The sequence below is a fragment of the Callospermophilus lateralis genome, chromosome 16, assembly GCF_048772815.1.
Source record: "Callospermophilus lateralis isolate mCalLat2 chromosome 16, mCalLat2.hap1, whole genome shotgun sequence".
Classification (NCBI taxonomy): Eukaryota; Metazoa; Chordata; class Mammalia; order Rodentia; family Sciuridae; genus Callospermophilus; species Callospermophilus lateralis.
Genome location: NC_135320.1, coordinates 9,510,487 through 9,582,575, shown reverse-complemented (window position 1 = coordinate 9,582,575; position 72,089 = coordinate 9,510,487). Strand labels below are relative to the sequence as shown.

Here is a 72,089-nt window from a genome sequence, read left to right as displayed (position 1 = left end):
GATTAGTTATTGCAAGGAGACTGTTTTAAAAGAGCCAGCCTGAACCCTCCCTCCTTGCTGGCTTCCTGTCTCCCTTGTCTCTCCCTCTTGCACACACTCCATCATGAAACCATCCACCATGAGGCTGTCATCAGAGGATGAAAAATTGAGGCCATTCCATCATGTGCTTCCAATTTCCAAAACTTTGAACTAAATATAGCTATTTTTTTATGTATTACAGAAGTCTTTCAGTGTTTATTTACAGCAGTGAATACTAAGCTAGTAGAAAAACTAAAGATATAATAGAACATTCTATCTATCAAAAGAATAAGATGTAATATGCCATCTATGCACAGAAAATACAAAATTCCTATCAGAAGATATACCATTAAAATGGATATAAACACAGGACATACAAGGGAAATATATATGAAGAATATTTAACTTAAAATCTAGTGTTAAATATAAAAAGTGAATACAGTTTTTATTTCATACCTGAGTTTAGGGGCATAACATTCAAAGTTTTATTACAAGTGTGATATTACTTGTATACTTATCTAAGATATTATATATGGAGTTAAGGAACTTCAATTCTGTGATAGCCATGGAAGTATATTACTCAAAACTCTTTTTGAGAAATAACCTCCATTGCAAAAAAGTAATGTCAATTGATAATTTCCAGCTGATGAGGGTCTACCAGGACACTTAGTCAAAGGTACCCTGCTCCCAGACTACTCCCAGCTGAAGATTGAACATTATGGGAACGCTTGAGATGATGTTCTCCTGCCTGTGAATTCTCTTATGGCCCAGCCCTTTCTTGGGGCTTCCATCAATCTCATCAATATTTTATCAGAGCAGTTCTGCAGATTGAAACTTCCTATACAAACTCTTTCCTATCTTCTCCTCCGGATCTTGGTCTGGGGCTTCCTCTCTTCTATTCCCTTTCTTCACTATATATCAAAGCATAGAATTCTATACCTAAAATATTTTTTAAATTTTAAATTTATTTATTTATTTTAATTTGTTATATATGACAGAAGAATGCACATCAATTCATAGTTTACACATAGAGCACACTTATCCATATTTCTGATTGTACACAAAGTAGAGTCACACCATTTGTGTCTTCGTACATACATTCAGGGTAATGATGTCTATCTCATTCCGCCATCTTTTCTAACTGGAGGCCCCCTCCCTTCCCCTCTCTCCAGTTTGCCCTATCTAAAGATTCCCTATTCCTCCCATCCCCACCCCCATCCCCATTATGAATCAGCATCCTCATATCAGAGAACACATTCAGCCTTTGATTTTGGGGGAGTGGCTTACTTCACACTTAGCATGATATTCTCCAATTCCATCCATTTACCTACAAATGCCATAATTTGAGTCTCTTTTAATTCTATGTAATATTCCACTGTGTATATACATCACAGTTTCTTTATCCAATAGTCTATTGCACGACATCTAGGTTGGTTCCACAATTTAGTTATTGTGAATCCTGTTGTTATAAACATTGATGTGGCTGTATAAGAGTGGCATGCTGTTTTTAAGTCCTTGGGTATAAACCAAGGAATGGAACAGGTGAATACAATGATGGTTCCATCACAAGTATTCCAAGAAATCTTCATAATGCTTTTCATATTGGTTTTTCCAATGTGCAGTCCCACCAGCAATGTATGAGTATGACTTTTTCGCCACATTCTCACCAACATTTATTGTTGTTTGTATTCTTAATAGCTGCCATTCTGACTAGAGTGAGATAAAATCTTAGAGTAGATTTGATTTGCATTTCTCTATTTGTTAGAGATGTTGAACATTTTTTCATATATTTATTCACTAATTATATATCATCTTTTGAGAAGTGTCTGTTCAATTCCTTGGCCCATTTATTGATTGGGTTATTTATTTATTTGGTATTAAGATTTTTGAGTTCTTTATATAAACTAAAGTTTAGTGCTATATTGGATATATGTGTGGTAAAACTTTGCTCCCATTCTATAGGCTCTCTTTTCACTCACTGATTATTTTGCTGAGAAGAAGCTTTTCAGTTTGAATCAATCTCATTTATTGATTCTTGATTTTATCTCTTGTGTTTATAGGAGTCTTGTTAAGGAAATCAGGACCAAATCTGACATGATGAAAATTTGGGCCTACTTTTTCCTCTATGAGGTACTGGGTCTCTGGTCTAATTCCTAGATACTTGATCCACTTTGAGTTGAGTTTTGTGCACTGTGAGAAATAGAGGCTTAATTTCATTTTGTTGCATATGAATTTCCAGTTTTCCTAACACCATTTGTTGATAAGTTTATCTTTTCTCCAATATATTTTTCTTGCAGCTTTGTATACTATGAGATAATTGTATTTATGTGGGTTTGTCTCTGTATATGCTATTCTGTATCATTGGTCTGAATGTCTATTTTGGTGCCAATAACATGCTGTTTTTCTTACTATTGCTCTGTAGAATAGTTTTAGGTTTGGTACAGTGATTCCATCTGCTTCACACTTCTTGCTAAGAATTGCTTTGGCTATTCTGGGTCTCTTATTTTTTTCAGATGAATTTCATGACTGCTTTTTCTATTTCTATGAGGAATGTTACTGGGATTTTGATTGGGATTTTATTAAATTTGTATAGGGCCTTTGGTAGTATGGTAATCTGCCTATTCAAGAACAAGGGAGATTTTTTTTTACCTTTAAGGTCTTCTTTAATTCCTTCCTCCAGAATTCTCTAATTTTCTTTATAGAGGTCTTTCACCTCTTTTTTTAAGGGTATTGGAATGGGATAGTTTTCCTAGTTTTTCATTCAGAGGATTTGTCACTGATATACAGAAATGCATTTGATTCATGGGTGTTGATTTTATATCCTCCTACATTGCTAAATTCATTTGGTAGTTCTAGAAGTTTTATGGTGGAATTTTTTGTATCTTCTAGGTATAGAATCATGTCACTGGCAAATAGTGATAATTTGAGTTTTTCTTTTTATATCTGTATCCCTTTAATTTCTTTCATCTGTCTAATTGCTTTGGTTCGAGTTTCAAGTCCTATACTAAATAGAATTGGTAAAAGAGGGCAACCCTGCCTTGTTCCAGTTTTTAGAGAGAATTCTTTCAATTTTTCTCCACTTAGAATAATGTTGGCCTTGGGCTTAGCATAGATAGCTTTTACAATGTTAACATATGTTTCTATTATTCCTATTTTTTCTAGTGTTTTGAACATGAAGGGATGCTATATTTTCTTTAATGTCATTCTGCATCTATTGAGATGATTATATGATTCTTATCTTTAATTCTATTGATGTGATAAATTACATTTATTGATTTCCATATGTTGAACCAACTTTGCACCTCTGGGAAGAACCCCACTTGATTGTGGTGAACTATCATTTTAAAAATTTTTGTATTTGATTTGGCAGAATCTTATTGAGAATTCTTGCATCCATGTTCATTCGATATATTAGTCTGAAGTTTTCTTTCCTTGATGTGTCTTTGTCTGGTTTTGTAATTAGGTTGATATTGGGCTCATGAAAGGAGTTGGATATGTTCCCTCTTTTTCTATTTCATGAAATAATTTGAGGTTTATTGGCATTAGTTTTTCTTTAAAAGTCTTGTCAAACTCAGCCTTGTATCCATCTGGTTTCTGACTTTTCTTGGTTGCTCGGCTTCTGATGGTGTCTTTTATTTCATTGATTGATATCGATCTCTTGAACTTGTGTTTATCATAGTGATTCAGTTTGGGCAAATTAAATGAATCTAAATATTTGTTGATGCCTTCAATATTTTCTATTTTATTGGAATACAAATTCCAATAAACTTTGTATGAAATTAAAGGAATCTAAATATTTGTTGATGCCTTCAATATTTTCTATTTTATTGGAATACAAATTTTCAAAAATAATTTATAATTATCTTCTGTATTTCTGTAATGTCCATTGTAGTATTTCCTTTTTCTGGACAGATTTTATAATTTGAGGTTTTTCTCTCCTTCCCTTCATTATCATGGCTAAGGGCTTATAAATTTTATTTATTTTTCAAATAACTAACTTTGTGTTTTTTCAGTGTTTTTTTTTTCAATTTCATTGATTTCAGCTCTGATTTTAATTGTTTCCTGTCTTCTACTATTTTTGGTGTTGATTTGTTCTTCTTTTTCTAGGGTTTTAAGATGCAATGTTAGGATATTTATTTGTTGAATTTTTCTTATTTTAAGGAATGAACTTCATGAAATGAACTCTTAGTACTGTCTTTATAGTGTCCCAAAGATTTTCATGTTTTTTCAGTGTTCTCATTTACCTCTAAGAATTTTTTAATCTCCTCTTTGATGTCTTCTGCAATTCATTATTCACTCAATAGAGTATTACTTAGTGGTACAGTTGCTTCTATTTTTTAATCATTAATTTCTAATTTTATTCCATTAGTATCTGATAGAATTCAAGATAGTACCTCTTCTTTTTTGTATTTGCCAAGTGTTACTGTGTTGCTTAACACATGGTGTCTTTTAGAGAAGGATCTATGTGCTTCTGAGAATAAAGCATATATTCTTGTTAAAGGATGAAATATTCTATATTGTCTGTTGAGTCTTAGTTATTGATTGAATTATTGAGTTCTATAGTTTGTTTGTTTAGTTTTTGTTTGGAACACCTATGAAGTGGTGAAAGAGATGGATAAAAATAACCCAGAATTATTGTGTTGTGGTCTATTTGACTCTTGAACTTGAAAAGAGGTTTGTTGTTGTTGTTGTTCTTTGATGAACATACATAGTTAATTTTGGGCATATATATTTATAATTGTTATGTCTTCTTGGTGTATGGTTCCCTTAAGTAGTATCTACTAGCCTTCTTCATGCCTTTTTATTAACTTTGTCTTGAAGTCTACTTTATTTAATGTGAGGATGGAAATCCCTGCTTGTTTTCACGGACCATGTGAGTGGTATGTTTCTTCCAAGTTTCACCTTCAGTCTGTGGATGTGTTTTCCTATTACATGAAGCTCTTGAAGGCCCCATAGTGTTAGGCCTTTTTTTTTTTTTCTTAATCCAATTTTCAGTCTATGTCTTTTGATTGGTGTGTTTAAGCCTTTAACATTCAGGGTTATTATTGAGGCACACTTTGTGTTCCTGGTCATTTTTCTTTAGTTTTGTAATTTAACTTTACTTGTTTTCCCCTTTTATTGTTTATTTCCTTTAGTGTAATACCTCCTTTTGCTCATTTTCACATTTTTTCCCATTTTTCTCACCATGCAATACTTTGCAGAGGATGTTCTGTAGTACAGGCTTTCTCATTTTAAATTCTTTTAACTATTGTTTATCATGGAGATCTTATTTCATCATAAAATCTAAATCTTACTTTTGGTGGATATAAGATTCTTGGTTTTTGTCCATTTTCTTTCAGAGCTTGGCATATGTTATTTCAGGATCTTCTAGCTTTCAAGGTCTGGGTTGAAAAATCTGCAGAGGTCCTAATTGGTTTCTCCATATGTAATCTGATTCCTTTCTCTTGTGGTTTTTACACTTCTCCTCTTATTATTTATGCTAGGCATTTTCATTATAATGTTTCTTGGTGTAGATCTGTAATGATTTTGTACTTTAGGTGTTCTATAAGCCTCTCATATTAATTTCATAATTCATTCTTCATGTTTGGAAAATATTCTGATGCTATTTTTTGAATAGACTGTTCATTCCTTTGGTTATAACTCTATGCCTTCCTGTATCCCAATAATTCTTAAATTTGGTCTTTTTATGTTATCCATAATTCTTAAATGTTTTGCTTATTGTTTTTTACCATCCTCCTTGTGTGTTCAACTTTATTTTCAAGATTGTATATTTAGTCTTCATTCTTTGGGGTTCTGTCTTCCATGCAATGTAGTCTGCTGATGGTGATTTTTATTGAGTTTTTAATTTGTTTTATTGTTTTCTTCATTACAAGGATTTCTGGTTTTTTCCAAGAACCTCTATCTTTTATTGAAGTAATCTTTTGTTTCCTGTATTTTATTATGCAGCTCTTTATCAAAATGATACTTTGTAGCCTGTATTTGCTCTCTTATATCATCCTTTAATTCACATAACCTTTTAATTATGTACATTCTGAACCCCTTCTCTGTCAGTTCTTCTGCTGTGCTGTCCATGAATTGTAATAATGTGGTATCTTTGTTTGTTTGGGGGCATTTTTCTTCCCTTTTTTTATATTGTTTGTGTGTCTTCCCTTATAGGTCCAAGTAATTACAGTTTTACCCTATAAGCTTATAGTGTCCCTGCAGGTTTCCAATACCTCTCCTTTAAGGGGGAGATAATATTAACAGATCCAAATACAAACAATATACAGCCTGAAACCAAACAACTGCTATTAAGGTGTTTACAATTGTGTCACAATATACAGAAATGGTAAGTTCAATTATTATCTACAATATGAACAATAAGTTTTCAAAAGGGTCTACAGTTTCTGATGGTGGATCAAGAAAGAACCAGGGATTGGGTGTATTATGAGTTGTTAAGGAGGTCGGAGGTGAGGATATAATGTAATTAGATCTTAGAAAGCATGAAAGAGGAATCTACAGAAGCTGGCTAGTAGCAAGAAAAAAAGGGAGAAAGTGATTTTGAGGAGACAAATAAGTGGAAAGACAATAGAGAGAGGACAGAAAACAAACAAAAATTTTAAAAAATTAAAAATATAAAAATAGGAGATAACAGAATACACAACACAAATGTAATATACTATTCAAACATCCCAGTCCTACATAGTGTAATTCATGAAAGGTACTTGGTTTCATAAATGTGAGGGATATGAGGGTGGGAGAAGAGAGAGACAGAGAAAAGAAAAGAAAAAAATAAAGGAAAAGAAAAAAATCCCAAAGGAAAAATACAAGGATTGTATTTTGATGGATTTCAGTATCTTTCTGCTTCCTTTCTCATCCAATAGGTGGGGTTGTCTGTTGTTTGCTGTATCTCTACCCTGGGGATTGTCATGGTTATCAGGGTGAGAGGGTTGGCCTTAGTGAGAGAGGTCCTGGAGTTGGGATATAATGCTTGCCAGTCCCCAATGGGAGACTGCACCCAAAGGATCTCTTTGTGGGCCTGCTCCTGTGATATGCGCCTGGTTTTATCTCCTTATATCACATGTTGACCTCACAATTCATTCGTGTGCTCTAAATTATTTTCTAAACTGTATCTCACTTACCACTTCCCTTTCTACTTCCCAAGCAGGAACCTCTGTCTCCAGAGGGCTGTGCTTTGGGGGCTGAATACCTGCCTTGAAAAGCTGTTTTGTATTGGGCAATTCAGGAGCAGGCTTTGCAAGCTACCAACAGTCCACATAGCTGATAGCACTGTGAAAGGTTAGCGGGTGTTGGGGAGCTGGGAACTATATGTACCTTGATGTTGCTTTTAGTCTCCAGCAGGAGTCCCAAACTGGGAGTTACCCAAGCTAAAGATGTTGACAAAGTTTCCCCAAGATGGAGGCAGCTGCTTTCAGAGATGGGATGTGGAGTCAGATGGGGACAGGTGGTGTTCAGAGATGCAGCATTGTGACTGGTGTCTGTCTCTAGACTCTGTCCATTGTTCCCAGGTGCATGCTATAGCATGTAGGGGACTATAGCAGTCATTGTAGTGTCCCAAGATAGAGGCATCCGGGGAAACTTCACATTGGAAAATGAGAATCCACAGGGGGGAGGCAGCAGCATGCCCTGGTGGGCTAGAGTACAGGAGTCCTGGGCTGATGCTGAGGCCTGAGGACCTATGCAGCATGGCAGCCAGGATTCATGTTTAGGAGCAAATGTTGGGAGTCCTCTAATAACTCAGAGAATTACTTGAATTCCAGGTCTCAGAGTGACACAGAATACAGCCTCCCTCTAGCCCACCATCTTGTATTTATTCCTACACTTAATATTATTTCAACTGAAAACAAACACATATTTTCATGCCATATGAAATAGGATAAAATTTATCACAAGAAGAATTGTACTAAAGAAATTTCAAATGTAATCCTTTAGGGTAAAAAAATAAGATTGCAAGATTAGATAGAAAACAAAAATCATTGTCCATAAAAGAATCAAGTGTGCTGTGAACAAACCTGGGTCAGGAAATGGACTCAAGGAGTGTGACTGCTAGATCATATGGAAAGATTATGCTTAATTTTAGAGAAATGGACAAACTGTGTTTCAAAGTAGCTATACCATTTTATATTCCCACACGCCATGGGTAAGATTTTCAGTTGCTCCAAATCCCCACCAGCATTTGATGTGGTTAATGTTCTGGATTTTGTCCAGTCAAAGAAAAGTGTAGTAGTATGTTGTTACTCTACTAATAAAGTTACTTTAAATTTGCCTCATCGGATATTAATAAAGGTTTCTAGCCTACTTATCATTATTGCATAATATATTATTTTTCAAATATTTTATTTTCAACTTGACTTTGTATTTATATGTTTCTTATATCCAACATATAATGTGTTCTTACTTGTTCATGGGGTTCAACATCTTTCTTTTTTAATTGAAAAATAATTCAAATATAAAATTAATAAGTGATATATTTAAGTCTCCTAACATAGTATGCGGTTTTTATATATCCCATTTATTCTTTATTTATATTCTTTGTGATATATACATTCTTTCTTATAATGTGCCCTTCATGGATTTTTTTACAATTTTTTTCTTGTTCTGGATATTTTAACATGCAAGTGATATTATTGTATATTATAATAATTATTGGACACTAATAACAGTGAAATGTCTGTATTTATTGCCAAATTTTCATGACTTCCTGTCTAATATTTCACTTTTTATTTTAATTTAATTTTTAAATGTATTTTATTATATTTAATAATAATCAGCTTTCTAATAATTTTTAAACTGTAAATACAAAATATGAATACAAAAATAACATTTTATATTTTTCTTGGTACAGTCCTTTCTTGGAGTAATTCATTACCTAGTGTAAGTTTAGCTTTCTATCAATCAGCTTTTCTCTTCAACTTTAAAACAAACAAACAAACAAACATCTTTTACCATTTTTTGTAATGAATTTTTCTGAATAAAACATAAACCTGTTAAATCTTAAAACATTCTTTTATTGAATGTAAAATTTTAGCTTAGATTTTTTTTTTTTGTGCTCATAAGTCATTAGTCATTCTCTGTGTTATTTTCTGTGATGCAATAATTACTTTCCTCTTGCCACTTAAGATTTTACATCCTGGGGGGGAGGGGGGAAACAATTCAGTTGGAACATGCTAAGTAAGATTTCATTTGTATATCATTTACTTAAGGTTTTCTTGAATTTCTTGGATATATAATTAATATCTTTTCTCTTTTAAGATATTATATTCATTTTGTTTCTTTTTTTTTTTTTAAATTGGGTACCAGGAATTGAACTCAAGAGCAATGGACCACTGAGCCACATCCCCAGCCCTATTTTTTATTTTATTTAGACAAAGTGTCTCACTGAGTTGCTTAGAACTTTAATTTTCTGAGGGTTGGCTTTGAACTCTCAATCCTTTTGTCTAAACCTCCAGAGCTGCTGGAATCACAGGTATGTGCCATCGCTCCTGGCCCCATTCCTTATATCTTCAAATATCTTTGCGTTCATATTCTAATTATTGTTACTCTTGGAAACTAGTTGAATATAGGCTAGGGTATTTGATATTGTAGCATACTCAAAATGGTTTGTTCTGCTTTTCTTTCTTACTCCCTTTTTCCTTTCTGTTCTACTTTGTCTTCATTGCTGTTTCTTCATTGGGTGAGTGTCTATTCAAATTTATTAGATTTCTTATTTTCAATCCAAACAGTAGTTAAGTCTACTAGTACAAAATATTAAAAGTCAAACAGAGAATAAGAGTAAAGAAACCAAAGAAATATTATAATAACTGCAATGCCATGGAAATGATTAACCTGCATGTAACCTCTCTCAGAAAATAAAAAGAAAGAGGTTGTGAAATTTGGTACAGGCATTAACAGAAGGTATTTTCAATCTTCACTTTTTTGAATACCATACCAAAACATACATTTTAAAAACTTTGTAAAAAACAAGCAGAAAAAATATAAATAAAATGGCATGCATTAACATTAGGATAAATATTTTGAATTAAAATAATAACTTTTTTTAAAAAATACCACATTAAAAAGCAGGCTTTTTAATAAAGAATCAGTAAAATTGGCAGCCAACTTATCAGCTGAATCTATTGAATCAAGGGGAAAATGGAATTATATCATTAAAGCAGAATAAAAAGTAATTGTTAATGAAAAGTTCTATAAACAGTGAATAGGTCTTCCAAACTTAAGATATTTTTACAAGATTTTAATACTCCAACATTAAAAATAATTTTTACCAGCTTATGCACTCCAAAATAAAATTTTATGCAATAAAATGTTTATTACAATCAGATATAACAATTAAGAAAAATAAATATACTTTTATAAGGAACTAAGTATTAAGAGAGAAAAAATAGAAATTTTCAAATAAATAGGCTAAATAAATGAATAGGTGGGTGGAATGAATTTAAATTAGATTAATTAACACATATGCATTCAACAATATAGGAAAAATATAAGTATTTATCTACCATATTGCATCTAAATTAACTTCATGTTAAATGTGATAAAATTATTGGAATTGAAAGAAACCAGAAAATTTCAGAGAAGTGAGGTATTGAAATGCAATGGATACACAAGCAATACTTTGATGGAGTCAGCTGAAGAATACTTGGTTGGTTGAGTTTATCTGAAGTGAATTTCAGCTGGGAATATAGCTGAGTTATTCATCTCTTGCCTAGCATTTGCCAGGCTCTCTGTCCAGTCTCCAGTAGTGTCAAAAGAATAAAAATAGATAAGTGAATTTTAAATATTTGGCAATATCCAAGGAAGAGAAGAAAATATACAATGGCAAAACAAAAGCAAAACCATCAATAGTTCCTGTAATTTTATTTCAACCTGTGCCTGGTTAGTAACTTCCTCTGCATTCATATCTCCAAAAGACAAGGTTACCAAAATTCCAACTCTGATTTTCTACACCCATTTAGCATGCACTTTTTCTGTTGGTTTATAATAATAATGTTACCAATCCTTAATTGTCAGCTCCACCGCTACTTGTCTATAGAATATCAGCATCATTTTGTCATTCTAGACTTTTGACTGTATTATATTTCTATCCAGTGTTTTGCAGCTTCTTGTGATGTAATGCTTTATGTGTGTCTTAATTCACAACCTATTCTGTCACTTAAAATGTTACCAGTCAGGGTCCTATAGTAAAGGATCCACAAATTAATGACATGGTTTTGGGAAAAAAGTGTGACTACTACATAATCACACCTTTAAGAGATCAATGGTTACAGGCACTGGAAAGGCATCATTTTTTTTTTGTCTAGTATAATATATTGATTTATTCCAAATAAAATATCTGTATAAATTATGTTAATCCATTGTACCACTTTTTATGCCTTTAGCACTGTTATTTTTTCTCTGAAACTTTGAAAAACAGTTTAATGTGCTTTTAAGAACTCTTCTAAAATAGGTAACAAGATGTCAACTCAATATATAATTTAAAATGAGTAAAGTTGCTGGGCATGGTGGTGCACACCTGTAATCCCAGAGACTCAGGAGGCTGAGGAAAGTAAATCCCAAACTCAAAGCTAACCTGAGCAACTTAGTGAGGCCCAAAGTAACTTAGTGAGACCCTGTCTCAAAAAATTAAAAGAGCTGGAGATGTGGCTTAATGGTTAAGCACCTCTGGTTTTAATCTCTGGTACCAAAAAAATAAAAATAAAATGAGTAAAGTTTAGTATTCTAAATAATTCAGGAAATTAAAACTTCTAAACCAAAGAGATTTTATTTCTTTCAAACTCTTTCTGTTATTAACCATTCTTTCACATACATACATACCTTTTCTCTGCAGTGAAATAACAGTTTCTTCCTTTTTCAGATTCCCATATTAGAAAATAGCCAATATCCATAATTCCAAGGTTGAAGTGTCCATTGTATTAGAGAACACAAATCACAGGTGGAATCTGAAAGAGTTAATTCATTATGTGAAGAAGTATTTATTTGTATATACTGTGTTAGATTCTCATCTCTGGATTAATAACTTATGAATAAAAAATGATGTGAATCTATTCTAATATGGAGAGCCCCACAGTTAAACATGAAGTTAAAATGAAAATAAAAGGAGAGTTCCTAGAATCTCATGTGGAAAAATAGTTTTCAGAAAAAAAAATGATCAAGAGTTACATAAACAAATTTTTTTATTCTACTATTCCTGTTGTCATTATGAGATTCCTTTTCTGTTTCCTAAAGACTTTTTAGTATAAAACTGTCTTATTGGCTGACTAGGTATCAGCACTCTAAATTTTACAAATGGTGTATATTAGTAGAATATTTTTTTATTATTTTCTAGAAATATTTAACAGAACTAAAATAAATAAAACAATTAAGAAATCACTTATTTTTCCAAAGTTTAAGTGTTATTGTTTGGTTAGGTAAATTGTGATGTTTTTGAGAGTAAAGGAAAATATATATGTGAGAAAGCAGTGATTTTGATAAGGATTCTATAGGATGCTCTATATATGAATATCTACATTTTATCATCTTCATTAAAAGTTTTTACTTTTAATTCTTTTTTCTCTTAAATATTATGTTATTTGCTTTACCTATTTTAAAGCATATTTATATGCAGTTCCCTTAGTCCTTACAAGCTGTTGATCTAGGAATAATTATCTCTCTTAAAAGAATAGTAAATCAGCTGTGCACAAATATTCATGTCTATGTTTGTAAACAAATGAAAACTTGGAAGATACATTCAAAATAAAAATAGTTAATTTTTTAAAGCAAAAGCACAAGTTTCTTGTTTTCTTCACATTCCCCAGGGTTGAACTCCATAAGGGATGACTGGGAGTTGTGTGTCTAGTATCAAAAAAAATGAAGTTACCTGCATGAAGCAAAGTGCATTAAAGAGTGGGTGGTGACAGCTTTCCCTACTGTCTTTGGGGAGCAAACATTTCATTATAATATGAATAGTATGGAAAGTTCCCAGTTTGGCTGCATTCAAATACATGTAAATATAGTACATAATCCTCTTGGTTCCTTTTGCCAAAATCTACTTGCCTGATATGCAAGAACATTTTCAGGCTGAATAATTCAAATTGTTTTTTTCAGAAGTTCCTGCAATTCCCTGGGCTGTTAGTGTTTTATAGAGCAGTTAGACACCTGGAATAATCCAAAATCCCAGATGTGGCAACACTGTATCTGTACTAAACAAGTTATTACAACAAACAAACTCCTCAGTGGAAAAAAATGAATAATACTGGATCTGAAGAAAATTAGTTTTAGAAGGTACCAGTTCACTTTGATGTATTCAGTAGATAAACAAGATGGAATGTGTTGGTTACTGACAGAGTACTTAAGACATCAAATAACTATTTCCAAATTGCTTTGCATCTTTGCTTCAGAGTGACTTAATTTATTGTTTTAAAAATGTGTTTAACTGGTGCTGTCATAGTCTTTTATCTAATTGGACTACTACCCAATACTGTGATGTAAACTGCATATCAGTAGCACTAAATAAATTTTAAACAAAGACAATATTGTGGGGTTTTGATATCTTGCTATGATGACAGTAGAAAAACCAGATTGTAGAGGTTATATCAATACCCAGGTACACTTCTGTGGTGTCCTTTCTTAGAAATAAAATGAGAACTAGTTCTTCTTTGGCAAAATAGTTGGGTAAAATGTAATTTCATGATTATAAAAACATCAGTCTATTGAACTCTCAAAGTTTTTAAAATCTACACTGTTAATTTTGTGCATTGATGTGTCATTTAATCTGATTATAATAGGTTATAATTGCATATGTTTTTGACCTAAGACTCCCTTGTATATTTGTACATTACATTTATTTCCCCCAGGATTATTGTATTCTAGACTCTGGTCTTATTCAAGCGAAGAAAAACAGTGAAGTATCTCAATGCTAATCCTGAATTACACTGTGTGTCGTCAGTAAGCAAACTGCATCATGATCATGAGGATCATATCACAGACAAATTGCAATAGCAACAATATTGAGTGTTCAGGATATGCTAGAATATTTCTAGGTCTTTCTACATACATTAACCCATATAATTCTTGAAAAAGAAATTAGCAAAGTACTATTTGTATCCACCTTGTCAATATGAGGAATCAGAGTGAGGAGAAAGTTAAATACCTTACTCAAATAAAGGGCAGGACCAGGGGAAAATATCTCAGCAGTCTGTCTCATGCTCTCCTCCTCTTAAACTTCCTGCTTGTCTCTTTTTCCCTGTCCAGGCCCCAGACCTACTCCTACCACTTTGTATTGTAAGCAGGTTGAAGTAGAGCTCACCTGTACTCATGTAACAATTCAGCTGTTTCCTGTGACTTACATCCAGATGCTTTCCACAAGGTGTTCTCTTTGTGGTGTCACCTCCTTTATTTTTGACCTTCTTTATTTTTGAAGCCCTAGAACATTCATGGATTAAAAATTCATATGCAATAAACTGGGGTTAAACAATAGATGATAGTGTGAACAACCAAATTTTGTTAAACATTTTCTATATACTGAATATGATATCGATAAAAAAAAAAAAAACATTAAATAAAAACTACCGAAAGGACATTCTGCTATGAACATTACAGTTGTTACTAAGAAAATTAGGTATATTTATATGATCTTGAAACACAAAACTTTATTTTAAGTTATTTGAATTTCATGATAACTAAGGCTTGAAGTAGACCACATTTATGATTTTCATTATGTGGAATATCAGTCCATTTAATTCTCAAAAATTCTAACCCTAGATCTGTTTGTGGAAACAATTAAACCTAGGTGCACAACTATAATCCCAGCAGTCTGGGAGGTCAAGGCAGGGCAATCTTGGATTCAAAGCCAGCCTCAGCAACCAAGTAAGGCCTTAAGCAACTCTACTTGACCTTGTCTCTAAATAAAGTACAAAAAATGGCTGGGGATGTGGCTTAATCGTTAAGTGCCCCTAGGTTCAATCCATGGTAACAACAACAACAAAATCAATATAATTTCTTTTTCTATTATTGAATTTGGTAATGATGAATCATTTCTGCTTTCAAGTGTCACTTTTAAAAATTCCACATGAAAAAATGTTACTCTATTGTTCTTATATAATTTCTGTTTTTCTGTATTCTGCTTTAACTTTCTAAATATCTAGACTTTCATGATTTCAATTTCCTTGGTCTATTTTCTGTTGCTATCACAGATTATCAGAATGTAAATAATTTATAAAGAAAACAAGTTTATTTAGCTCCCAGTTCCAGATGCTCAAGAGTACACTGCTGACATTTGTGTAGGTATGACCAGGACCTCATGGTAAATGGCCTCATGGTTGCAGGAGCACAATTGAGAATGAGGAGCCCACTGAGAAGAAGATTTTAGGGAGGTTCCAGGCTTTCCTGCAGCAACTCATAAAATCCTGAGCTAATCCAGCCCACCATAGTTGCATTAATCCCTTCCAGGGGTGGTGTACACCCAATTTAATTACTTTACAATAGTCCACAGCTTAAAAAATTCTACTCCAATACCACCATCACACTGGGGACCAAATATTGTGTTATCATTTATCTCTAAACAAATAAGTTCATTTTTATCACTAAATCACTATTATTATGTGTGTGGACATTTGTTAATTTATTTATTATATACACATTAAATAGGATATTTTATTTCACTTTTTTCTATTCCTTACCATTTATAATAGAGTAAGGTGTGTGACAAGCTAAATTATAAGAATTTATTCTTTTGTATAGTGTGTGAAGCTTTTTTTTTAATTGAAAAGCCTTTTCAATAATTCCAATGACAGTATTTTAGAAAAACTAGTCATTTCACAATTGTATTATTTTAGGTAATTTATTCACGACCATAAATTTCTGTGGACGTGGACACAGCAATGAGAGGCACTGATCCCAATTAGAGAAATGACTAGAGGAGCTAACATTATCTTATATGTGCTACCATTTATCATATGGGGTTAATAAAGGATAACTCAAAAGATTACAGATGCTTAGTCACAATTTATGTAACTAATGTGTTCACTAGTGTCTAACATATATCAAGTATTTATTAAATGTGCTTTTGTAGTATTTACTTAGACTGATTTCTGTCAGTCAATCAGAGAATGATCTAAGTAAGTTTTTATGCAAAGAACTGTGTGAGGAATGAAAATGGAAAAAGTAATTCACTAAAAAATTCTCTACTTCAGGTAGCTTGCCTACTAGGGGTCACAGGCAGTTCAGAAGGTGATACTGAACAAGATGCTGAATATTGAAATGGAACTGCTGATAATCCCACCACCATAAATTTCTGTGGATGTGGGTACAGCAGTGAGAGGCACTGATCCCAATTAGAGAAATGACTAGAGGAAGCTATCAATAATAGGAACAGACAAGAAAAGCAGCTATATACGAAGAAAATAATGTGGCAAGTTTTCAAATCATCAACCTAAGCAGAGCAATCTAGAAGACCCTTAAGATACATGTCAGAATCCAGAAGTTTGTTCTATCATATTTGGGAATATAATTGACATTTAGAGCTGATTACAAGCAAAGAGGGAAAATAGAGTGAAACAGGAAGGTGCCTGTTGCAGAGGAAATGTTGTCTTTTTACCTACCTCATTTTTTCCACTGTGCAGCCCATTCACACAGAATCTGCACTTCTTCCAAGGAAATGATTGTCCTTCATTTCAATAACTGTCTTAACACTTGAATTTTTTTAAATATAAAAATAACCTGTATTGCCTATAATATTCACATTCCAACTTTTGGCAAAAAAAAAAAAAGGAAAAAGTTTAAAAGATTAGAACTTCAAGTTATTCTAAAAATTTCACAGAAAGATTTAAACTTTTTTATCTCGGCTATGGTTTTCTCATGCTCTCTTTCTTTTTCACACCACCCATTGCTTTCTGCCTTAATAAGGCAATAGTTGCATTTCATTTACAAACGAAAAGAAGAAGGCTAAGAAAATCTGAAATTTTAAAATCATGTGTGCTTTTAAAAAGTTAACTGGAAGCAATAAAAACCTGCAGGCTTAGATTGTAATTCCTTCAACCCTCTTTTTGGTCATTAGTTACATAAAGAGTGGATATTATGCACACTGGGCTAATAGTATGCTTTTTCTAAAGGTACAAACCACTCACATTATTTTGAGCCTCATACTTTTCCTACACCAATTATCCCTATATTCTGTTCTAATTGTTTTCTTAAAGATATAAAATAAAATTTTGGAAGCATTTTTTTGTATTCTCTTTTTCTTTCATTATTCAATTTGGGCCTCTGATTATCCGATGCCCATGGGTTCTTTGTTTCTCTGTGTCTTTCTGTATTCACTCTCTGTTTGAGACCTTTCTGCAACAAAAACATAGATAGCTTTCATTGTTGAATAAGCTAGCAACTATGCATGTGTTACTACTGTGCACTGTAAATGTGGCTGGCAAATTTGTTAAAATGATTTCCTCCCTCATTTTATGTTATTTTAATAATTGCTAAAGGCTTACTTTTCTAAAATTCAATTTTAGTTTATTGAAGTGCCATTAATGGCTATGGTACTAGACATGGCAGCATGAAACCCTCTCAGGCTTTCCTCTCTCCCTCTTTCTGTACATAAGTCTCCAATTTTCTCTTGTCTCTCTCTGTCATTATTCTGTCTTTATCTCAGGTTCTGACTGTAGCTATCTTTTCATACTGTAGAGTCATTTGCTCAACTCAATGGAAAGGAATAAAATATACATCAAGTGAAACCACAAGGCACAGCTCTGTTCATAACATTAATACCTCTTGGAGCATCTCCAGGGACTGCCAACTGGAGCTGTTTGAATCTTTTGCTGGTCAGTTGTGATAAATTCTGAGGGAGTTTACCCCCCCACACACACACACATACACACACACTTTTTTTTATTGTGGTTGTTAGTGTTGACCTAAAAAAAAAATCAGAGCCTTTCAATGCACTTTAAAGTTCATAATTTTTGAAGTGATTAGAAAACAAAGAAATCTTACTAACATCTTTAAACTTGTACCATGCAAGCATTTACTCTCAGGTTTATTTATTTTCATTCTTTAAACTTTTCTAACATGTGCATCACATCATTTGATGTAGTTACTCTTTTATCTCATAAATTTTGCATTCCTACCTTTCAGAAAACATATCTATTAATATGTGTTTTAGTCTATTCTTGTAACACTTAAACCAAGACAAAACTTTGTCATGTCTAAAAATTTAAAGATCAACAGAAACTTTGATTTAAGTAGCCCTTATTTAAGTTTTAGAGCAATGAGAACAAACATTAAGAGGGTATGAGTTTAGTATTTACTTCCTCATAGAGATACCAATTTGATACCATCTTCCATGCATAAAAATACACTCACAAAAACTAAGGAATCAAGTGAGAAATTGTATCACATGAGTGGAACATAGAAATAAAATAATAATTTAGTAAATATGATAGTTTCCTATAGCTTTAAATTGTTTGTATCATGTGTCTTCCAAACCCATTTAGCACAGGATGCAGAGAAATAACCTCCATGTGGAAGAAGAGAGTTAAGTAAGCAGCTGAATTTGCTGAGGACACAAGCCTCAGGCCCACCAGATATACCCTGGCAACTGGTTGGCCCTGTGCTGGCATGGCTTGTTTGATTATTCTGCCAAGCTGAATATGTATGCACAGAAAAGCCAAGGAGACCAATATTGAAAAAGGAGATTGAGGCAGTAATCAAAAAATCTTCCAATAACGATTCCAGGATTTTATGTCTTCATGGGTAAGTTCTACTAAACACTTAAAGAAGAAATAATGTCAACAATCTCAAACTCTTCCAAAAATAACAACAACAACAAAAAAAAAAATATGAAGAGGAATGAAGATCTCACATTTTATTAATGAGGCCAGCATTGCCTTGACACAAAAACCAGGTACAGATCCTATAAGAGAAAACACACACACACTCTCACACACCAATATCTTTGATAAACCTAGATGCAAAAAACTCTGCTGGGCACAGTGGTGCATGCTGTCATCCCAGCATTTCTGGAGTCTGAGGAAGGAGGATCACAAGCTCAAAGCCAGCCTCAGCAACAGGGAGGTGCTAAGCAACTCAGTATGAGTTCATCTCTAATAAAATACAAAATACAGCTGGGAATGTGGCTTAGTGGTAAAGCATCCCTGAGTTCAATCCGCACTACAAAAAAGTAAATAAATTCAACAAAATACTAGCAAACCTAATTTAACAGCATGTGTAAGGCTCATACACCATAATGTGATGAGTTTATTCTTAGGATGCAAGAATTCTTCAGCCTATGAATATCAATAATTGTGATGTAGCACATTAACAGAATGAAGCATACAAATCAAAATTATTGCAATAAATAAAAAAGTGGCATTTGACAAAATTATTTTATCATGAAAAAGAAACCAAAAAATTAAGTATATAAGGGATCTAATAATAAACCCACAACTAATATCATCTTCATTTACTATCATTAAAATGTTATAACACATTAAAGTTAACATGGTGTGAGACTCAAGAGATGAATTAAATTTCAGTGTATTCCTTTTGGAGTTCTCAGTCTTTCCTAATAATGGCTCACAATATTGCTTTCTGAATTTACTGCCTCCTGCATCCATCCTGGAATGATCACTCTATTATATGATTAAAAACAGTACATATTACTGAAAATAAAAAAAAAAACTGAGTCACAAATAAGACTATAATTTTCTCCATTACCTCCAATTATAAGTAATACATAATTTAATGAATGTTAAAAGTGTGAAAAATTCCCTTTAACTCTAGCTAAATATTGGCCTGAATTGTTTCACATTTCCCTCCTTATATCCAAATTGACTCAATAGTGAAAGGAAAAACAGTCCCAGACAGAATTTATCTAAACCTCAAACATCCAGGCAAAAACACTGACTAAACTTATTCAAATCTATAGTGCATACATTCAAATATAGTAGAGTAAACTCTCTTGGATTTGTATTGCATCCAGCAGGGTCATCTTGCAGCATTTAATGAAAGCTTGAGCTAATGACCTGTAGATGGTATTTCTTTTCACACAATGTATGACTGCTCTGCTTCTAACATTTGTATTCAATAAATTAATATTAGAATATTATTGGTGCTTGTCCAAATTTTATCCTCAATTGTTACAAAATTTGAAAATGTGTTGATGAAGTTCAAATTATTTCTAACTCACAGAAATATGCCTTTGCTCTCAGAAATAGAAAAAAAACATCAGAAATCTATCTTCAGAGTTCTTCTTGCTTGTCTTTATAATTTGTCAATATACTGGAGGAACTACAATTATTATTCTATTCATTTGGTATAAATTTGCAGTAAGAGAGACATGGTTAGGCATAGCCATTTATACATTTCAAAAGGTCTGAGTAAAAATTCTGGTCATTTGTTCTGTGTCAATTTAAGTTACTATCTCTTTTTAAGAGATAAAATTATAAGATACTCGCTTTGTTTTTGTTATTGTTACCCATAAATTTTTATCATATTATTTAAAATTTTCCAAGATAAATTATTGAAAAAAAATTCAAATAATATTTTTGTCTTTACTTAGTAAACTATTTTTTTTATTCTCTTAGTTTCACATAATATTAGTGAACTTGAGAAAATATTACTTGTATTCATAAGTACTTCATGTATTGATACAAAAATTAATCTAAAATAGAAGAGAAGCTAGGTATTAAAAACTGTAGGATTGCAAGTTTCACTGTGGTGTGGGGGCACAATTCACAGTGAATACCTGAATCTGCTGTTCTATTTAAGGTGTTCCTTATGCAGTCATCTTAACTTCATCCCAGGATGAGCATTATCCTACTTTTAGAAATGAGAAAATTGAAGTTGAGAGGAACATAGTGATTTTCTCCAAGGTTGAATGGCAACTTAATGGCAGAATCAAGAATAGAAAACAATTCTGTACTCCAACCTCAGTAGATCACTCCTTTTCTAATAAAGTCCTGACTATATATAGTTGACGTGCTTATACTTTTTCTGGCAAGATGAGAATATGATGTCCATATCAAATCCCTTTGATAACAGTGTTAATAAAGCCTGGTGCCATGTTAGGAAACACTGAAAAATCTCCCCTAATGGTATACTGAAATGGATAAATGTATGTATGGCTTGTATTAGTAATGGTTTGTGGTAGTGCTATTAGTTTTATATTTCCTGATAGAGAGAGTATTGTATTTCAGCAGGCTGTTATTCCTGCCATTAACAATTAAGAAATGAAGAATTACAAAACTCTTATTTTAAGGCACAGAGGGTGAAAAAAGCAAAGAACAAAGATTAGAATAAAATCCAAGATTACAGAGAATTATTCAGAAGTGAATTCATATTAATCAGTGTGTTTGACTTCCTTTTCTTAAGCCATAATCAGGGATTGGCCTAGGAAGATAGAAGGAGAAGCTTGAAGGTGTTTAGCTACAATACAGGGTGTTGATGATGAAAGAAAAACCCCAAGTTTTGTGCTCTTTATAGACGCATACAACTTTTAACATAATTGTCAGCATTATTGATTGTTGACAAATTCTTAACAAATGCCAAAGACTGAACTATGTAATTTATAATATAAAATTACATTTACACTTATATTTATTATTATCCTTATATAAGTTATTTATAAAGTAAAATAACCAATGTATTTTTGATATATAAAGAAATCGGGGTTGAATTCAGGCAAAATATTAACCCAAAATCTATAATGAGGGGTATATAACAATCAACACACATGAAAATGTACATGGAAAATTGTACGTTTACTAGAAATATATCCAAAATTATTTTTCTCATTATTTTCCTGAGGAGTGTTCCAAAGTTGGCTTACTTTGACACTATGTAAAGTGCAATCTGTTGAAAGTAATTATATTTGCATTAGTCAGTAAATTTATATTTATCTGTCCAATGTACATGGGATACTTGTGTCTATATAATTAAAAATAGTTCAAATGAACAAAATCCCAGCAGCGGCAATCATACAAAGTGCCAAAATTTGGTTTATAATAGAAGTTTCCCTCAAATGACACTTGGTTGTTTGGAGAAATGTCTGATTCTGGAAATGAAGAAGAATGAGTGTAAGATGAGCACAGACACTTCCTCAGAGTATCTGTATGCCCCCCCCATCTCTCTCTCTCTCTCTCTCTCTCTCTCTCTCTCTCTCTCTCTCTCACACACACACACACACATACACACACACACACACACACACACACGATGATGAGAATACATGAAAGTGATGCAAGATTCAAAGTGCTGGAAAAATTTGAGCAAGACAGTAAAGTAGCATTAGCTTATTGGTTGTAAGTAGATATCCACGAATTGACTAAATATCAAAAAATCCATGTTGATATAAAGAAATGTTTGAATAAATAAGGAAAATATATTTATTTACGATGCAGACGACTTTAAAACCATTTCTGTCAATGTGCTGACTGTAAGGCGATAGAACACAGCTCCTCATTGCTTATGCATGGGCTTATCAAAGTGAATTCCTTCAAAGTAGAACAGTATGGCATGGAAAACAAAACAAAAAAAGAGAGACTTGACCTCAAAATTGGCATCAAAAGTCACATTTTATTGAGAATATGTACCCTTGATACAATGGGATACTCTTGGGTCTTCCTTCCGCAAGCCCATTCAAATCATGAGAAAAATATTTTAAAAAATCAATTGAAGAGTATAATGTCAAAAGGAATAGCTATACTGAAGATTGCCAAAGTCATCAAAATTAGCAACATCTGAGAAAATGTCATAACCAAGATGAGTCTAAATATAAAGTTGTATCCTGAAACAGAGAAATAACATTAGAGGAAATCTAAGAAAGTTATGAACTTCAGCTAATAATAATATATTGATATTAGTTGTGATATTTGCATCATACTGATCTAGATGATTTTAATAATAGTGGAGACAGGGTATGTGTAATATGTTAATTTCATTCTATCACAAAAATTCTATAAATCTAAAACTGGTATGGGTTTATTAACAAAATTGTTCAAATTTTACTGGAAAAATGTGTACATCAAATCTTAAGCTAAGATTCATTTTGATTGTGCACATATATGTATTTTTTTTTAATATTCATGCAGTTTTGCATGTCCACTGGGGTGCAGTATGCTTTTCTTCTGCCTTAAATGTGGACTTACCACATGTCATGATTTGCGTGATGGCATGTGAGCAGGTACTCATTTATTTTACTTTATTTTTTTTTAGCTGTTAATGGATCTTTATTTTATTAATTTTTATGTAATGCTAAGAATCAATACCAACAATTTACATATGCTAGCCAAGTGCTTTTTCACTGAGCTACAACCCCAGCACAAGTGAGCAGTTTTCAGTAGCTTAAGTGCATCTGCATGTTATTTGTATGTGTGTGTATGTGTGTGTGTGTGTGTGTGTGTGTGTGTGTGTGTGTGTTGTTTGATGGCCCCAAGCAACATAGCATATATGAAACTTTTAAAAATGTGAAAATTCTTTAGTTTTGAAAATTACTCTGTAAGTATGTACATATTTGACTTTTCAGGAAAGCAGCCAAAAATATTGTTGAGATTCTTTTGATTATGAAAGTTAAAAACATTTATGTTTTCCTTCAAGATTTTGTGAAGCAACTTCAGTCCAAAGTCGTGGTGAATACTATTTGTAAAATGGGAAAGCCCAATATATCATTAATGTTGTCATTTTTAAAGGACTTTGTCTGTTTCCTGTGAAGAAATGAAAATATGTGTTTTACTGATTAAAAAGTGAATTATGATTAAAAATTAAATTTAATGAGCACCAGCTGCAAAGGTAGTTCTACTTGAATATGTATATAACATAAATCTTGATTTTTATAATATGTGGTATTTATTAATGGCATGCTTTTTGGAATATGTAACAAATTTCTGTACATACACACAAAATACATATATACTCATATATATGTGTATGTATAGAAGTAAATACCTAGACAGTGAGCTAGATGGCGATAGATTATATAAAGATGTATTTTTACCTTATAATAAATAGACCATGATTCTATTTATGTCTAGAGAAATTCTAACAACAATAATCTGTATGTGATATGTTAGGTGTGATTTTTCCCTTATCATATAGAATTATTCATCTGACAATACATGAGAAATAATTCATCTTCCAGTGGCACTTAAGAAAGTGGCAATGATAATAAGTGAAAATATGTTTCAGCAAAGAGCATTTGTAGAATCTTCTGTGTAGGTTAAAATATTTTTATGGGTCTATATAGTTAAATACTAAACTGCCAAATATGTTCCATTATTTATGGCAATGTACTTTGCTGAATAAACGTTTTTTTTTTCTGGTTTTGAACTTGTTTCTCTGAATAATAGCAAACAGGGGAGCAATATTTAGTTTATTATAGTATGAACTACATTGAGTGGCAAAGAAAAATTCATTTAAATCTTTTGTAGTGGGTTTATCATTGGTATAATTTGAGGTTTGAGTTCAAAAGCAAAATATATTTAAAATCACAGAATGTTTTACAGTTTTTTACCCATCTTTATGTCTATGTTGTCTTCCTGGTAATACATTTCTTGTAAGATGATAAGGCAAATAAAGCAATTGACAATTGAAATTAAACATAAAAAGGCTATTTCATTTTATAGAAAAAATGAAAAATTATGTTTGATAGGGAAATAAGTGCCACTAATAATTAGAGCTAGATTAAGTATATAGTGATTAGAAAATGACTATACACAGAATACTTGGTTTTATTAATAGTTTCAGTTATATCTGGTACTAATCTGAATTACAAAGGGACAAGATTAATATTAACATCCATAAAGTACATCAAAAGGATATGTGCAAAATATTTCCTGAGCATAAAATAAAGGACAATTGTAGTGAAGGTAAGTTAGGAATTAAATGATGTTATTTGAAAGAGGATAGAAAATTTATTTGTTCCATTTTGTGGAAGGTTTCTTAATATTATATATAATTATCTGATACTCTCTTCCATATTTACTTTTTTTTACTGTTTTGCAAATGTTTCACTGAGAACGTAAACTTGGTCCAAAGTGATTTCAATATATTTATTGAGATATCATCTATCACAGTATTTGTGGGCCCTTGTTTTTTAACAATCACTATTATAGAAAATAAAAGTAGTTGGCTCCAAAATTTCATGATGCCAGATGTTAAAGGTCTGAAATTCCATAGTGGATGGTAAAAAACATAAACTTTTCCTCCCTGTATTCACACATTCTGTTATTCTGGTCCATCTGAATTTCTGTTCTTTAATTGGCTGTAGGCTTAGGGCTAGGAGAACAAAAAGCAAAAAGAAAAATTTCCAGTTATCACTTTTAAGCCAGTAACTAGTTGCACTTTGGTAACTAGAGTCCACTAAACCATTAAGTTGGAGTCAAAGACCTCTTAATAATCCAGTGCATTTGCATACTGTTTTTGTTCTTAATTTGATGTTTAATTCCATTGAGAATGTCAGCTAAGGGATATTGTCTGAACTGGTAATATTTCAGTATTCAAGATTCTGAGAATATTTCTCTATTATATAATTTTATATCTGAAATCTATAATTATTATAGTTTTCATAGAAATAAATCTTCCTGAAATTAAAATACTATTGAAATTAAACACAAAAACAATTTTTGAAAACCATCAGACAGCTTATTTTTTTAATGATGTTTTTCTTGAAGAGAAATGGGCAACAGGGACAACAACAAATCTTTGAAATCACTTAGAAAATAATTATTTAATTAGATGGAGACAAGTTTATTTTTTACTGTTTTTTTTAATTTGGTTTTTAGTAACTTCACTCTTTAAAGCATCATTTATACTTTGATTTTTTTTTGCCCCATTTTGGACTTGATGGTCATCTATCCTAAGTGAAGAGTTTAGTTTCATTAATTTGTATAAAATTGTATTTTTAAAAATAAAAAAAAATAAATTTTCTATGTGTGTGATATATTCCCCCTACAAAGTTTATGTCCTTCACAAAAATTTGTGTTTTTTTTTTTTTTACTGAGTTCTTAAAGTATCAGAAGGACTTAAAGAGGTGAATAGAGCAATCAGATATCATAGAGAAATACATGGCATATGGTGAGCATGTATTAATTCACTATTATCTTTATATTTGTTATTAAGTACAATTGTATTTTTTCTTTAAGCAAATTGGACTTGACTCATGTCATTATTGACCTCATCAGGGAAACAGATCCTTCTGCAGGTATGTTGGGTTTCCCAGTAAGGAAAGCTTAGTGTCTGCAATGAAGCTCCTTTGGAGTTTTTTGTTGCTGTTAGAAAAGTAACTTTTCTTATAATGAACCTGAAGACAGACTTCAAACTATTGTTATTGTGTAGTTGCAACTGTGAACTCTGAGATTTACTGAGATCTTTCCAATGTATGGAAACAATGGATGATCATCAACCAGATTTTTCAGGAATAGCCATTACTCATTTATCCAAATATTTTACAGGCTTTTCTCCTTCATATTCCTGTAGCTTGTAATTTCACAGTGGTTTTTCATATAGCATAGCACCTGGCTGGTAGTGGTTGTGCCCTCCCTGATGTGCAAGCTGTTTCTCCATAGTTCTCTTCATAGTTTCCCAGCTAGAACTGTGATGCAAAGTACAGCTTGCTGCCCAGTTTCCCCTCAGTCCCGAACTCACATGAAGCAGGACCAGCCCCCCTCCCAGAGCTCAATTGTTCATCTTTAGTTAACGCACAGTAGGTGATGGGAGCAGGGGGGCTTAAGTACATGGAAAAGACAAAACAAATTATGCCCCTTTGTGGCTGCTGTTATTGTTATTATTATATTATATTTACATTATTATTATTATTATTATTATTATTATTATTATTATTATTATTATTATTTTGGTACCAAGGTTTGAACCCAAGAGTGCTTAACCACTGAGGCACATCCCTAGTCTTTTAATATTTTATTTAGAGACAGGCTTTTGCTATAAGGCTTAGGTCGTCACTAAGTTGCTGAGGCTAGTCTCAAAAATGCAATTCTCTTGCCTCAAACTCTCATGCTGTGGGGATTATAGATGTGCACCATGATGCCCAAACCATGTTACTTTCCCTGTGTTGATGTCCCCCTCTGTGGACTTTCCAGTATTTCTTAGAATAGTTTGCTTTCTCTTGTTTAAAAAAAAAAAAATGATCGTTTTTGCTTCGAACAGTATGTTTCCAAGTACCATCACTGTGTTAAGAGCCTTAGTTGAGGAGGCCCCTTGAACACACTGCAGGGGGGTAGGAAGTTCTTGTCTTGTCCCTGAGCATCTAGACTCTTCTGTGCTGAGTGGCAAGACTAATGGCTGGGAGAGGGCATGACTGGTGATTTATTTTAGCTTGTATTATGAAGGGCTCCTGTTCACAAGAATGCTTTATAATATAAAGGAGACGTTAACACAGACATAGCTGTACACTTACCTTTAGAATACTTACATATTTTATAATATTTAAGTGAATAAGGTATATGTGTCTGATGCATATGATATACAAATACATCAGTATGTGATCTAAACTTTGGACAGAAGCTAGACACAGTCATGCATGCCTATAATCCCAAAATAAAAAATAAAATTGGCATTTTACTGTTCACTCCATTTCAAAAAAAATAAACTTTTTTCCTAATGGTTAATAGAATTTTCCTTTCAGTCAATTACTGCATGTCCTCACTCATGTAGGGAATGTAAACATGTTGCCCACATAGCAGTGCAGCTCAGCAGAGGCTGGGAAGGGGCAGGGGAAGGAGCAGTCAGAGGAGTGGTGAGGGGCATCTGGGCAGAGCTGCAGGGTTGGGGGTCAGCAGTTCTCATGTCTATAGCTCAATGTGGTCACCAGAGTCTGCATCAGGTAATTACATATGACCAAATAAGAGTTTTGAGACTCTGCACACTTAGAAATTATACAATGTGAGAAAATCAAAATGTTAATTCCCAGCAAACAATATCAACATGTATTGAATTCTAATATGAGAGTCCCTAAGTCCAGATATTATGACAGCTAAGGGTTAAAATTAAAAAAAAATAAATCTGCATTTCAATGTTTAAATGAAACCTGTACTTACACTCTGAATTCTCACATGGTTCCCAATGTTCATACATCTTTAACATGTCAGCTTTCCTTAGCACTTTTAGTTTTTGTACCAGCGACTGAACCCAGGGCTTCTTATCAGTGATGTACATCTCTAGCCCAATTTTAATTTATTATTTTGAAATAGGGTCTTACTAATTTACTAGCTGGCCTTGAACTTGACAACCTCCTGTATTGGCCTCCTGAGTAGCTGGGATTTCCTTAGTGTCTTTTACATCCATAGGCTCATGAACTAATTTAGCCTTATGACTTTGTTTTCATGTGTTATTATGGTTCAGTATGTGAAAACACAAATTAAATCTTAATTATTACTTATAGGAGATGCTTGGATTAAAGTAAATATATGTTTTCCAGGAAAACATTCTGCCAGTAAGTCATTTCAAAATTTTCTAGAATCACACTTGGAGATGTAGTTCAGTAGTAGAAAATGTATCTGGTATGTGTGAGGCACCAGTATAATAAACCCAAGTATAAATTTTACATTTGGACCCCTTGAATCAGGAAAAATTCTATTGCATTCTTGAAGGGAGACAGAAAACTTGGACTACAAACAAACTCATTTTTCAAAGTGAGGTTGGATAATTACACTATAATAAATTCCTCAAGTTCAATGAATGTGTATCTATTTTAATTTTGGTTCTGTTTATCACAATGATTCCACATATTTAAGGGTTTTTTGTTGTTGTTGTTTTGATTTGGTACTGGGCCTTGAACTAAGTGACACTGAACAAGCCCCATCCCTAGCCCTATTTTGTATTTTATTTATAGACAGGGTCTCACTGAGTTGCTAAGTGCATCACAGTTGCTGAGGCTGGCACTGAACTCACAATCCTTTAACCTCAGCCTCCCAAACTGCTGGGCTGCTGGGATTACAGGTGTGCCCCACTGCACCCAGCTTTGTACATATTTAAGTAGAAAAAATATTGAAATGTGTTTCTGCTAGTATTTGACACTGGACTTGGATCACATAGGTCAAATTGTGATTCTATAACAAAAATTCTTAACATAGGTAGCTGTGTAAAGGAATCAAATCGTCCTAAAATCCACTCAGTTCTCTCTCAACAGAGATTCCCAACAGATTGCAATTCTGGTAATTTTTTAGCCTCTCTGAGTTGGTGATAGAGATGATCAAATATTAAGAGATTTCTATGAATGAGGATCTGCAGAAGTCTAAAAAATTGAACAATTCCCCAGAGATCCTTCAGCACAGCAATCCTTCGCTGTAGGGAAAACGTACTCCATCCTCTTTCATGCACAGTATCTTGGGTACAGACACGATGAGGTTTTGTTCAGCTTATAGATGAGATGAGCCCAGAGCCCAGGCTCATGGGCTTCTCAAAGTTGAACACTTATCCTTTAAATGGATGATTATATAGGTATATTCAACTTCAGAGGTTGCAATACTTAGCATTTTCTTTGTGAATATATGAACAAAATCACAATGTTCATGAACAAATCAGAATAAAGGTAACAGGAAGCTAACATAAAGATGCATGGCCTAAGACATTAAGACTCCTTGCTTCGGAGGGTTTTCTTTCTAATTAAACCCCCATAATTTTAACTGACCAAAAAGTACATAGTCCTTACTAAAAGAAGGACACATACTCCACCCTTGCAGTCACATATCACCAAGAAAAATTCAAGGTTGTATCAGGGAAAGATTTTCTATAACATTGGAGCTTGTGAATGAGAAATATATGACAGGTGTGATCATTTTTAATGCACAGGAAAACACTTCGAACTTTGCATGAAATGTAATCCAGCCATGATTGGGAAATGATGGAAAAAGAGAGAGGAAAGGATGGTTGCCAGGGTGTGTCAGCAAAACTTCAGTTAGAGGGGAATGGGGGCATTGGGATAGGCTAACAAATTTTCCTCCTGACAAAAGTGTTTGCTGAGATGGATGAAATTTAATATTTGTGATAATGAATTTTCTTACTTTTCTCCTAAGACATGTACTCTATGATTCCTTACCCCAAAAGATGAGAAAAAAACCACATGCTGGATGGCCTTATTAACCCAAGCATCACCTTTTACTCTGAAGTGGGAATTGGGATTGTTGCCAAAACCATCCTCTTTCTGTTCCATGTCATCAAGTTTCTGTGTGACAAGAGGCTCAAGGACATGAACTGGATCATCAGTCTCTTGGCTTTAACCCATCTCCTGCTGCTGCTCAACATGGGGTTCTTAGCTGTAGACACTTTTGCATCTCAGGCGGGGCTTTGGGGTGATGTGATATGTAAATCAGTTGCCCACTTGTACAGGTTGATGAGGGGCCTGTCCATTTATGCCACCTGCCTGCTGAGTGTCCTGCAGGCCATCACCCTCAGGCCCAGAAGCTCCCCCTTGGCAAAGTTTAAGCCTAAGTCCCCACAGGACAACTTGAAGTCCTTTCTCTTCCTGTGGGTCTTCTATATGTCCTTCAGTGCCCACTTCTCAATCTCTGCTGTGGACAACTCCACTGTGACCTCACAGGGCCTTATATTCCTCAGTGACTCCTGCACTATCTTGCCCATGAGTTACTTCCTCAGGCATTTGTTTACCGTCCTGGGTGCATTATGGGATGTATTCCTTATAGGGGTCATGGCCCTCTTCAGTGGGTACATGGTGACCCTCTTGCATAGGCATAAGAGGCAGTGCCAGCACCTTCACGGCTACAGCCCATCTCCAAAAGCCTCCCCAGAACAGAGGGCCACCAGGGCCATCCTGCTGCTCCTGGGAATTTTTGTGCTCATGTACTGTTTGGACTGCATCGTCTCCTCCTCAAGAACCATGTGGAACAATGACCCTGTGTGCCGTTCTGTCCAGATCATGGTGTTCAGTAGCTATGCCACCATCAAGACAGAGCGTTACCTTTCTTGAAATGTTTGTGGGGTAAGGACAGTCAACGTTGAATCATTACACGATGAGTCAGTTCTTGACCTCAGCCACTGCACCACCATGCATCAATGCATCTTGGCATAGTGAGTTTGCTCTCTGTGTTGGATGAATGCATAAAGTGATTTTAAAAAATGATTACATAGAGCTTGAAAATGAGAAAAACATGACAGATTATTGTCCTTATGGCTCCAACAAAGCTAGCAACTTTATATTTCTGATTGATGTGTGAAAGGAACCTTAGGAAGTAAATATCACTTTCTTTCTCTGAATCAGTCCATATATTTATAGGTATGTGAGAGATTTCAGTGGTTTTAATAAATCAAGGGTCTCAGAAATCTCCTTTATGCCTATAGATTGTAAACACCCCTTATCATAAACTGCCATCTCATCTATCAATTGAACATTTATGAATATAACAAAAAACTAGATATAGGGACAACAACTATTATTTAATCACCATTTCTCAGCATGCCATATTTATAATAGTCACTGTCAGAGATAGTCTAATATTCCCAAGCATATGAATGTATGAAGATATTGTCTGGATATATCATGGAGTTCCACTCAACATTAAATAGGAGAAAGATTCTTATGCATAGGAAGCCACAGATGAGTCTTGAATTTATTATGTCAAGAGGGTACATTGTGACCATCTTGCATTGCCACCAGAATCAAAACTGTTTACATATACACACAGGGGGGTGGAATCTACAGTAGTACAATATGCAAAGACCGAATATTGCATTAAATACTAAACATTGCATTAAATATGAAGATGATGCTGATGTATAAGAAACCACAGATGAATCTTGAAATCATTCTGTCAAGCGACTGTCAATCACAAAAGAATCAACATTTGTGTAAAATATACCTGTAAAAGATGGAAGTTTGGCTTGTATAGTTTATAAAGACAGATTGTAGTATGGTGTTTTCCTGCAGCTGAGGAAGGGTGTCCCCTGGGGAATTTTTATTTAATGAATCCAGAGATATTTTAGAAATAAGAAAAATTGGGGAGACAGTAGAGAGAATCCATGCACCAACATTTGAATTTTCTTAAGGCCACTGACTCATAGTCTTAATCATGGGTAAATGATAAATATCATCTTTTGTGTACTTAAATAATAATAAAATGTTTCAATTACCTTTTAATCAAGGGTGAGGAAAACTTTCTCTGAAATTACAAAGAAAAGTGCAAGTAGCCCAGGGTGTTGATGCATAACTGGAATTCCCAACAGCTCGGAATCTCAGGCATCACAATGTGTGGAGTCATGAATAGGCTAATTTAAACTTTGGATCAAAGTGACAGAATGTGACATGGTCCATATAATTGGGACACACATTATTTTTCTCACACTCCCCCTTGGCAAAGTTTAAGCCTAAATCACCACAGGACAACATGAGATCCCTTCTTTTCCTGTGGGTCTTCTATATGTCCTTTAGTGCCCATTTCTCAATCTCTGCTGTTGACAACTCCACTGTGACCTCACACACACTCTTATATTCCTCAGTGACTCCTGCACTATCTTACCCATGAGCTACTTCCTCAGGCATTTGTTTTCCATATGAGGTGCTTTATGGGATGTCTTCCTTATAGGGCTCATGACCCTCTCCAGTGGGAACATGGTGACCCTCTGGCATAGGCATAAGAGGAGTGCCAGCACCTTCATGGCACCAGCCTGTCTCCAAAAGCCTTGCCAGAACAGAGGGCCACTAGGACCATCCTGCTACTCCTGGGTTTCTTTGTGATCATGTTCTGTTTGGACTCTGTCATCTCCTCAAGAACCATGTGGAAAAACAACCCTATTTGTCATTGTATCCAGATGATGGTGACCAATGGCTATGCCACAACTAGCAGTTTGGTTTTCACCTGTAATGAAAAACAAAGCCTTAACGTTTTGAAATTCTTATGGGGGAAGGAGAGTAAGTGCTGAATCATTGCATGATGGATAAATTTTCATAATGAGCCACCACACAGCTAGGCAACCATTCATCATGGCATAGTGTAGTCTGCTTTCTGTGTTGAATGAATAGATAAATGGGGGCTTTTATGTGATTATTTTGAAACTTGAGAATGAGAAATACATGCTAGATACTTTTTTCATATACCTCTGAGATAAACTAAAGTCATTATATTATTTTGGTGGGGGTGGGAGTTACTGAGGATTGAATCAGGAACACTCGAACACTGAGCCACATCCTCAGCCCGATCTTGTGTTTTATTTAGAGAGAGGGTTTCACTGAATTGCTTAGCACCTCGCTTTGATCGATGCTCACTAAACACATGATCCTCCTGATTCTTTTTCCCAAGCTGCTGAAATTACAGGAGAATTTCACTGTGCCTGGCGGTACATTGTATTTCTGACTGAAAATGTGAGAGGAACCCCTGAGAGGTAAATCTCAATTTTATTATCTTCATTAGTCCCTATATTTATAAATATATGAGATTGGAGTAGCTTTTAATAAGTAAAATAGTCTTTGTAGTCTCTCTTATGCCTAAAAACTTGTAAACATCTCTCATCATAAACTGCCATCTGATTTATCAATTGTGCTTTTACAAATATAACAAATAATATTGGCAAGGACTTAAAACTGTCACTTGAACACCTTTGCTCTTGGTACCATTATTTATAATCGGCAATGGTGCAAATTATCTGATATCCACATGCATAGGAATGTATAAACATGGGGTCTGGATATATCATGGGGTACCATAAGAAACCACAGAAGAAAGTTAAAGACATTATGTCCAATGAAATGTCACTCCAAAAAGAATCATTATTGTATAAATCCACACATAGAAGGTGGAACTTTGGGTAATGTAATTTATAGAGACAGAATATAGAATAACATTTTCCAGTAGCTGAGGAGGGGGTTCAGTAGGGGAATTATTATTTGATGGATATAGAGATCATTTAGGGAGAAGAAAAATTTCTGTACATGGTGGAGATTATACATGCCCACAAAGTGAATGTGCTTAATGCCCTGACTGTACTGTTAAACATTGGTAAATGGTAAATTTGATCTTTGTGTATTTACTAATTATAAAATATTGCATCACTTTAAGCCAATTGTGAGAAAAACATCCTCTGAATTTACAAAGAAAAGTGAAATGACTCTCAGAGTGTCAAAATATTTTTTTTTCCAACAATTTGAAAGTGTTTCAGCATAACTGTGCCAAACAACCTGGTTGTGGTGGTGCATGCCTGTAATCCTACTAGCTAGGGAGGCTGACGTAGGAGGGTTGTGAGATCAAAATCAAGCTCAGCAACTCAGTGAGGCCCTAGGCAAATTAGTAAGATGTTGTCTCTGAGTAAAATATAAAAATGGCTGGGGATGTGGCTCAATGGTTAAGAAATGAAAACCTATTCCAAACAGTCATTTGAAGATGATACCCTGAAGTTCCCCATCATGCCCACTTCTGGATGAAGAAGTAATTGAAGTTCTGGTGTGAGTTCAGTCTGAGCACCTCAGTATTTACATCTATCTCAGTGTTATCTTAAGTGGTTCCTGTAGGATAAATATTTGAATGAAGTGTTTTAAATTAGGACAAAATACCAGATTTAAGTAGCATCTGGAAAATTACTATCCTTGGTAACAGTTCATACTATGAAAATATGAACCCATACAATTTTTTTAAATCAAGAAAAAGAGTGAATAAAAATGTCAATTTCTTTTTTATTTAACCAGGAATACTAGGTTTATTTAAGATATTGCAATGCTATTTTCAAATAGCCTGTATCATTTTATCAGAGGCCAAATTATGCAGGCTATTTGAAAATAGCATTGCAATATCTTATACTACACAGAGAGTCACACAAATGATCCAACAATCACAAACTGTGTTTTACCCGCCAAATGTGTATGCAAGCATTCATAGAAGTTTTATTCCCAATCAGTATAAATTGAAAAAAATAAATTGGAAGGAATAAAATTGTACTTAAGGAAAGGAATGGTTGAGAAAATATTGTACTTCCAAAGGAGCCACTTCCAAGTGATTCTGTTGGTTAAGTCAATAAGAGAAATGAAGCTCAATTGCATTTGAATAAGTGAAACAAGCGCCACTTCACCCAGCCTCAACTGCCTGTGAATACCTCCACCCCCACTCCAGCTTCATCTGCACTCTTGGTATTTACTTCAACACATTTCAATTCCAACTTAATTTGCAGTCACGCCTTGAACCGAGATCCTCGGACTTTGAAAAATGGAGAGCACAGCCAACACTCCCCGGAAACCAGGTCCTCCTAGTAAGAAGGGACTGAGGGTGAAGATGCCCATCATCAATGGTAGCTGAGACACAGAGCCAACAACAACTCACATGGGGTGCCAGGAAGATCTCAGACCAGAAAGTGTCCTGACAAAATATTAGGTGATTTTAGACAAATTTGGCCCATGTCACAATGTAAGAAGTTGATGCTTTCTAAATATTTGGGATGACTGTGATCCCCCAATACACATGTCAATTAACTTAGAGAAAAGTTGGGAGCCCGGTTCTCCCTAGAGAGCTGTTATCCACCTGAGCACAAAGTCAAATGCAGGGGCAGGTGAAATGTCCCACTAGAGACCTGACGGTTTGGTGCTCTCCAGTGAGACATTGTCACTTTCTTCAGACACAAAAATTAAGGCCCTGCAGAGAGATGAGTTAAAGGCCTCCCTTCCCTAAACAAGCCCAGTCTTCCCATCATATCAATCTGGGTTAGTGGCTATGGATTCTCAGATGCAGAACCAGTAGGCAGAGGGGGGTTCCTAGTAAGGCTGTGGGAGGAGGAAGTTTGGGCTTCTTAGTGAGGTTGTTGGTATCTGCAAAAGAGACTTGAGCTCTATGAGTCCCTCTCACGTGAGAGGATGTGCCCTGAATGGCACAATGAGGGCATTTCCTTCCTAGCCTACTCATGACTTTACAGACTGATAAAAAAATGTCTCCAATTTTTGCATAGGAGACCTCAATAGGTTTTAGGTTTTCATGAACAAGACTATATTTACTGACTAGCTCCATTAATATGCAAGCTCCCTATAAAATGTTATGTTCTGATTTTAAACATTACTTATTCAACACATTTTACCAGGCAAGTGACATGTTTTAATTTCATCTTTTTGATAAATATACATAGTTCTGTTTCTGTCATTATTACAACTCAAAAAAGAACTACTGTTGATATAAGTGACTTCTTAATTGTCACTTAATTAAGTTTTCATATTTTAATACAATTAATTAAAATTGTTTTCATATTTAATACAATTAATTAAAAAATAATTTTAACAAAAATTAAAACAATTAATTTATTGTTCCATGTTTTATAGTCTTTAGAAGGAAATCTCCTATGTTCAAAACCTCATCTGATAGAGGGTAACCCCACATTACTGCCAAGTGTGTCCTAGGAATTTCTCATGAAACATTTCCTGCCACAATATATACTATAAGACCTGGCCCTATGCTCTGCCACTAAGGAAATTTAAAATTACAGGTGCAGGATGTTGAGTTTGCAAGTACATTAAGTATTTAAAAAGTAAAGATGGTGTTTTTTCCCCCCATTTTTGGCTACAAAACACCAAGTAATACAAATTTCTAGAACTTGGGAAAATAATATCTCTGTCTTTAAATTTAGCTTTTGGGATTTGGAGGATTTTCCTGGGATTACAAGATTGGTGGGACTCTGTTCAGTCTCCATTTCTTTGAAAAAAGGAAAAAAAGAACCACTCTCTTCTTAGCCCAAATTTCTGAAGATTTATTTTAAAATATGGGAAATGTCAATATTCTGAACACAAGCTATGCTGACAACACTTTTAATTTACCTAGCATTTTGTAAAATTCTTACCCTGTTCTCAGAAATAGGACTCCCATTCATTTGCTCAAGCATATCCCAGGGTTTTGAGGACCACACACTTTGTGTCATTTATTTCAGAGAATTCCTGAATGCAGCACTGTCACCTAGCGTGTGAGGGCTTTGTCTCCCCCCAACACACCAGCTGTTTCTTCATAATGCTCTTCTTACTTTCCCAGCTCAACTTGGGCAAAAAAAGAAATACAGCATGCATCCCACTTTATCCATATTTCCTGAATCACTTGCCTGAAGCAAGATCTGTCTCACTTTCCAAGAGATCAAATTCTAAAACTATTTCTAGAAGGAAATGATAAAGATGATGATGATGGTAAACTTGAGCTATGGTTAAAAAAAGTCACCTAGGTGACAATGACAAATCAAGTTCCACTCTCTCGTGTGTGTGTGGGGGTGGACATGGAGTGCTAAGTGACGGAGATGAATCCTGTTATTTATACCTTATCTGCACCCTAAAAGGTAGGTATGATGACTTCAGGTTTCAGAAAGGAGATACTGGTCCCTTCTTCATGCTGGGATCTGTCCACTGAAGTGTCCACGCTCACGTCGCAGTGTACAAAAAGCTTTTCTCCTTCCTTTCCATGCTCCCATTCCCCCCAGAACCCAAGTTCAGGTGCAGCATCCTGAACCCTCCTTACTAGTTTGGGGACCTATTGGATGACGTCATGTATCAAGGGATAGTATGAAATTTTGGTAGCTGTGAAATTATAAATATGTCTTATATGTTCAGACCCTGATGAATCTAATAAAGGAGACTTAGCTGGGTTTTCCTCCTCTGAGAGGTCCCTAGCCCTCACTATCAACTTCAAACCATTCTGCTGGTGGCCGACCCTGCCCTGTCCCCTGATCTCCAGGACTGTGCTGTGCTAGCCAGGTGAGAGCCTGATGAGACACAGGTACAAGGGGACATGATAGAGAATTTCTGTTTTCATGAAGGGAGCATGCTCATCAGACTGTTTTTCCCCTGAAATGACTCAGTAGTGCAGGGGCAGCTAAATACATTTCTTTAAAACAGTCACTTATTTCATGATATTGAGATAAAGTCCAACTGAGGTGATTGGCATGCACAGCTCACTGATAGTGTTGAGTGTGTGTGATTTGGAAGTTAAGAGTGTGACTAGGGTACTCCGTTCTAGCCTGGCTCTACTTTGAGGAAGCTAAGGGGGTGCTTTTGATGATGTGAGATCATTGCCAATTTCCTTGGTCTGCACTCAAAAGAACGTAAATTTTTCATATTGCTATGGAGGAAATAGCAATGTACAGAGGAGGAAAACCCAGCTAAGTCTCCTTTATTATATGGATCAGTGTCTGAACATTTACCTTCAAAATGATTTCCTGAATATTAATGCCAATTCATAGCATTGGTACACCCCAGCCTGTCCTAAAACTTTTAGGTGGACAGGATTATAGTTTCTAAAGGAACACTGCAGACAACCTCATTCAGGTGCCCTGATTTATAGGTTATTAAACTGTATTCCTTGAAGAGCTCAGTAATGTAAAATATTTCTATAGCTCATGCTTTTATTCTTATCTATTCACTGGCTGAATTTCTTGGTTTACTTAATATTCTTTATTTTAATGTTTATTGACACAGTATCATTGTACGTAACTGTGGAGTTTGTGGTTACCTATTCATGCAGACACACAATAGAATGCGGCATCACTGCAGGTTTTTAGAATGATTTCAACTCAATGAAAGAAAAATGGTATTTCACAGATATTACATGAGCTAAAGTAATTTTACAAGGATTTTACAATGGTAGCTCTTCATTGATAATATGTATCTATTTAAGATTATTCTTTAACCTAGCAGTTTGGGAGCCTGAGGCAAGTTCAAGGCTACCATCAGCAACTTAGTGAGGCCCTAAGCAACTTAGAAAGACCATGTCTCAAAAATAGAAAAGTAAAAAAAAGATTGAGGATGTTGCTCAATGGTGAAGCACCACTCAGTTCAATCTCTGATGACAAAAATAAACAAACCAATAAGGATCATCCTTGAAAGCTATCACTGGAGATTTTATCTTCCAAATGATAACATGCTTATATCATTACCAGTAAATATAAGTCTCAAGTCATCATTTTTGTGAACAATAAAGATTAGAGACAGGGGGCTGGGGTTGTGGCTCAGCGGTAGAGCACTCACCTAGCACGTGCAAGGCCCTGGGTTCCATCCTCAGCACCACATAAAAAAAATAAGTAAAATAAAGATATTGTGTCCAACTACAATGAAAAAAATATTAGAGATATGTGTAGCTTTGATATTTTAATTTGTGTTTCTGGAAGTACTGTGCAACCATCTCAAATAGGTTGGATAACTGAATGGAGAAATTTGTCACATTATTGATCATGAATTTTTAAAACCTGAATTTTTTTCTCCTTGATCATCTTTGGTTTTTTCGTACTGGCTTTTCTTTATTGAGCAGAAAAGAATAGGAAAACAAAGCCATATTTATATAAAGAACTTTACAAATCAATAGCAATATGGCAGTAAAATTTACTTAACCAGGATTTTATTACTATTTGGTATACACGGTCCATGAGTCTTATTACAGGTACCTTTTTTTCAAATAACATTATAAATTTCTGTATCAGGAAATCTGTACTCCAAAAGATTTAACTAACTACCTGCTTCAGGTCTGATTTCTTAAATGGAGTTCCAATGTTTGTGAGTGATTAACATGTTTCTTCCCCTTAGAATCTGACATTATTAAACCAGTATCCTTAATACAAATTATTCTTATATGTTTGATTTTCAGATGATAATTTTTTTCTACTATGTGGCAGAAATATTTTACAATACTGTATATCTCACATAAGTGATATTTAATTAAATACACACACTCTACAAAATATATTATCCCAAGAGATCACTCACCAAATTTTTCAGCATAAATTTCAGGCTTGGGACTCTTGAGTCTGGAGAAATGTCACCTTTAATTTATAATCCAGATAATATCTGTGGGCCCATCTTTCAAGATTGGGTTGGATACTTGTCCTTTAATCAAAACCTTGAAAAGGAACAACAACTCTATTTTGCATGTAGTTCTAATTATTACTCTGATTGTAAACCATGAGAAAGGACTATGCTCTTGGTAATACTTCTGGAATATTCTATTGTAAACATTTGCTGTGGCAATAGATACGCCAGAATTAACATAGTGTTGACATGCAGTAACTCTATACATATTGGATCTGTGATACTCTTTGCTTAGGAAGGGCTCATTTCCTCTTTCCTATAATCAGCCCCACTCCAATTCACCCAAAAGTGTAGAGCTACAATTTTGTACCTGACCAACAAGATGGGACAAATGAAAATCAAGTATGACTCTGTCTTTTCCAAAAAAATCTCAGACATGAGATTATAGCAGAAAAAATATGTTCTAAGTAACTGTCATTTTTTTTGACTAGGGATTGACTCCAGGGGTGATGAACAGTGAGTTACACTACCACACACCTTTTTTTCCTTTTCATTTAGAGATAGGATTGTGCTAAGTTACTTAGGGCCTTCCTAAATTGCTGAGGCTGTCCTCCTACCTCAGCCTCCCAAGCACCTGGGATTACAGGAGTGTGCCACTGGGTCCAGATGGCAATTATCAATAAACAAGAAAACAGAAGTATCATTATGAATGACATTGTGGAGGCCCCGAGCACACATATAACCCAGCCGAGACTGGGAGATTTGAGGAGAAGGGAGAACATGGGCATGGGTTCTGAGTGGTGTGAGACAGAACTAAGGGGGTTTGTTTGTTGGCTTTCTTTATTATGTGCTGGATATTACTCAGTGGGTAAGTGCACCAGCACCAATTACACCCAGTCCTTTGTGTATTCTGAGAGAGGGTCTCACTAAGACATCCATAGTAGCCAGTATCTCAAGTAGCCAGCATCTCAGTCACTGTGATTTCAGGCAGGCATCACTGTGCCCAGCACCAGAATTCACTCATCATGTGGAATAAAGGCATGTTTTGATGAATCCTTTTTATTTTCTTGATTGCAGAGTTGTCCATCGGGATTGATGAAAGACATATTTGCAAAAAGGACATTTTCTTGTCTTTTTCCTAAGGTATTCACAGAATTCTTTCCCCCATAAGATCAACAAAGCCAACAGACCGTACAGTAATATTGACATAAGAAACACCGTGTACACCGTGATTGGCGTTGGGGTCATGGCCAATGCCCTTCTTCTTCTTGTCCATATCTCCTTTCACATTACTGGGCACAGACCTAAGCCCACTGACCTGCCCATTGGTCTCCTGGCCCTAATCCACCTGGCAATTCTGCTCATCAAGGGCTTCATAGCTTCAGACATTTTTATACCTCAGGGGGGCAGGTGGGATGATCTGACGTGTAAATTGCTTATCTACTTGTACAGATTGATGAGGGGCTTCTCCATCTGTGCCACCTACCTGCTGAGTGTCCTCCAAGCCATCACCCTCAGCCCCAGGAACTCCTGCTTGGCAAAGTTCAAACATAAATACTCACCTCACATCCTGTGTTTCCTTCTCTTCCTGTGGGTCATCTATTCATCCTTCAGTAGCCACCTTTTCATCTCCATTGCTGCTACCTCCAATTGGACCTCAGACAACTTTATGTACATTCCAGAATCCTCCTCTTTATCCCCATGACCTTCTTCCTCTAGCACAGCTTGTCCACCCTGATAGCCTTCAGTGAAGCCTCCCTTAGAGGAATAATTTCCATCTCCAATGGATACATGGTGGGTCTCCTGTGCAGGCACAAGAGGCAGTCCCGGCGTCTCCACAGCACCAGCCTGCCTCCAGTGTCATCCCCAGAACTGAGGGCCACCCAGACAATCCTGCTGCTCTTAAGTTGCTTCATGGTCATGTCCATCTTGGACAGCATTGTTTCCTATGGAAGAATCACACTGAAGCATCATGCAATATTTTACTGTATCCAGATCCTCTTGGCCCATAGCTATGCGTCATTCAGCCCTTTGGTGTTCATTAGTACTGAAAAAAGTATAATTAGTATTTTGAGATATATGTGGGAGAAGATAGTAAACATTTCAGTAGCCAGTGGTGGATAAGTTCTGTTAAGGCAAGAAAATGTGATTTCTTTGGGATGATTCACCATGGCACAGTGTATATGCTGTTTTCTTGAAATACAATACAGAGTTCTTCTTCTGTTAGAGCCGTATACTTGGATATGTAAGTGGCAAATACATAAAAAAAAAAATCAAGCCATCTTTATTTCTGAGATATTACCAGGGCTTTATGTTTCTCATTGAGTCCTTCAGGGGGGACACTAAGGTGGATGTGACTTTTCAAGACCTGAGCTAATGCAAACTATTTTTAGGTGCAATAGTCCCAATGCTTTTCAATAATTGTATTGTCTCAGTTATGTATATTTTTTTCAAACTAGACATGTAAACATTTGCTACCATAAAACAACACATCATAGAGCATGCATGTCTGCACATGTGCATGTGCACACACACAGACATACACACACAGAGTACATGCAGAGAGTCAGACAGCGATTTCCACAGCATTACTCATAAAACCATGTTTTAAATAATCAAATGTAGAAAGAACCCTACACCCAGAATCATAAGAATACATGAACAATACATTATGGCCTATTCAGACACTAGACTATTAACACTTATAATGAAAGAAAATTCTGGCACAGGATGCCACATACCTGATCCCTCAAGATATATTCTACTCGGTGAAGCAAGTCAGTCACAAAAGAACAAATACTGTATAAAAGTACTTAAAGGAGGTTGAAATTGGAGTTCCCAAATTGATAGACACAGAAAACAGAATGGCATTCCACCAACCCCAGGACATGGGGATGGGGGAATGTTGTTATGTTAACCCCGTGGTGGAAAATACCTTTTCTGAAATTAAAAAGTGAGTGGTAAATTTTTAAATTTCTTAGGTATACATGGACACAATATCTTTCATTTTATTTATATATTTTTATGTGGCTCAAATCCAGCAACACACCCATGCCAGGCAAGTGCTTGACTGCCGAGCCACAACACCAGCCCAGTGATAAAATTCTTAATGTGCCATAATGTTATGTGGTGAGCTTAAAATATTAGAGCCGATTCCTTCCAATGGTTTGAAGATGGGTTTTTGAAAAGCTCAAATCTTATTCTCAGTCTCTCCCCCTATGATTATACATGTTAGCAAACATTGTTAAATACACATGACGTTTAGTAACTCATTATTGCACTGTTACAAAAATGAGGAGAGAAGAATCAAATCTAATCCCTCTAGAAAGCCCACAAACCTCAGTGATAATCAATAAGAGAGAAAGGAAGGAACAAAACACACACACAAATATACAAAGAATATTAAACCAGAAAATCATTAGAACGACAAGTGTAAGTTGTTATACGCGTCAATAATAACCTGGCGTGTGAGTGAATTCCTCAGTGAAAATACAGAAACTGTCTACATGCATTGCTAATCAAAGTTGTGATTGATGTGCAAACAGTTTTTATTTTCTTTCTTTCAAAAAAAATTGATGATAATGTACACATAGAAAAGTTCCAAAAAAAAGTCCAGGTGTATCAATATGTCAGACATGTTGTCCTCAAGGCCAGGGCCAGCAACAATACTTGAAGTGCATGTCCTCCAAAATCTCCGTTTTACAGAAATTGCAGAAAAGAACACACTTTTATAACTATCGTTTACATTTTTGTTTTACAATTTTGTACAGAAATGATACTAGGTGTGTTATATAAGTTGATTTTTTAAAGCCCCTTAGTATCTATTTTACGTTAAATAAAGCAGGTGTATGAGAACAAATCTATGTAATTATTTTTTTTTGTGGTGCTGGGGATTGAACCCAGGGCCTTGTGCATGTGAGGCAAGAGCTATGTCCCCAGCCCTGATACAATGTATAAATCTGTATAAATATGCCAGAGAACAATGGGACTCTGTGCCTGTGATCTTCTGTGACCCATAAAGCAGGAGACAGATGTGCCCTCATGGAAAATCTTTCTAGTGTCATTTGAGGCTTGTCATGGGAGCAGACAGAAAAATGTTGAGTGAGTGAAAGAACAAAATTGTCATTTTGCCTGATCATCATATTTTGGAAAACATGATTTTTTTTCCTAATGGTGTATAGAATTTTCCTTTTTAGACAACACCCTGCCTGACCTCCCTCATGCATGGAGGCTAAAATGGTTGCCCACATGGAAGTGCAGCTCAGCAGAGGCTGGGAAGGGGCAGGGGAAGGGGCAGTGGAAGGGGCAGTCAGAGGAGGGTGAGGGTCCTCTGGGCACAGCTGCAGGGCTGGGGTCAGCAGTTCCCAGGAGAAATCTCTGAAGATCTCAGCTGAATCTAGCATAGATAAGGAAAAGATCAACTTTGACCAACTTGGTCTTAGACACCTGGTGGGAGAGTATAACCAAAACACAGCCATACATGGACTTTTAAAAGATAAGACAATCGTTTTTTATTGTTACTGCAGATGGACGTCATGTCCATGCTTCCAACAGTCAAGTGAAACTGGTAGGTTATGAAGCAAGCGTTTTGATCTAGGAGGGCCTGATAAATATCACAAAAAGTTCCATCAGTCCCAAGTCTGTTCTGAGCCAATCTGAGACCTACAAACCTTCCTGACCTCCTGCCTGGGAAGACTTGATCTGTGTATTTTTTGATTATTTGTCTGTTTGCTAAATTCATTATGAGAAACCCCAGAATTTCCAACACTAACTGGAAGACACAGTGGCTGTTTTTCCTTAATAATCTTTTCTGGTCCCTTTTGTAAATGACCCTATAGGTCACACAAGATCCAAACACAGACCTATCCACTCTCTTTCCTAACAGAGAACAACAGTTTCTCCCATATCCTGATGATGTTACAGAGAATGGATTTAGTTGACCATGAACTGCTTGAGGGGACAGGAAAAGTCGTAGCCTCAGCACTAATTTGATCTTCTCTGATATTTGAGCTGGGCACCGCATTGTGCAGCTGTGGTTCCAGCAACTCAGGAGGCTGAGGCAGGAGGATCTCTTGAGCGCAGGAAGTTCAAGACCAGTCCCTGCAATGGAGTGAGATTCCATCTCAGAAACAAAAATAAACAATATTTGAATATTTTCTGCTGCAGAGTATTAATAACTTACAGTGAAGGAGGGCAAAAAATGCACCCCATGCCTAACCTTCTTCCTCTGGTTCAAGTAGACATTTCAGAAGTCAGGAGAACAAGCAGCCTCCTACCTTTGCAACCAGTGCCCCTGGGAAACCCCCCACCGCACCCCCAGAAGTGCATTTGGATCCTCCACATGCTGCTCCAGAAGGAAGGTGATTGCTTGGGTCCCCTCCAGGGGTTGAAAATTCTGCCACTGAACAGTTTTCACACTGGCCCCTTAGGGTTCAATCCAGCAGCCAGACTTCTTTGGTTCAGGCCACATTACCGTAGGTCAAGCCATAGCCACCTGCCATCCAGCTGTATTTATGGGCTGGATGGATGCAGAAAAGGGGTTTTTAGACTTTAATCCCAGGTTGTCTGTATCATTGCCTGTGACCCCTGTGTGCCACTTTCCTATGCATGTCATTGGTCTAGCAAGAAAGACGGACTATTGGGTAGGCTCAGGACCTGTAACCTGGGCTTGAAAAGAGTTCAAATCCTGACTTTCCTCACTTATTTCCTCTGCAATCTACTGACTTAATTTATCTGGGTTTGGTTTTCTTCCCTGTAAAGTGGGCGATCCTAATACTACTGTATTCAGAGCCTCACTACGGAAATTAAAAGTTAATACATGATGCCTGTGTACACAGAGGTGAGCTGCTACTCTTGCTTTTTCAATGTCACATGATTTATAAATTGCGTGCCATCCATGGTCAGGGGCCATGCTATTAATCTTCTTTGCATCCTTCCAATCTCAGGACAACATGATGCCAAATGAGTGCTATTATATGTTCTCATCCACATGATAACCCTAAACCAAATATGGTCTCTATTTTACAGTGAGGCTGAAATAACTAGGCAGCTACTTCAAGGCTGCAAGGGGATATGGATTAGATCTCTGTGTTTCCAAGACATCTGAGCTCTCTCCTGTATTCTGACTCCTAATCACCTACTGACGCCTATTTTTTCCCACTCTCTATTGGTTTAGCATTCAGATGAAAAAACAATAACATTTAAAAAGTTAAATGATGCAATGGGAAAGAAATACATGGAGAAATAATATTATAGGTATATTAGGAAAACACCTGGTGTTAACATGGAGGGGATTTCATCATTCTTATTGATGTTTGCTGCTCCAATAAAAATTACATCAAAACACCTATTGCCTCAGGCACATCAAGAGAGCTGTACTAAGGCAAGATATTTCTTTTCCTAAGACTAAATAAAACTATTCTTCCAAAATGCATTTTTCCAGCAAAGGGTTCACAGTCATGGTCTACTTATGGACAATGGAAGTATTTGCTTTAGGCAAGTTCAGTAAGAAAACAGTCCATATATCATTTAACATTTTTTTTTTTTTTTTGCAACTAGGAATTGAACCCAGGTGCATGTGACCTCTCAGCCGCATCCCCAGAACTTTGTATTTTTTTTTTTTAATTTGGACACAGGGTCTCACTAAGACACTCAGGGACTCACACAGTTGCTGAGGCTAGCCTTCAGCTTGAGATCTTCGTGCCTCAGCCTCCTGAGCTGCTGGGATGACAGGTGTGCACCACCTCACCTGTTTTGATGAAGATCTTACAAAGAACAACAGAAGTTTCATCTCCCTCATCCACATTTAGTTTTTTTTTTTCAACATCAACTAATTTTTGGAAACTCAGGAGGAAATAACTTGGGATGACACTGGGAGGGGTTATCTGGCCCTGCTTAAACATGTCTTCGTCTTCCCCAGTATGGATTGGAAGAACTGGATTATTCATTTTTCAGTACTAATGAGCATCATAGCACTGATGGTGGCGTAGCCGTTGCCCACCAGCATCTGGAACACAAGGCAAACCGGATCCTTCTTCTGCAATTTACTGTAAGGGGAGGAGATCATGCAGTCCAAAAAGTACACAACCACAAAGGAACCCATGAGGAGCAGGATGGTCCTAGTGGCCCTCTGCTCTGGGGAGGCTTGTGAAATCCTGCTGGTGGTGTGAAGGGGCTGGCACTGCCTCTTGTGCCTCCACAGGAGAGCCACCATGTACCCACTGGAGAGGGTCATGAGCCCGAGAAGGAGGGCATTCTAGAGTATTAAGTATTAAGTATTTCCTACCAGGGAAAATAAGACCCTGAAGTGGTGACCTGTGGGGAAAACACTGCAGGATTCTGTGGAAAACCAAGTATCTAATGTGTCATTGAAGGGGCCTCCAATAGAGACTAAAATAAGAACATTAATGAACATGTTGAACACCGAGAATGAGAAAGTACCTCAGACTGTGCTGTGGAGACATGTGTTTGAATTTGGCCAGAAAAGAGTTTCTGGCGCTGAGGGTGATGGCCTGCAGGACACTCAGCAGGCAGGTAGTGCTGACTGACAGGCTCCTCATCAGCCTGTACAGGTAGATGACGGCTTTACATGTGAAGTCATTCCAAATATCCTGAACCTCAAAAATGTCCATATCCAGGAATACCCTGATTATGAACATCAGCAGATGAATCAGCAGCAGGTGAGCGATGGCCACGTCTGTGGGCCTGATCCTGCGCTGGACAAGGAACATGTGGATGTGGAAGAGGAGCAGGAAGATGTTGGCTGTGACCCCAAGGACAGTTTGGGAAGAAAAGACATTTCTTACAGCAAGAAAAATGGAAAGGGTGCTGCTCTTGGTCATTTTCTTTTTTTTTTCTGGTGAAAAGACATATAGAGTCCATGTTTGAGGATAAAATAAAGATAAAATTCTCATCATCACAGTGGTTACCACCAAGTTGGCCCACCTCAAAGTATGTGGGCACTTTTTTAATGCACCCTTTCCAAACTCTCAATATGCAAGCAAAACATCTTTTTTGTTTATATCCACTGGTAGGGCCGGGATTAATTTGTCTCAGCACGTGAAGCAACCTGATTAAAAGCTCAGTAGGTGGCATCCACAGTGAATGCAATTGGGGCAGATGGATGGAATGTCCACATAGAACTCTCAAGGAAAGAGTATGGATGCTGGCTGAAGCCCCATTCAGTTCTATATTTTCAGTGTTCTCTGTTCTGGATTGCTCATCACTAGTTTAGAGACAAAATATTAAAAATATTAGCTCTGAATGCAGAATTATTGAATTTGTTTAAATATATATTTTTGGTACCAGATATTGAACCCAGGCTTACATAAACACTGATATTACTTTATATATATTTGATTATGCCAGAAAAAAAACATATCTAAGTGGGCAGAATCATCCATTTTTAGCAGGATTTAATTCCAAAATTTCTTTTCTGTCCCCTCTTTGGCATATGGAAAAATGGGGGAAAGTAATCATGATTCAAGTGTGTGTGTGTGTGTATGTGTGTGCATGTGTGTGTGTTAACCAAGCATTAAACCCAAAGGTGCTTAGTCACTGAGCCACATTCCTAGTTGTTTTATTTTTATTTTTTAAAAATATTTATTTTTTAGTTGTAGTTAGACACAATATCTTTATTTTTTTTAATTTTTATATGGTGCTAAGGATTGAACCCAGGACCTTGCACATGCTAGGTGAGTGCTCTACCGCTGTGCCACAACTCTAGCCCCTTATTTTTATTTTGAGACAGGGTCTCACTAAGTTGATGAGGCTGCCCTTGAACTTGCAAACCTCCTGCATCAGCTTCCCAAGCTGCTGGGATAACAGGTACGCAATGCACCAGCACACCAGGAAAATCTAAGTATTTGGGGGGTCATAGATTTTAGTGTTTTAATTAGGAGAAAGGAATCCAAACTCACTCTGATAATGGAGTTTACATAAGGGAACAAGATTTCATATCTTCTTTTAGTAAGTAATGATATTTCTCCAGAGGACAGAGAGAAAATAGTGTAATAGAAAATTTGATGGTGACAATCTCATGGTATAGCTCCCTATAGAATGAAGGTATTTTCTTTATTTCCATCTTAATTCTGCTTTATAGCTATGAAGTATGTAACATTTACAATGAGGTGAGCAACATATCCCCATATTCTATTATCTAAAAATCAAGTGGGTAAGACTAGCAATCACTTCCACAGCTACCTAGAAAATTATAGTTTGGTAACATCAGTTATGAAGATTGAGAAAAAACATGCAGGAGTCCAGACACTTTAAGTGTTTGAGCCTAGTTAAATGATTGCTTTGAAATCTTTGCTGAAGTGTCATTGTAAATAGTGAAAATTAATTCATGACATTAGGAAAATTTAATCTCTTCCAAATGATTAATTTAGTTAGAAGTTTTTTTTTCCTTCACTCACATATTCAGCTAAAGAAGATTCCCTCCTTGTTCTGCTTAAGAAAAGCAAAAAGAAAAATGGTAATACAATGGTCTAGGAGTCTCCACATTTGAAGAGTCACAGATGGTTATTAGTAGGCACAGTGCTACATGGTTTCTCTGTTTTCCATGTAGCTATGGGTAGATGATGCCTATTCCTGTGTGCACACTTGAAGTGAGTTATAAGATACACACTCACATTTTGACCCCAAAATACCTTTATAGCGATGTAAACCGGATATGTAACACTTCAAGAGGCCTTTAAAAAATTACAGAAAATGAAATAATGATTCCCTTCTATCATGTTATGAAACACAGGTTTGTTTTCAATCCAGTTTAAAGTAGATTAGAAAATAAAATGGATAGCATCAAAAAAGTAAAATAAATAGGAGAAACAGGCTACCTGATATATCTGTGGATGGAGGGCATGGAACTCTGGTTTCAACCCTACCAGGGGGATGGCCACCTTGCATGCATTGTCATGGGAGGGAGGGACAGAGCCAGGAGAGGCCGTGGACTTGCAAACACAGGTAGAGAACTGGGTTTTCTGGGGAGCATTGCCTGAAAACAACTGAAAAATTACTCTTTTTTTCTATAGAAGAAATTCCCTGGTTACAGCTGGAAAACCTTATCATTTTAGTAAAGTACTGATCATGGGAAGTGGCAGGTTTGGATGATGTCATGGGTCCCCAAAGGCAGGTCCCTGCAGCTCCAGGACACAGCAGGCAGGGAAGCAGCTGGCTGTGTACACACTGTGCAGGTCACCCAAGTGTGCATCAGTGAGAGCCACAGTGCCCTCCATGGTTCACAGGTAGATGTTTTATAAAGAATGCATTGTTGCTACTTCTGTGCTGATTGATCAGTTTTGTTAGAAAACGTCCTGAAACCTGTGGACATTTCATAAAAGCAAGTTAAATAGAATCATCTGAGCCTGTCCCTACCCAGCTGTGCCTGACCACACTCACAGCTGCCAGGATTAGTCTGACCATGAGATCAGGGTGCAGACAGAAGCCTGTCCATCACCAGGATAATCCCAGATCCTCTCCTCAGCTCTGGGGAGAGAGGTGCTGCAGCAGCTTCTGGCAGCCCTGATGGGCCAAGCCCCAGGTCATGACGTAAACCCTGGTGGAAACAAGCTCTCCTCAGACTGGATGTTCTGAATACGATGACATAAGTCCAAAGAGAATAATGTGGAAAAGAAGGTCACAGTGAGGGAGGGCCCAATGAGGAAGGACTAGGTGGTCTAAGTGGGCAGATTAGAGGAGAAACCTAAGTGGAGAAAAAATGAGAATGGAAATCTAGTCCTTTCCTGCCCTGACAAAGGAGCCATCACTTAAATATTTCACATTGTGCCACTGTCCAAGTCATGGACAACACAGAGATACATGCCAGCCCCCAGGGGCCAGAGACTAGTGAACAATCCTGAAGTTGGTGCACTCCAGTCAACAGTGAGGAAAGCAGGCCCACAGCACCTTGAGTTTCTAGGGCCTGGGTGTGGAGAGATACCGGCTGGAGGGAGGGAGGGGGACATAGCTGCTTTCTCATGTGCCCCATGGACACCATCATGTAAATACTGTGATTTGCATCCTTACTTCCTGATGTGCATTCGATACATGAAAGGGCATATGTCATTTGTTGTTATCGCACAGATCAATTTCACCATCACCTCTCCACTAACATCCCCTTTCTCCTTGATGACCTGGAGGGAGAACACCATGGGAACTTTGGAAGCCAGGAAAGGATGGTCACTAATGTCCCTTGGTTGTGATATTAAGCAACTACACCCCTAGTCCCTGCTCTAGTTCAAAACCTTTGGACAGCCAGAGCACCATTGGTTTACTTTTGTGAGATCAAAACAGAGACAACATACCTCAGCATAAGAAAATGCTATTTGCTATTTCTCTAAAACGTGAGATAAAACTTTCTTTATAAGTATCATATTTGCAAAAAAATCATTTCCTTCTGATCAATTAAAAGGTATTTTGGTATATATTATTATTTCTTGCTATCTCAGTATTAGAAGACAATGCTTAAAGTATTTTGAATTGAGTTTTTTGAGACAAGAGAAGGAAAACCAAATGTGTTTAATAAAATTCTGGGGTTAACATTTATCTCTTCCTGGGTGAATATGAATATGGATTTGTCACTCTGAAGCAGAAAATGACTAGGACACTTATTAGTATGCACTTTGAAAACCAATAGAGCAGCAAATTAAACTCCCTGTAGTCTGAGAAATGGATAGAAACCTAAAATGATTTCAGTAAAATATTTTTTTCTTATTAAAAATTTAACAAATTTTCATAAGACACCAAATTAACGGGCAAAATCTAGTAAGAAGAAAAATTTCCTCTGAATTCTAGAGTAAACAGTCCTCTGAGCAGTTGAGTGTGGGTAGAGCTGGATGCATAATTTAGAGCTATGTTAGAACCTATCATATAATTTGGTTATTTTGATTGTTCATCACAGTCACAGAAGCCCACTCACACACTGGTGATGCATCTGAGAAGGAGAAAGGCACTTAACTGGGCAGGGTGCATAGGGAGTCAGGACACCTGAGCGGATCCATTACTGTTTTAAGAAAAAGACATCTTTAACTCACCTCTCTGTAGGGCTTTAATTTTAACTTCTGCAAGAAGGTGACAAGATCCCACAGGAGAACACAGAACCATGGCTTCCCCCAGGGGAACATGTCACCTGACTCTTACTTTTACTTTAGTCTCTGCTGGATAGTAGCAACCTGGGGAGAATCGAACTCAAAACTTTTCTCTTAATCTCTGGACACATCTGTGTGAGGGATCTGAAGGCTCCAATCATGTAGCCCACAAGCACTCTCTCCTTTTTTAAAACCCATATTCAAGTTAGTTCAAACCCACGTCATATATTGCAACACTTATACTCTGGGATGGGTGGTTCCTGGCTCCTCCCATGGATTCCAAGTGGCTCTGGGGGTCCTCTCTCTAAAATGTGAGACCATCTTCTTGGTCCACTCTCACACTGACCATGTGGTTGGGATCAGTGTGATTTTTAAGCTTAGCCCAGGATTTCACTTCTGCTTTAGGTAAATAAAAATAACAAAATATCCATTATTACTATATCAAAAGAAGCAAAAAAAAAAAAAAAAACCATTTTATGCCAATTTCTTTTCATTCTTCAGGAATTCTCCAGGGTTAACTTTTCAAAAAAATATGGTGCTGGGAATACTGGCCATCCATATGTAGTACAATAAAATTTAACCTCTGTGCCTCCTCACCGTGCATAAAACTCAACCCAAAATGACCAAAGACCTAAGTATTAGACAAGAAACCCTGTGTCCACTGGAAGAAAAATATAGGCCCATCTCAATATCATGTTGGTATAGGAACAGACTCCGTTAGCAAGATCCCTAAAGAGCAAAAGGAAAAGCAAGAATCAATAAATGAGATGCTATCAAACAAAGCAAAGGAAACAATCAAAAATGTTGTGCTGAGGTTGTGGCTCAGTGGTAGTGTGCTCATCTAGCACATATGAAGCCCTGGGTTCGATCTTCAGCACCACATAAAAATAAATAAACAAAATAAAGGTGTTTTGTACAACTAAAAAATAAATATTTTTTTTTTAAAAAAACAAGAATGTAAAGAGAGAGCCAACAGGATAGGAGAATGTCTTTGCCATCTGCCCCTCAAATAGACACATTCATCTCCAGGATATGCAGAGAACTCATCTATTTGACAGCAAACAAATGGGCAAAGTAACTGAACAGGCACTTCACAGGAGAAGAAATACCAATGGTCAGCAAACATGGAAAGATGATCAACATCTCTAGCAATTAGAGAAATACACATTAAAACTACACGGAGATTCTAGCTCAATTCAGTCAGAATGGCAATTATCAATGTTAGCAAGGATGTAGGGAAAAATTTCACTCATACATTGCTGGTGGGTTTTTAAAATTTTTGCAATTTCCACAGCTATATGGAGATTCTTCAGAAAACGTGGAATGAAACCATCAATTGAATCAGTTATCCCACTCCTCACTATATACCCAAAGGACTTAAAATCTACATACTATAGGGAGCTGGGGTTGTGGCTCAGTGGTAGAGCGCTCACCTAGCATATGCAAGGCCCTGGGTTCAATCCTCAGCACCACATATAAAATAAAAAAATAAAGTTATTGTGTCCAACTACAATTAAAAAATGTTTTTTAAAAATCCACTGTAATACAGTAATGCAGCCACATCCATGTTTAGAGCAGCTCAATTCACAACATGTGAATTGAATGGATAAAGAAAAAGAGGTATATATTCACCATGGAATATTACTCAGTCAAAATAAAAAAGAAAATTATGGGGCTTGGGTTGTGGCTCAGTGGTAGAGTACTTCCCTAGCATGTGTGAGGCACTGGGTTCAATTCTCAGCACTGAATATAAATAAATTTTAAAATATATGACAGTGGAATGCGTTACAATTCTTATTACACATATAGAACACAATTTTCCATAACTCTGTTTATATATAAAGACACCAATTCATGTCTTCATACATGTACTTTGGATGATGATGTCCATTACATTCCACCATCCTTGCTAACCCCCTGCCCCCTCCCTTCCCCTCCCACTCCTCTGCCCTATCTAGAGTTCCTCTATTCCTCCCATGTTCCCCCTCCCTACCCCACTATGAGTCAGCCTCCTTATATCAGAGAAAACATTCAGCATGTATTTTTGGGATTGGCAAACTACACTTAGCATTATTTTCTCCAATGCCATCCATTTACCTGCAACATTACCTTCCTACAGTGCTGAGGTCTGGCTTTGAACTTGGGATCCTCCTGCCTTAACCTCCCCCACCACCAAGGTTATCAGTCAGGGTCAGCATGCCCAGCTTCTGTCCAAATTTTCGATCACACAGCAAGGATCTATCACAGAGCAAGGAGTGGAGCCCCACCCCAGCAGGTGGGGCGGGGTGGGGCCTAAGGAAGCAGGTGGGCCGGAGCAGAGCGAGGGGAGCCCAGCGAAAGGGCAGAGTTGGGTGCGGAGCCAAGCGGGGCTGAGTGGAGCCCCACCCCTAAGAGCAGGGAGGAGCAGGGCCAGCGGAATCACATGGGAGGCGCGCCCCACTCCGGGCTCCCTAGGGGAGTGCAGCACCGGAACAAGGAGCCTCCAGGGGCGCTGAGGGCAAGGCGGGCGCATGTGCACTAGGTGAAGGAACCCGAGAGGCGGGTGGGTCTGGAAATCCCCTCAGAGGTCGCCTGGACCCAGCGGGGATCGGGCCCTGGGACTCCCGCGGCCCGAGATGTGACCCCAGAGTCCGCTCCACTGGGCCACAGTTCCCCAATCACATGGGAGGCCAGGGAGGGAGGCTGAGGACCTGCTGTGCAGCCTCCTTCGTCCCTCCTCACGGACGCGGGGAACTCTCCGTGTGTCCAGGTGGGTTGGGGTCCAGGGGTCTCGGGGAGGGTCCTGGGATGTCGCCTTGGAGACTTTGTTTCTGGGCGAGAAACTGGTCCTAGCCCGCCCCCGCGGTTCCCCGCACTGACCCGGCAGGGCGTCCTGGCGCTGGGCAGGGGGAGAAGTGCAGACGGGAGCCTCCTCGACCCCGCCAGGGCGACCTTGGGTACTCGCTGCAGCTGTGAGCAGGACACGGGCGATACCGCCTCTCAGGCTGGACAGAGGCCAGCGTAGCCCTGGTGTCTCTAAGGGACGGTGTGGCTGGGGGGAGGAATCAGGGGTGATGGCGACGTCTTGGAGACGGACAGGTGGACAGTTTTGTCTGTTATAAAATAGTCAACACTCCGTGTTGCAGGCTCCGACCTGGACAGTGAGGACACAGGTGAAGACCCCTGGCCAGGAGTCCCCTTGTCCCGTGGGAATCCCCTGCTGTTCCTGGTCTGGCCCTAGTCCAGACGCTGAGCAAGCGTCTGGACACTAGGTGGCGGCAGAGCTGCTCAGGCGCCAAACAGGCGCGGCTCCTTTAGGTCCCTGATGTCCTGACACCGTCCTTGGGGACGTTTCCATTGCTGAATTATCACACTGTCACCTGTCACTGTGTCACTCAGCTGCCTCGAGACCCTCCTACCTGAGATAAAGGCCTCCTTCAGGAGCTGGCCCTTGCTGCCTTCTGTAGTTGCGTCCCCACGAGTCCCCCAAACTTTCAAGGACATCTGTCAACATATCCCACCTGGGTTTAGTGTCATTTCGCCCTGTTGGACGTACTGAGCTGCTCATTGGACACGAGGTGGCGCCAGAGCTGCGCGTAAACTCTCCCTGAAACCACAGCCTTGGGCTCTGTGCTCATCAGCTTGGTTCCTGGAAAACCTTCAGGATTCCTCTTAAGAGCAGCAACTAGTTTTAGAGTAACTCAGTGAATTTGATGCATGGGATGAATTTTCCCGCCAGGAAAGGGAGGATTATTACACTCTGCCCAGAGTGTTTTGAATCCATCTTCTTGGAAAGCAAAATACACAATTAGATCCCCAAGTGAGATAAAGGTCTGAATTCAGCCTTGACCTCTCCCTACAACTGTCTTTACCGGGATGCTTCTGGAATCTTTGCCAATGTTGGCGGCATTTTCTTCTCTTTTTTGGGTTCTGATTTTCATAAGCTATGAAATAGAATTCAATCAGAAGCATCCCAACCCGATGAGTCCCGTTAATGTTCTACTAAACTAATACTACATAAAGATCAAGTATTGTGCTCTGGTTTCTAGAAAAAAAAAAGTTTCAATTCAAATGCGTGATCCTGTGTATTGCTTGCTATCTGAGAAGAGATCATAAAATAAAATTGCATCCAAAATCATAATAGTGGATGACACCTTTTTTTTCTTTATTTCTTTTTGGGGGGCGGGGGGCATTGGGGATTGTACTCATAAATGCTTAACCACTGAACCACATATCCAGCCATTTTTTTCTGTATTTTATTTTGAGACAGGGTCTTCCTAAGTTGGTGAGACTGGGTTTGGACTTGTAATTCTCCTGCCTCAACTTCCTGAGCTCCTGGGATTATAGGCTTTCAAGGTCCCACCTGGCTTATCTCTTTTTTAAAAAAATACATTTTAAATTATACACTTAAAGTATACATTTGTGCCATGTAATGTACTTATACACAGTTAATCACTTGCTTCTATAAAGCCTTCGTTTTGCAAGATGCCTTTGAGAGTGTCATAGGGCAAATGCCTATAAGTCTTGTTGGATTTTTCCACAAACCTCAGGCCCAAAGGAAATCTGTGGGACCTGAGAGTTCCTTTTAGGAGTGTCTCCTGCAGAGTTTTGACTTTTTCCGTGTCTCAGCCTCAGTTTCTTCATTGGTAAAATGGGGCTTGTGATCTCTGCTTCGTGGTGTTGGGAGAACTCAGCCAGATGTTGGTAGGGGACAGCTGCCTTAGAAGGTCCCTTAGGTGCTGAACCCATAGAATATGTGCTGCCAATCCCTCATCCCCTCTTGGAGTCTGTGGCAGTAAGATTGAGTGGGACATTTATATGAAGAACATCATGGGGACTTTAATAGGAATTAAAGATCCTTTCATTGGATCTGTAGAGTGCTTTCAGTAGTATGGTGTTTTTTTTAACAATGTGAATTCTGCTTATCCAAGAATGTGGGAGGTCTTGCCCTCTTCTGAGGTCTTCTACAATTTAGGGAGGAGGGTCAGAAAAAAGAAAGACAGTCACATGAACCTGACCTAAATTTGCTCTGCACATATACGAATACACCACAGTAAATCTCCACATCATGTACAAATACAAGACTGGAACCTAATTAGAATAAGACCTATTTCATGGTTGTATAAATATGTCAAAGTAGATGCTATTGCCATGTATAATTTAAAAGAACAAATAAAATAAAATAAATGTGAGCCAGGCATAGTGGCATACGCATGTATCTCAGCAGTTCAGGAGGCTGAGGCAGGAAGATCATGAGTTCAAAGCCAGCCTCAGCAAGAGCGAGACCCTAAGCAACTCAGTGAGACCCTGTGTCTAAACAAAACACAAAATTGAGCTGGAGATGGGGCTCAGGGGTCTAGTGCTCCTGAGTTTAATCCCTGCTACCCCCCCCCAAAATAATTAATTAGTTAATTAATAAGAAGTGTGCATAAGCTATAAGCACTCAAACCTTTGCATAATTACAGGTCCAAAACTAAAAGAAAAAAGGGGGAGTAAGAGGTAGAAGAAATAATAGACCAAGTTTTTTTTACAAGCTTTTTGAAAGAATATTAACCCAAGACTAGTAAGAACCCTATATCAAAATATTGTCAAAGTGAATGGAAATCCTATTGCTGAAACCAGGTTAAGAATTATACAAAATTTCTTGTAAACTTAAAAAGTTGTACGTATAGTTTCTGTTTCAGAATATTGACATTACTGATATTTTAAAATAAGTCTTCAGAAGTTCTGGGAGAAGAGAGAATATTTTTTAAGTAAATAAATGGGGGAAAGGCATAGTGGTGCACACCCATAACCCCAGTAAAAATCCTGACATCCCAAAATCTAAGATTAATTTGCATAAATTTTATTTTCCCAAGTTCTTATAATTTATATTCATGGATATTTTGTCGCCATAAATGGGAAACAACCACCATTTTTTCTCTTTAAATATCCTTACAACCTCACTGTCATGCACCTAAGTCGTTGAGTACAGGATCAGGACTGACTCTATTCGCTTGTAATTTGTGAAATTAGTTAAGGACCAGAAATGCTTCGTGAGAAAAATCCTAGCAGATGTTTTGCAGTAATGCAGGGTTACCCTGTGTAAACTGGGGTTTTGATATAGAACCCAACTTCCTTCTAAGGTCTTTGAAACTTGGAAAAAATACACAGAGTAGAGAGTCACTTATATCCATTGTATTTCTATTTGAGTTATGATATGGTCAAAATATACATAAATGACAATGGCACTTTGCATTTAAACTGCCTAAAAGTAGGAGGTTGTCTTAAAAGCAGAGCACACCCTCTAAAATCAGCACATCAGGGGCCCTAGAGCACAGTGAAAGCACATTGGTTCCTGAGACCCTGGGACCCAGAAGACAAGGAGATCATATCTTTTTTTTAAAAAAAAAATTAAATTTATTTTAACTAGTTACACATGACAGTAGGATGTATTTATGCACTTTGATATACATAGATGGGACACATTTTTTCTCATTTTTTTCTGAGTATATATGTTGCAGAATCCTATTGGTCATGCAATCACATATATACATACAGTAATAATGTTGGTTTCATTCTACTATCTTTCTACCCCCACATCCCCTCCGTATCTTAAAAGTGTAAACAAAAACAAATAAACAACTTTTTTTCCTCCAAATGCTATGCATGAAGACTGAATCATTTTTCAAGAATAGAGTTGAAAATGACATTTTCTAGATATGGAAACCTGGATGTATTCATCCACAGGGCATACACAAATAGGATATGTCCAGGATTTGGATAAATAAAAAAAAAAGTTGTCCAGGATTCAGAAAAATGAGAAATGATGGGAACCTGGCCTTGTAGATTGAAAGGAAGAATCAAATGCATGATAAATGCCCAGGAGAACCCAAGATGCTATGTTCGATCTGGGTGGGAAAGAATGGCAGCAGATATGTGTCCATCCATCCCTTCTGCTCAGATCCCATTCTTTATTGGACTTTGCTTACAAAACACAAGTACAATGGTGATATATTTATAAGAATTTCTTGAGGGCAGCAACAGGCATCCAACCAGGCACAGGGCACCTTCCACAGTCATGGTGACCTTTCCTTTCACATCATCACTCTCTTGACTGCTGTGACAGGACCTCACCTCATGGTGGCTCTGATTGGCATTTCCTTGAGAATTGATGGATGTTGAGCATCTTTTCTTTGCTCCTTGGCCGCATACGTGTTTTTGCTTGGGTGAGATATCTATTCATATCTTGTGCTGTTTTTAATAAGGTTATTATTTTTTTACTAAGTTCTGAGGTTTTAATAAACGTTGATTATTTTTGTGTGGTGCTGGGGACTGAACCCAGGGCCTTGTGCTTGCAAGGCTAACACTCTACCAACTGAGCTCCATCCCTAGCCCCAAACGTTGAAAATCAACCTCTTTCCTGATATATGATCTGAAAATGTAGTCTTCATCCTGTATGTTGTCTAAGGGTCTACAAAGAAACTATTAGAGGTCTACAAAGAAACTATTAGAGCTAATAAATTAGAGCTATTAGAGCTATTAGAACTATTAAAAGGGTCTACAAAGAAACTATTAGAGCTAATAAATGAATTCAGCAAAGTGGCAGGATATAAAATCAACACGCATAAATCAAAGGCATTCCTGTATATCAGCGACAAATCCTCTGAAATGGAAATGAGGACAACCACCCCATTCACAATATCCTCCAAAAAAATAAAATACTTGGGAATCAACCTAACAAAAGAGGTGAAAGACTTATACAATGAAAACTACAGAACCCTAAAGAGAGAAATAGAAGAAGATCTTAGAAGATGGAAAAATATACCCTGTTCATGGATAGGTAGAAGTAACATCATCAAAATGGCGATATTACCAAAAGTTCTCTATAGGTTTAATGCAATGCCAATCAAAATCCCAACGGCATTTCTTGTAGAAATAGAGAAAGCAATCATGAAATTCATATGGAAAAATAAAAGACCCAGAATAGCAAAAACAATGCTAAGCAGGAAGTGTGAATCAGGCGGTATAGCTATACCAGACTTCAAACTATACTACAGAGCAATAGTAAGAAAAACAGCATGGTACTGGTACCAAAACAGGCGGGTGGATCAATGGTACAGAATAGAGGACACAGAAACCAATCCACAAAACTAAACTATCTTATATTCGATAAAGGGGCTAAAAGCATGCAATGGAAGAAGGATAGCATCTTCAACAAATGGTGTTGGGAAAACTGGAAATCCATATGCAACAAAATGAAACTGAATCCCTTTCTCTCGCCATGCACAAAAGTTAACTCAAAGTGGATCAAGGAACTTGATATCAAATCAGAGACGTGGCGTCTGATATAAGAAAAAGTTGGCTATGATCTACATACTGTGGGGTCGGGCTCCAAATTCCTCAATAGGACACCCATAGCACAACAGTTAATAACTAGAATCAACAAATGGGACTTACTCAAACTAAAAAGTTTTTTCTCAGCAAAAGAAACAATAAGAGAGGTAAATAGGGAGCCTACATCCTGGGAACAAATCTTTACTCCTCACACTTCAGACAGAGCCCTAATATCCAGAATATACAAAGAACTAAAAAAATTAGACAATGAGATAACGAATAACCCAATCAACAAATGGGCCAAGGACCTGAACAGAGATTTCTCAGAGGAGGACATACAATCAATCAACAAGTATATGAAAAAATGCTCACCATCTCTAGCGGTCAGAGAAATGCAAATCAAAACCACCCTAAGATACCATCTCACTCCAGTAAGATTGGCAGCCATTAGGAAGTCAAACAACAACAAGTGCTGGCGAGGATGTGGGGAAAAGGGTACTCTTGTACATTGCTGGTGGGACTGCAAATTGGTGCGGCCAATTTGGAAAGCAGTATGGAGATTTCTTGGAAAGCTGGGAATGGAACCATCATTTGATCCAGCTATTCCCCTACTCAGTCTATTCCCTAAAGACCTAAAAAGAGCACACTATAGGGACACTGCTACATCCATGTTCATAGCAGCACAATTCACAATAGCAAGACTGTGGAACCAACCTAGATGCCCTTCAATAGACGAATGGATAAAAAAAATGTGGCATTTATACACAATGGAGTATTACTCTGCATTAAGAAATGACAAAATCATAGAATTTGGATGGAAATGGATGGAATTAGAGCAGATTATGCTAAGTGAAGCTAGCCAATCCCTTAAAAACAAATGCCAAATGTCTTCTTTGATATAAGGAGAGTAACTAAGAACAGAGTAGGGACGAAGAGCATGAGAAGAAGATTAACATTAAACAGGGATGAGAGGTGGGAGGGAAAGGGAGAGAGAAGGGAAATTGCATGTAAATGGAAGGAGACCCTCAGGGGTATACAAAATTACATACAAGAGGAAGTGAGGGGAAAGGAGGAAAAATATAAGGGGGAGAAATGAATTACAGTAGAGGGGGTAGAGAGAGAAGAGGGGAGGGGAGGGGGGAGGGGGGATAGTAGAGGATAGGAAAGGCCGCAGAACACAACAGACACCAGAATGGCAATATGTAAATCAATGGTTCTGCAACTGATGTGATTCTGTAATCTGTATATGGGGTAAAAATGGGAGCTCATATCCCACTTGGATCAAAGTGTGAAATGTGATATATCAAGAACTATGTAATGTTTTGAACAACCTACAATAAAAATTAATTAAAAAAACATTAAAAAAACACTCATCTTTCATTGCTTCCATAGATTTGCCTTCTATAGAACCCATACAGTTGGAATTACATGGTATGAACGATCTTTCAAGATTGGCTTTTTTCTCTTAGCAACATATGATTGAGTTACTTTCATGTCTTTCAATGGTCTGATAGCTCATTTGTTTTTTATACTGAATATTTATTTATCCCTAAAGCTGCTGAAGTACATCTTGGATGCTTCCAAGTTTAGATGATTCTAAATAAACTTGCTATAATCTTCGATGTGCAGATTATTGTATATTTGAACTCTTTGGTCAAGTACACAAGAAAGCAGGAAGAGGAATACAGGAAACTGAGGAAGAGAAGGAGGAAGACAGAGGGAAAAAAAGAAAAATGAGGTAGAAGGAAAGAAAGGAAGGAAATGGAAGAAGGGATGGAGGAATGAGAAGAAAGGGAAGGAAGAAAGGAAGGATAAAGGAAGGAAGGAGGAAGGGTGCAAGAGGGAAAGAAGAAGGCTGTGTCTGCATAAAGCTTCAAATTCATTCCATAAAAGTATAAGAAAGTGTCAGGTGCTGAAACAAATAGTGTGGTCATGATTAGATACTCAGGAAAGTAAAAAGTTAAGCACAAAATTTGAGCTTGGGGAATGAAAATGATTGGAAATATTTTAGTCTACATAACTTCTCGACAGTCCCAAGTTTATTTGATTCAGAACAGATTTTATTTAATCTGTATGGCCACAATAGGAATTCTTAAGCAAGTTCAAATTCTGCTGATAAAATCCAGTAATATATAGTTAAATATAAAAATATTAACATCTTCTTTCATTTAAAGTTCAGCTTCTACTTTAATTTCTAATGTGGATTCTCTAAGGATATTCTAAAACTGAAATACAGTTTAAGGAATGGGATGGTAGCCTACATTTGTGATTGTTGAGTGGTCTGTGGTGAAAAATTGTAGCTTTTTTAAAATTTATACTCCAGAAATGGGTTAATGTGTTCCTTCTATTCAAGAATTGCAACTAGTTAACATGCTTTTGACTTTAATATACCCACACTTGCAATGCTGTGTTTACTTTTGCAGGAAATCAACATATACTTTTATTGAACATGGTAAGGATATGCTTGTAAGTTGTTATATGTAAGAATCAAATATATTTATATATAATTTCATAGTTTATAAGATAATTTACACATGATTCAGCTCTTTCAGGTTACCTTAAATCTCCTATTTTAGTTGAGAAACTCGCTTTCCACCTTATATATTTTTTATACATCAGAAATTTATTAGTTGCTCAAAACATTAAATTGATCTTGACATATCATATATCATACATTTGATTCAAGCGGGGTATGAATTCTTATTATTCCCACGTGTACAGATTGCAGGATCACATTGGTTATACAGCCACGTTTATACATACTGCCATACTAGTGTCTGTTGTATTCTGCTGCCCTTCCTATCCCCTCGCTATCCCTCTTCACCTCCGCTCCTCTTCTCTCCTCTCTGTCTACCCCATCAACTGTAACTCATTTCTCTCTCTCTCTCTCTCTCTCTCTCTCTCTCTCTCTCTCTCTCTCTCTTTCCCCTTTCACTCACATCCTCTTATATGTATTTTTGTATAACAATGCGGGTCTCCTTCCATCTTTGATGCAATTCCCCTTCTCTCTCCCATTCTCTCCCACCTCTCATCCCTGTTTGATGATAATCTTCTCATGCTCTTCCTCCCTGCTCTGTTTTGTGTCACCCCCCTTATATCAAAGAAGATATTTGGCATTTGCTTTTTGGGGATTGGCTGACTTCACTTACCATAATCTGCTCTAATCCATTCATTTCCCTGCAAATGCCATGATTTTGTAATTTTTTAGTGCTAAGTAATATTCCATTGTGTATCTATGTCACATTTTTTTATCCATTCATCTATTGAAGGGCATCTAGGTTGCTTCCACAGTCCAGCTATTGTGAATTGTGCTGCTCTGAAAATTGATGTAGCTGTATCCCTGTACTATGCTCTTTTTAGGTCTTTTGGAAATAGGCCTAGAAGGGGAATAGCTGGGTTGAATGCTGGTTCCATTCCCAGCTTTCCGAGGAATCTCCATACTGATCTCAAAATTGGCCACATCAATTTGCAGTCCCACCAGCAATGTGCAAGGGTACCCTTTTCTCCACATCCTCACCAGCACTGGTTGTTTTTTGTCTTCATAATGACTGCCATTCCTACTGGGGTGTGATGGTACCTTAGAGTGGTTTTAATTTGCATTTCTCTGATTGCTAGAGATGGTGAGCATTTTTTCATGTATTTGTTGATTGATTGCATATCTTTTTCTGAGAAGTGTCTGTTCAGATCCTTGGCCCATTTGTTGATGGGGTTATTTGTTTTCTGATTGTTTAATTTTTTAAGTTCTTTGTATACTCTGGAGATTAGGGCTCTTCTGAAGTGTGAGGGGTAAAAATTTGTTCCCAGGATGTAGACTATATATTTACCTCTCTTATTGTTTCTCTTTCTGTGAAAAAAACTTTTTAGTTTGAGTATGTCCCATTTGTTGATTCTTGATTTTAACTCTCCTGCTATATGTGTCCTAAGGAATTTGGAGCCTGACCCCATGAGGTGGAGATTAGAGCCAACATTTTCTTCTATTAGATGCAGAGTCTCTGGTTTGATTCCTAGCTCCTTAATCTATTTTGAGTTAACTTTTGTGCATGGTGAGAGATGGGGATTCAATTTCTTTTTGTTGCATATGGCTTTCCAGTTCTCCCAACACCATTTGTTGAAGATGCTATCCTTTCTCCATTGCATGTTTTTATCACCTTTGTCTAATATAAGGTAGTTGTAGTTTTCTGGGTTTGTCTTTGTGTCTTCTACAAATTGGCAGCTCAAGTCTCCTCCCTGAATTTCTTCTGTAGTGGATTTCAGAGTATTGGGATCATGAGAATCACAACTCTGTGGGCCCTTTTCCTACCCAAGGGGGCTGGGATATGTGGGGGTCTCCAGTTTTTCTTCCCCCTGAGATTTTCTTTTCTTTTGGGGGCAGGGGGCATAGTGGATTGAATGCAGAGGTCCTTTCCCATTGAGCTACATCTCTCATACTTTTTATCATTTATCTTGAGACAGAGGCTGAGACTTGCCTTGATCTTGTGCCTCAGCCTCCTGAATGGCTGGGATTATAGGTATGTGTCCTCTTGCCTGGGTCCCCCTGAATGTTCTAAATGTAAGGGAATCAAAATGTCAGATCCAGAACTCTGTCTCCCAGACAAAACCTGTATACATGTATTGATGAATTCCTCAAATTCCAGTCCCCTGTCTGCATTTCCAGCAAAAATACATGTGCACATGTATGTGTGCATGTGTATTCTCCCTTTCTCTCCCAGGCCAGACACCTTGTTAGAATGTCTTAGGGCTGAGTGTCTTCACTATGGACTGCATGCCCCAGGGGTCTCATGCCCTCTGTGATATTTTCCTGGTCCTCTTTTGGCTCTGCCTGACATGAGTATTCCACACCTGGCACATCTGAGGTCTCTTGAGCATCTAGTAAATATCAGCCACCCATTGAGCTATGAGCAGGTGCATTTAGGGGAAGTAGTTTCTCAGGGGAGCAGGTGATGGCCCTGTGGCTGGGAGGAGCCTCCTTAGCCAGAAGCCACTTCAGAAGTTCCCCCGTCCTGGCTCCTGTGGATACTGGAACAGCAATGGGCATGCAGCCATTTATTAATACATTGGTTCAAGTTCCTTTGGAAATGCGTCCAGAGTGATTGTTACTCTATTAGCTTTTAAAGAACTCCATGCTATTTTTAAAAATGGCTACACTAAGCTGATATTCTAGTCCTATGTGAGTGGGTTTTTCTTCATATACATGTCATTGGAGGACTGGTTCTTTCTCCTGTTTGATATGAAGCCTTTCCCACAGCTGTGCTCAGGCTGCAGAAAATCTCCTACTTGGGTGGGGGACTGAATTCCTGATGCAATTGGTTAGAACCCTGGCTGCCTGTGCTCACTGCAAGAAGGTGGTGTGAGCGAATTCTAGAAAGAAAGAGGGAGCTGTGGTTTTAATACTTTTTCTTCACTCCTGTGGGGGGTGGATCATAGTCCATGGAAGTGCTTGCATCCAATGTGAAGCCCCTTCTTTGTGATCCAGGGAGATTTACACATGCACAGTTGCCATTGCTCCCAAAGCTTGGTGGGTTAGGATGGAGTCCATGGAATGGGAAAACAATGTTGGAACCCTGACTGCTTGGACATACTTTTTCCAGAAATAACTGGTCAGGCCTAGAGTTATTACTGAGATAGGCAGGAGAGGGCTCAGGCAGGGCTGCCAGGGTGGACTGCATTTGTCCTGTCTGCCCTCAGGGACTGGCTAGAGAGGATCTTGACTGTTAGCAACCACAGTTTGCAGATTATGCTGGCAAATCCCTTCTAGGGATAAACTGGGACCCTTGATCTCACTCACCTTCTGCCCTGGTCCCATGGATAAAGCTCATGACCCACTACAGTCATAGAAAACCACCCCTTTCCTCTTGTTCTGATACTTATGTATATCCAGATCTTTCTTCTATGAGCACCAGACAAATTGCATTTCCAGCTACAAGTCTTTTAGTGTCCAATGTGCTCCATTTGTGTCCACAATTCAGTCTGTCTCTACTCTGGGTGACACTGCATTGGGGTATTGTGTCCAAATTACGTGGCACATTGCTCAAGGAAAGACTAATACCCATGTGTCCCCCAACTTTGCCTGCCCTTTGGACAGTAGGGATTTTCTCAGTGGTCTAATGCATAGGTCTCTCAATCCATATATAACTTTATGTAAGAGGGACTCAAAACAGAAGCAGGTATTTATTTGGTGTATTCATGTGTGGAGAGAATCCAGGAGCCTCCTATTCTGGTATAATTTTGAAAAGGAATCCTCCTCAATATGTGCTTCTTTGGGGTGCTGGAGTATAATCCAGTGCCACGCACACCCTGCACCGAAGCCCTACCAGTGCTCTGTGCCTCCATTTCCCACACCTCCCTTCCTATTGGGTTGTCTTGTTCATTCACATCAAATCCTCTGCTGGAGATGGTTGCATTTATCTTGGCCTTTTCATTGCACTTAATAATAAAAATGACATTTCCATATATGTGGAGTCATCTATGAAATTTCTGCATTGTGATTTTTTTTGGTGCTCAAATTATGGCAAATGATAATTTTATAATATGCATTTGTGCCTGGTATTGATAGCTCCTGCTTTTGCTCTTATAATTCAGAATTCTTGGCTAATTTCATATCAATTTAACCTTCCAGGAGAATTTTCAATCTGTTTGCTTTGGTCCCTTCTTCAATGAAAAGGAAATCATGGTGAAATTTTGATGGGGTGTTGTCATAGATGAACCTGAGGGATTTAGTCCTCTGTATAATGAGGAGTCCTATGATATATTCCCAGGGTATGTAATTTAGTCTTTTATGTGCTGATCTGTATTCGCATTGTTTCAATTCTGAAGATGTACTTTGTAAGTATGAGTATGTGTGAAATGCAACATTTATGTGACATCTATATAAAACTGACATGGTGTTTCATAGTATTTGTCAAATTGTATGCCAAATGGCAAACAAAATGTGGCTGATTGCCAGAAAAGGTTATTTCCTATAGTTTATTATTTATCTATTCCCAAATGGACATCCTCTGTCACCAGGCCCCAGGTCTCGGCTCTGGAGGTGCACGCTGTGTCCCCATATAAACAGGTGCTGTAGTATCCACATCTGTTTCTGGGGGGTCAGGGAAGCTCTCTAGCAAAACAGCTTTCACAAATGAATAGTGAGGGGGGCTCAGACTCCACCTTCCCTTCATGATAACCCCACATGTTCTTCAACACTTTCTCAATTTGTGTACAATGTGACTTCATTGTACAGTCCCTCCTTTCTAAAGACATTGATTGCTTTGATAGGACCTTTAGATATCTGCTAAATGAAGGGACTGTACATGGCTCTTGCCTGTGTTTCTCTCGCAGTCTCTGTTCTCCTTTCTTACAAGTGTTTGTTTAAAGGTGAGGCAATTGATTTCTTTCATCCGTCACTTCTCCTTGCATCTTTAATGGAGTCATTTGAAACGGGGGGATTGGAACCAAGGTGTCCTATTACTGAACTATATCCTCAGCCCTTTTAAAATTTTTATTTAAAAAATTTAAATTTTTAAATTTTTTCTTAATTTTTAACAATTACTCTTACCTACTTTTTTGAAAATTTTAGGCAGGGTTTCACTCAGTTCCTGGGTTCAGCTTCACAATTGTGATCCCCCTGCATCAGCCTCCAGACCACTGGATATATCAGGTGTGTAGCACCACATGCATCCTATCTCACAATTTCTTTCTTTTTTTTCAGATGTTTTTTAGGTCATGACTTATTTATTTATTTATTTTTTAATTTTTTTAAAAAAAATTTATAGTTTTTATTTTTTTAAATACATGAATACAATGGAATGCATTATAATCCTTATTACACATAGAGCACAATATTTTATCTCTGTATATAAAGTATGTTCACATCAATTTATCCCATTATACATGTGCTTTTTTGCATTACAATTCTTAATACACATATATCACATTTTTTCATCTCTATTTGTATATAAGGTATGTTGACACCCAATTCGAGTCCTCATACATGCACTTTGTATAATGATAACCATCACATTCCACCATCCTTGATAATTCCCTGCACCTTCCCTTTTCCTCCCACCCCTTTTCCCTATCTAGAATTCATCTATTCCTCCCATGCTCCCCCTCCCTACCCCACTATGAGTCAGCCTGCTTATATCAAAGAAAACATTTTGCATTTTTTGCAGGGAATTGGCTAACTTCACTTAGCATTATCTTCTCCAATGCCATCCATTTACGTGCAAATGCCATGATTTTGTTATTTTTTTAATGCTGAGTAATATTCCATTGTGTATACATGCCACATTTTTTTTTATCCAGTCATCTACTGAAGGGCATCTAGTTGGCTCCACAGTTTACCTATTGTGAATTGTGCTGCTATAAACATTGATGTGGCTGTGTCCTTGTAGTGTGCTGTGTTTTTTTTTTTTCAGCTTTTTTATATAGTCTGAGAAGAGGGATAGCTGCCTCAAATGGTGGTTCCATTCCCAGATTTCCAAGGAATTTCCATATTTCTTTCCATATTGGCTTCACCAATTTGCAGTCCCACCAGCAATGTATGAGTGTGCCTTTTGCCCCACATCCTTGCCAACACTTATTGTTGTTTGTCTTCATAATGGCTGCCATTTTGACTGGAGTGAGATGATATCTTAGAGTGGTTTTGATTTGGATTTCTCTGATTGCTAGAGATGATGAGCATTTTTCCATATATTTGTTGATTGAATGTATATCCTCTTCTGAGAAGTGTCTGTTCATGTCCTTGACCCATTTATTGTTTTGAATATTTGGGGTTTTTTTGGTGTTAAGATTTTTGAGTCTTTAAAAACCCTAGAGATTAGTGCTCTATCTGATGTATGAGGGATAAAACTTTGCTCCCAGGAAGTAGGCACTCTATTCTATTTTTTTTAAATAAAAAACCTTTTAATTTGAATCCATTGCATTTGTTGAATCTTGGTTTTAATTCTTGAGCTATAGGAGTCTTATTAAGGATGTTGGGGCCTAATCCACATGATGAAGATTAGGGCCTACTTTTGCTTCTCTTAGATGCAGTGTCTCTGGTTTAATCCCTAGGTCCTTGATCCATTTTGAGTTAACTTTTGTGCATGGTGAGAGATAGGGGTTTAACTTCATTTTGTTGCGTATTGATTTCCAGTTTTCCCAGCACCATTTGTTGAAGATGCTATCCTTTCTCCAGTGCACACTTTTGGCATCTTTGTCTAATATAAGGTAGTTGTAGTTTTGTGGGTAAGTCTCTGTGTCCTCTGTGCTGTACCATTGGTCTACCAGCCTGTTTTGGTGTCAATACCATGCTGTTTTTGTTACTATTGCTCTGTAGTAAAATATAAGATCTGGTATAGTGATATCACCTGCTTCACTCTTCCTGCTTAGAATTGCTTTAGCCATTCTGGGTCTCCTATTTTTCCAGATGAATTTCATGATTTCTTTTTCTATTTCCATGAGGAATACCATTGGTATTTTGATCAGAATTGCATTAAATCTGTATAGTGCTTTTGGTAGTATGGTCATTTTGTTAATATTAATTCTGCCTATCCAAGAGCATGGTAGATCTTTCCATCTTCTAACGTCTTTGATTTCTCTTTAGTGTTCTGTAGTTTTTATTGCATAGATCCTTCACCTCTTTTGTTGATTCCCAGGTATCTTTTTCTTGAGGATATTATGAATGGGGTAGTTTTCCTCATGTCCCTCTCAGAGGATTTGTCACTGATATACAAAAATGCCTTTGATTTATGAGTGTTGATTTTATAACCTGCTACTTTGCTGAATTCTAGTTCTAGAAGTTTTCTCATGGAGTTTTTTGGGTCTTGTAGGAACAGAATCATATCATCAGCAAATAGTGCTAGTATAAGTTCTTCTTTTTCTGTACTTATTCCTTTAATTTCTTTCATAGAATTGCTCTGGCCAGTTGTTTTTAAAGAACTATGTTAAATAGAAGTGGTGAGAGAGGGCATCTCTATCTTGTTCAGATTTTAGAGGGAAAGCCTTCAATTTTTCTCCTTTTAGAATGATGTTGGCTGGGGGCTTAGTATAAATAGCCTTTAAAATGTTGAGATATGTCCTGTTATCCCTAGTTTTTCTAGTGTTTTGAACATGAAGGGGAGCTGTTTTTTGTCAAATGCTTTTCTGCATCTATTGAGATGATCATATGATTTTTATCTCTAAATATATTGATGTGATGAATTACATTTATTGATTTCCATATGTTGAACCAGCCTTGCATCCTGGGGATGAATCCCACTTGATCATGTTGCACAATCTTTTTGATATGTTTTTGTATTTGATTAGCCAGAATTTTATTCAGAATTTTTGCATCTGTTTTTTAGAGTTATTGGTCTGAAGTTTTCTTTCTTTGATGTGTCTTGTCTGATTTTAGAATCAAGGTGATTTTGGCCTCATAGAGTGAGTTTGAAAGTGTTCTCTCTTTTTCTATTTCATGGAATTATTTGAGGAATATTGGTGTTAGTTGTTCTTTGAAGGTCTTGTATCCATTTAGTCCTGGACATTTTTGTTTGTTTGTAGGCTTTTGATGGTGTCTTCTATTTCATTGCTTGAAAGTGATATGTTTTTGGGCTGAGGATGTGGCTCAAGTGTAGCATGCTCGCCTGTCATGTGCTGGGTGCTGGGTTTGATTCTCAGCAACACATAAAAATAAAATAAAGATGTTGTGTCCACCAAAAACTGAAAAAAAAAATTCTCTAAAACAGATCATTTTCTTTTCTTTTTTTTTTCAACTTGTGTATCATCCTCACTCAGTTTGGGTAAATTATATGACTCTAGACATTTGTTGATGCCTTCAATATTTTCTTTTATTGGAGTACAAATTTTCAAAATAATTTCTAACTATCTTCTATATTTCTCTAGTGTTCATGGTGATATTTTGTTTTTAATCATGGATTTTAGTAGTTGGAGTTTTTCTCTACTTCTCTGCATTAGCATGGATAAGGATTTATCAAATGTATTTATTTTTTCAAACAGCCAACCTTTTATTTTGAAAATTAATTAAAAAAAACTGGCAATGGAATGCATTACAATTCTTAACTACACATGTACAGCAGAGTTTTTCATATCTCTGTATATAAAGTAGGTTGACACCAATTTTTGTCTTCATACAAGTACTTTGGATAATGATGTCCATCATATTCCACCATCCTTTCTAACTATAGTCAGCCTCCTTATATCAGAGAAAACATTTGGCTTTTGTTTTTATGGGATTGGCTAACTTCACTTAGCATTATCTTCTCCAATGCCATCCATTTACCTGCAAATGCCTTGATTTTATTCTCTTTTTAATGGTGAGTAATATTCTATTGTGTACAAATCCACATTTTCTTTATCCATGCATCTATTGTAGGGCATCTAAGTTGGCTCCTAGTTTACTATTGTACATTGTGCTGCTAATAACATTGTGGCTGTGTTTCTGTAGTATGCTGTTTTTAAGTCCTTTTGGTATAGACTGAGGAGTGGGATAGCTGGGTCAAATGGTGGTACTATTCCCAGTCATTTTGTCAATTTTTAAATTGCTTCTTTTGCTTTAATTTTATTGATTTTAGCCCTGATTTTAATTATTTCTGTTCTTTATTGCTTTTGGTGTTGATTCGTTTTTTCCTAGGGCTTTGTGATGTAATTTTAGGTCATTTATTTGACTTTTTCTTTTTTTAAGGAATGAACTCCATGCAATGAACTTTCCTCTTAGTAATGCCTTCATTGTGTCCTAGAGATTTTGATATGTTGTATCTGTGTTCTCATTCACATCTAAAAATTTTTGAATATCCTCTTTGATGTCTTCTGCAATCCATTGTTCATTCACTAGCATATTATTTAGTCTCCAGATATAGCAGTAGCTTCTATTTTTATCATTAATTTCTAATTTCATTCCATTATGATCTGATAGAATGCAGGGTAGTATCTTTAGTTTTCTGTATTTGCTTCAAGTTGCTTTTTGGCTTTTGAAATGCTCTGCTTCTCCTGTATGCTAGGTGTTTTCATTATGATATGCGTTGGTGTAGATCTGTTGTGATCTTGTTCATTTGGTGTCCTGT

General features: G+C 36.9%; 2 protein-coding genes across 2 annotated transcripts; both read left to right on the top strand.

The window, feature by feature from the left end:
- Positions 1-30,052: 30,052 nt before the first annotated feature.
- LOC143382347 (vomeronasal type-1 receptor 90-like) lies at positions 30,053-30,916 on the top strand. Its single transcript, XM_076836391.1, has one exon. The coding sequence runs from the start codon at positions 30,053-30,055 to the stop codon at positions 30,914-30,916; it is 864 nt and encodes a 287-aa protein (XP_076692506.1).
- A 43-nt stretch (positions 30,917-30,959) lies between these two features.
- LOC143382346 (vomeronasal type-1 receptor 45-like) lies at positions 30,960-47,918 on the top strand. The gene is made up of 5 exons (XM_076836390.1): positions 30,960-31,017; positions 33,243-33,324; positions 40,829-41,279; positions 41,405-41,766; positions 47,804-47,918. The coding sequence occupies exons 1-5, from the start codon at positions 30,960-30,962 to the stop codon at positions 47,916-47,918; spliced, it is 1,068 nt and encodes a 355-aa protein (XP_076692505.1).
- The last annotated feature ends 24,171 nt before the right edge of the window (positions 47,919-72,089 follow it).

Excerpts from the sequence above, each read along its gene's own strand:
- LOC143382347 (XM_076836391.1), top strand. The coding sequence starts at position 30,053 with ATGCTGGATGGCCTTATTAACCCAAGCATCACCTTTTACTCTGAAGTG.
- LOC143382346 (XM_076836390.1), top strand. The coding sequence starts at position 30,960 with ATGAGTCAGTTCTTGACCTCAGCCACTGCACCACCATGCATCAATGCA. Across the intron at positions 41,280-41,404 it reads GTTTCCTTCTCTTCCTGTGG|CACAGCTTGTCCACCCTGAT; the intron begins GTCATCTATTCA and ends TTCTTCCTCTAG. Across the intron at positions 41,767-47,803 it reads ATTAGTATTTTGAGATATAT|ATGGATGGAATGTCCACATA; the intron begins GTGGGAGAAGAT and ends CAATTGGGGCAG.